Raw genomic sequence first — 72,089 nt, forward strand, 5'->3', positions numbered from 1 at the left:
AAAAGTGCTCCAAACTTGCCCAGGACATTTGTCTTCCGACAGAAAATGACGTCACTACGTTCCACGCACGTTCGCCGCTACAAAAGAGGAAGTGAGTGTTTGGCCGTGACCCTTCTGGGCATCTCGCGCTGATTTCGGTAGCATTTGTTTGGTTGACGACATTTCGCTATTTTCCGAGACATCGTTCGAGAATTTATTATGGCGACCGTGAATTCGTCCGTTGCTGTCGTTAGTGTTGGAGTTTTGGCTCTGAGACGACGTACGAGCAATAGGAAGAAGAAGCGGACCTCCTGGACGAAAAATTGGTTGCTTAACCGTGATCAATTTTCTCATATGTCCTTGCTGAGGGAGCTCCAGGAAAATAATCCTGATGACTTCAGGAATTATTTGAGGATGACGGATCCCATCTTTTACCGTCTTCTTGCCCTGGTGTCCCCCTATATTCTGAAGCAGGATACTTGTATGCGGCTTGCAATTACTCCTGAGCAAAGGTTAATTGCGACGTTGAGGTATCTTGCAACAGGGAGAAGCCTGCAGGATCTGAAGTTCACCACAGGCATCTCCCCCCAAGCTCTTGGAGTCATCATCCCTGAGACCTGCTCTGCCATCATCAAGGTCTTGCAGAAGGACTATATCAAGGTATGTTTGATTTTTTACATTACATTACATGTATTACTAGTTTCACCCGAATTATGATGTTTTTGGATGTACAGCAATTGACACAGGCCATTATTTGTAAACTACCCTCTGTCCGCATGCACATAGTAGTAAAGATGTAGATTATCTTTAACCATTTGTAAAATTACCCACTAACCACCCCACCATTCTCTCCTATGTGTCCCTAAACGCATTGCCTGTTAACAGTATTTTGAATTTGGGTCATTTTATTGCTTTCCCTCAAACAATTATTCCTTGGCCAATGTTTTAGTACCTAGTTAATGATTTATCTAAAATACATCAGTCCATCCATTCCCACCTATGATTCTGTATGTTTATGTAATGATGTTAAAACCTTCACTGACCACAAGCCCTAATTGATGTATAAATGCCCAGTTTTACTTACCCATCCCCCCACCCACATGCTAAATCTCAAAGTCAGCATATACCAAAGCTCAAGTTCAGAGGTCTTCAAACTATGGCCCACCAGTTGTTCACGAACTTCAATTTCCATCATGCCTAGTCATGTCTGTGAATGTCAGAGAATTACAAGGCCTCATGGGATGTGTAGTTCTGCAACAGCTGGAGGGCCGTAGTTTGTAAATCTCAGCTCTAGCTGGTGAGTATAATGGGCCATACACACTAGAAGATTGTCAGAACAATTTATCCTTCCGATTTACCAAAACCAAATAATATGAGGTCCAACAAACACTTTCAAATCCTATGCAATCTGGTAGGCCCTTGCACTACATAGAAAAGTTAAATCTGCACGAAAAAGTCTTCAGAGAATCTTCTAGTGTGTATGGCCCTTTACAATATAAGAACAATAGGAGGTTGAAAAGAAATGTATGTAGATGTTACATCCCCATATCCAAACCTTTGCCTTCCTGTTGTATATTTTTTTAGCAAGTTGCATAAGCATTTAACAGACAACTGTGTGTGTAATTAATAATGTGATGTGCTCAAGCACTAATTTTATTTTTTTTTTTTTTTTTTATTTTTTCCCCACAGTTTCCTTCAAACGCAGAGCAATGGCTGGAGATTTCTGATCAATTTCTGGAGAAGTGGAATTTTCCCAATTGTGGGGGTGCTATTGATGGGAAGCACGTCCGCATTGTCCCCCCTCCGAATTCCGGCACATTTTATTATAATTATAAAGGTTTTTTTAGTATAGTCATGCTAGCCATAGTTAATGCAAACTATGAGTTTATTTTTTTGGATATTGGCAAAAATGGCCGCAATTCGGATGGGGGAGTTATTGATCAGACGGAGTTCGCTCGTCGTCTAAAGAACGGCACTCTGAACCTGCCATCCAGGGAGCAAACTGTTGAGGGTATGAGCTTTGTGTTTATCGCAGATGAGGCTTTTGCGCTTGGGGAGCATCTCATGAAGCCCTACCCTCAGAGGAACCTCACCCCAGACCAAAGGATTTACAACTACCGGTTGTCCAGAGCTCGCAGAGTTGTGGAGAATGCCTTCGGGATAATGGCCAACCGGTTCCGGATATTCCTGACGTCCATAAACCTGGCACTGTACAAAGTGGATAATGTGGTCTTGTGTTGCTGCATTTTGCACAACTTCCTACGCAGGAATGCACAAAATTATGTCTTGCAGCAACTGGATACTGACCCTGCTATGCCAGGTACAAGTGGAGAGGCCCAACCTTCTAACCAAGTGGAGTCCATGACGTCAATGGAAGTTGGACGGTCAGCATTGGCATCACACAGGGCCCGTCAGATCCGCCAGGAATATCTGGACTATTTCGTGGGGAGAGGAGCTGTGTCCTGGCAGCAATCACTGTCACACACCCATTAATCTTGTTAAAGATTGGACACACAAGATAAATGTCAGAGATATATTATTTTTCAACACATTAAACAAAAATTGCAATGATTCTGTATTGTGGATTATAATCATTTGGGCACATATGCCAAACACAATTATTTGGGTTAATCATGTGTTATATATGTGTGACTTTGGAAGGGTTAATACATTCATCAGTGTGTTTCTTGACTGTAGTCTCTCACCAGCTGATCCAAAGTGATGATGGCCATGTGTTATTTTTTAGCCAGTGGTGTAAATACAAGGGCCTTCTGCACCCCACAAAATGTACACAAACCCTGTCACATTGAGAACTAGGTCACACCCAAGGTTCATCTAATGTCACCTTACATTGGTGTTCATTGTCCAGAAGTTGCCCATACTATATATTTCATATAATACATTAGGGTATTAACAAAGTACCTACACCTGTTATGTTGTGTTCATTTATGACATCCTTCTCACTGCCCACCAATGTTAGGATATGTCAGTGTTATGTGAAACTTGATCATTGTTCATCTCAAAGTGTTATATATATAGGTAATGGAAAGTGAACTAGAGCAACGAACAAGCAATACACTATAGATTACACTGATCTCCCTACACTGATTGCTACTGGCAATATCAATGCCATATTGAATCCTAGGACTGCTAGTACCTTGAGTGTTGAGTCACACTTATGCGATGCGGGAAGTCTGCGACTTTGCAGCCTTCCAGCATTGCATAAGGGTGACCCGCCACTTACTTTTTGCACAGGATTGTATTCCACAAGTGTTAAGCACTGTGCGATCCAATCCAGATACATCAGAAATAAAGGGTCATGTGCGACTTGTATGCGTGTTCAGTGCGAATGTAGCCATACAAAGTGTATGTCTCAATTCACACTGCACATCTGATGGCATGTAATATCGTAGCGCACTGCTCCTTTATTACATGCGATCAGATGTTCATGCGAAAATCAGCTATACAGTTTGTATGGCTCAATTCGCACTGCACTCGCACAAAAGTCGCACATGATGCATTTATTCAGCCACATCAGGATAGGATCGCACAATCGTTCAAACTTGTGTGATCCGATCCTGTGTGAAATGTCAGATCGCACTGTGATATGCGTTAAAACTGGGGGTATCTTTAACATTTCATTGACACCTCCAGCAACTCGCATATGGCAGTGACCAAAATGCTTTCATTAACATGTAAATATGGGAATAGGACAGCCATCATACATTTAGTGCTTCTTTACACAGCTTTAGACCTCGACCCCCCAACTAAAGTCTAATAAAGAATTGAACACACATTGTTGAATGTAAAAACGTTTTAGTATCAAACATTCACAGGGTTAGGGTTAGGGTTAGGGTTAGGGTTAGGGTTAGGGTGTTGTAAAGTGCTTTTCCCAAACTTGGGTACACTCTTTAACATCTGAGTGTAATTAAAATGCCCTAAAACATTCTAAAAAAATTGTAACATCAGGAACATCCCAATACAAACATTAAAAACCTAGTAAAATTGTGGCTTAAAATTTGCCAATCATGTCCACAAAATTGCGCATTTTGATTTGTAATGCCGTTGCAGTCTCCTTTATTTGTTCCAGGTCTGCGCAGCATTGGAGAGCCTCACGGGTCAATTTGGCTAATGTGCAACTATGTAAAACATGGTCTGTAAAAATTAAAAAAAATGAGTCAATGTGAATCACCTACATGAGGTCATAATAATAGAGAAACATTTGGTGTCCAGGTAATCTTAAATTCCTCTCGAGTTAATACCTACCCTGTTCTTATGCTCTTTTGCCCTAGGCTCTTCTTCTTCCTCCTGTCCTCCTCCGATGCTGTTGCTGATGATTCTGCCGGTCTCCTGAGCTTACTATATATTCATTAGGGGTGTGAACGCATGATGACGTCATTGTGAGGGCATGGTTGTAATGTATATATATTAAGATGCAGAGACCAGAGACGGGCAGAATGCACGGCAACAGCATTGGAGGAGGACAGGAGGAAGAAGAAGAGCCTAGGGCAAAAGAGCAGACAACATAAGAGCAGAAGATTGGACAGCAGAAGAGTGGAGAGGAGAAGATCCAAAGAGCAGAGTGGAGAAGACCGGATGAAGATATTTAAGAACATTTCATAAACGTCTCCTGTCGTTATTCACATACACTTCCATTTATGTGGTTAATGTGTAGGGGTACTATGTACCCCATACCCATTCACATAGTGATTGGGGTCTGGGATCTGGGGGCCACCCTTTGTTAAAGGTTGCTTCCAAAGTCCTAGGAACCCCCTGGCCGCATGACCCCCCAAAACCACCAGACAGGGTTGTGGGGATGAGGCTCTTGTCCTCCTCTACATGGGAGTAAGGTGCTTTTGGGTGTGCGGTGCAGAGGCCCCCTGGCCCAAAGCAACAAAACCCCCCCATGTTGAGGGCATGTGTCCTGCTGTGGTCCAGGGGGTGTTTGGTCCGCTTGCTCGTTCTCTTTCCTGGCCTGACAAGCTGCATGCTTGTATAAGGGTCTGGTAGGGGTTTTGGGGGTAACCCACGCTGTCTTTTTGTTGTGGGCATACCCTCAAACTCAATACCACACACAAAAGGCCTGGTTGTGAACTTGGGGGGACACCCACGGTGGGTTGTTCAATTTTTGGGTGTAGTTCCCCCTCAAAAATCTTCACAACGCAAGTGGCCCCGCAAGTCAGAGCATCCTGATCCGACTTACGGTGCGACTTCCATTCAAATAAAGAGGCTCCCATAGGGAACTAGTGTTGTAAATTGGAGGCTAAAAATAACACTGATAAAAATCATTCTGAAAAAACCTACGTGGGCACACAATTGGCTCTTGGACACTTGGTCCTGGTTCCTCCACAGTTTCTGAAGTGGCTTCCATGCTGCTTGGCAAGTTGCCAGGAGATATTGGTTCAGACCTGGCTGGGGATGCCACATCCTGGCATGACGCAACATCTGCAATGTAAATTTGTAAGGGAATACAAGAATATAAGGTTAAACAATCATTGCAAATACACATATTTCTATGATCCCACTACACAAAAATCTGTGACTACCAACCTTCTTGTTGCTCTGGTGTCTGGTCACTTGTAGGCTCCACCAGAATCACCTCAGGCATAATGTCTTCATCTACATAATACAAAACATTGGCCATATCATAAAAGTCACAAGAGGTACATTTGTTAGGACATGGTGCCCTGCTTGATAGCTCTTTTAGTAACAAATATGAAGACATGTACATGGTTATCTACGAAAAATATGGTACATTAATGTTTGACAGTGCATAGGAACCAATTACCTTTAGTGGAATCTGTGCCACCATCTGGGCCCATGTCCTCCTCTTCTTCCACAACTGCCGATGGAGCTGCCAAACCTCTCCTCCTCCTTTCCCATTGTTTGGCACGGAGTTTATGTTTTTCTCCTATTTAAAGGTTTGAATAATAATCTGTGATTAATAGGAATGTTTGCTGAGAAGATTCGTGCAGGAAAGAACGTTCGTTGCAACACAATACATATATTTTTAACTATGGCTTCCTGACTTTTAATGTCATATACTAAAACATCAACAATAGATCGATCAAATCACGACATGACAACTAAAATGAGTAATCTAACTTTTTACATAGACATTATAATCTAGACATGTTAATACAACATACACCAAATTATAAAAAACATATTGCATGATTAAAAAAAAAAAAAAAAATAAAACTTACTTTTTTTCAAAATCCGATGGATTTGGGAAAGCTGATCCTGCTCACGGTGTTTGAGGTCAGACCACCGTTTCCGAATCTGATCTTTCGATCGCTCGACACCGAATTTTTTGACCAAACAGGCCACCACCTTGTCCATGATGCCATCTTTCCTGGCATTGGGCCGATCGTAATTTGCCAACTTTCCATCGTAATCCATTTTTTCTAAAATGGAGACCATCTCCACCATTTCTGGCTTTGACATGGGTGTAGCCCTTGATTTTCGGGTGGCCCAATCACTTCGGCCCCCACTAATTGAGCTCCCAGATTGTTGAGACATGGTTCGTAATTAAACAATGATTATTCCACTGCCTCAGGTGTGAGTGTCGCATGTAGGCCTGATCTTCGGCACGTACACACCCCTGCACAAGCCCGCCACTGGAGGAGGAGTTGACGCCTGCGCTGTATTTAAAGGACGCCAGATCGTTCGGCCGACGATTCGCTAGCGGACATATCGAGAGTTGGAGCACGATCGAGCGGCGAATCACGACTTTTCCACACAAACAAAGGTACGACTCTTTTAATAGAAAGTGTGTGTTTTGGGCCCTATACAGCTTTTATTAGGAATATCTTTATTATGTGCCAAAATACATGCTATTTTAATATGTTTTGTGTTGTTTTGTGTCTTGCAGGCATATACTGTCCTGCAATATGGTGGACAATTTCACCACCCACAACTTTTTAATAAGTTTTATTGATGAGTTCAGGCAACTGCCCTGTTTGTGGCAAGTCAAGTCCGCAGATTATAAAAATCGAAAACTCAGAAAACAGGCCATGGAACATTTGGTGGCCTTCTACAAGCCCGTCTGTCCTGGGGCAAATTTTGATTATATCCGCAAAAAAATAAACAGTATTCGCACTGCCTACAGGCGGGAGTTAAAAAAAATAGAAGATTCCACCCAGTCTGGAGCAGGGGCACGGAATGTATATGTACCACGGCTGTGGTACTATGATAACATGCGGTTCCTGGCAGACACCATGGAATCCAGGCCGTCAATTTCTACACTGCCTTCTACTTCGGCAGAGGGCTCAGTGTCGGTAGATCCAAGCCAGGATGAGGATTTCCTGGAGGAGAGTTTTACTCAGGTATGGCATTTCACAATATATTGTCTGCTAAAATGTAATCATGTAACAAAATTATAAGCTAAACCATAATTGACCCTTTATGTAAACGGGCATAGCAAGGGGTTGGCATGACAGGCAACCGCCAGGGGCGCAGGCCAAGGGGGGTGGGTCACAAAAACATTGGCATTGTTTTATTGTTTATTTTAACAATCCACTCAGCCTGCACACCCCAGAACCCCCAGTTTGCAGGCGGATTCATGCAGGTGTAAAACATTGAGAGCAGCTTCATGCAGGTGTAAAACATTGAGAGCTGCTTCATGCAGGTGTAAAACATTGAGAGCAGCTTCATGCAGGTGTAAAACATTGAGAGCTGCTTCATGCAGGTGTAAAACATTGAGAGCAGCTGAGCCAAAAGACCAGGAGACTGAGACTGCCTCTCACTGCATCCCCAGCACACCTCTGGTCTTACAAACACTGCTGCATCCCCAGCACACCTCTGGTCCTAAGAAACACTGCTGTAGCCTCAGCATTCCTCTGGCTCAACCTTTTTTAATACAAAACTAACAGCTCCTGCAAATGATCCATCCATCCTTGCTTCCATGTCTCTGGTCTCTCACTCTGGGTCAGCAAGGCAGGTGGCTTCCTTATTCATGTTTCCCTGCACTGCTTCACCCTCAATGCCCTACATCAAGTCCTCTGCAAGTTCAGGCCCCTCTCTCTCTGCAACCCCCTCCTCTCTCTCTCACACCCCCTCTTTCTCTCCCTCTCTCTAGCTCTCAACCCTCTCTTTCTTTTTCACACCTGAGACAATGATTGCCCACTAGAGAGCTCTACACTGGGCAAACAAGGGGCAAATTAGAAACTTTTAATGCCCTTTAATTTTTTTTTGGGGGGGTGGGTTACAGTTTTACATTGATCTTGGGGGGGGGGGGGGGGGTTGTTGCCAAATACAGCTCCTCAACAAGGGCACTGGAGACCCTAGATATGCCACTGTATGTAAAGTCTGCTATTTGTTCACAATAATATAACAAACATGCATTTTTATATACACTATAACATTCTAATCAATTGTTCATTTCATCAACAGGGAAGTGTCACTGAGGAGGAGCCAGGTTGCAGCCAGGAGCCTGGGGAGCCTGTGGAGCCTGAGGAGCCTGCGGAACTCTTTCCACCACCACCTCCTCCTGCCAAACGGAGGCAAAAGAGGAAGCACGTGGATGACATCACCGACGAGTTTATCCAGGAGGCCACCATAGCCCTACGTCGGAAACCGGAGGCCAATGAGTCCTTCGGGAATATGACTGCCAAAATCCTGGATAAGGTGGACCTCAGGCAGTGTCAGTATGCCAGAAAAATTATTCTGGATGTGCTGCAAAACGCTGAAAACGGCATACTTACTGAGCACAGCCACGCATGCCAGGAGCACCCGTGCCCTCCACCTCCACCTCCACCTCCACCTCCACCTCCACAACACCCACCACCTCGCCAAATGCCACATGGCCAGTGGCAATATGGCCAGCAGGATCCAAACCTGCCCTCATGGCAACCTGATTACAGTTACCAGCAACTTTAATTTGTGTAACCCCCTATTATTTATTTTACCCCTGTTTGCCAGTTTCTAGTTTAATTTTGTCCAAATGGAACTTTTTTATGTTTAGTTTATTATACGGAAAGTATTGATGTTTGCTTTGTTTTTTTTTTGCTGAGATCCAAAAAATAAAGAAAATTGAAAATAAAAAATGGCCTATCTGAATTTGTTAACATGTTTAATATTGTGCATAACCTGAAAAATATGTTTTAGACATTAATTCATAAAAGAATAAAGGGTCATATCAATAGTTAGATCTTTGGTGTGAAAATACAAAAATAATGGTGAAGAGTTCAAATTATTTAATTCTAAAATTTGATAGAACAGATAGAATAGACAAACATTATCTTCATCATAACAGAACACATGCCTTTTTATTAGAAAAGTATGGCATTATGAGCAGCATCTTCCTTCTTCTCACATTTATCAAGATGAGCATGTGCTCCGCATTTCACCTATTTCTAGGACTTCCGCGAGCCGAAAGTTCTTTCTGAATAAAATGTTGAGTTTACTAGAGAAAATTCTTCCGGGAACTCATTTGGTTTGATCATGCGTGTTGGGATTTGTAGCTGTGTGTCGGCAGAATTGTGTACTGACAGGCGAACAATCGTCCGTTCTGGTGTCGGCATACAAATATTTTCATGTTTGCAAGAAAGACTTTTGTCCGCGGATTGTGCGCAGACATCTGTCGGAGGCACCATACTAACACGCGTACAATCGGCAGATCCTTCGTCCACCGACGTTTGTATGCCGACGATCGGTACGTGTGTACGGGCCTTTACTTCTATTCTCTTTCTCCACTCCAGTTTTTCCATTTAGGTAGTTTTTTTTCTTTATGAGCTCTCCCCAACTTAGTCAGCTCCCTTTAAATAAATTCTTAACACCCCCTCCCCTTTTTTACCCCCTTTTTTTCTTCCCTTTTTATTGTTTTAGTTAGTTACTCTGACTTGAATGTCTGTGGATTTTAGCTGAGTGTTTGTCAATTCTACTGACCGGATTGAACAACACTTCAGTTGTATTTTGTTCTGTGAGAGAACGTGATATTAACACTTGTTTACTGCTCTTGTTTTGTTTACTTTTTGGAAAACTGGACAAAACTGTCAATTTCAGCTTTGTGTCAAGCTGTATGTTATGTATCACTGCTGTTTTCTATCTTGCTTTATTAAAAACAAAGTGAAAGAATAAAATGTAAAAGCACCCCTGTCCCCCCTCGCATACACACAAATACAAACTCGTATATCGGCATTTATATATGTAAACAGTGACTTCACTATAGATGTGAGGTATCACAGTGAACAACGCAGTGGGAGCAATAATTCTAGGGTCATAATTTAAAACAATGTAAAATAAATAAATAAATAAAACTAATAGAAAAAAATGTAAAAGCACCCCTGTCCCCCTGCGCATACAGACAAATGCAAACTCGCATATAGGTCCAAAATGTATATGTAAATAGTGATTTAACTATAGATGTGAGGTATCACCGCGAAAAACACTGTGGGAGCAATAATTCTAGGGTCATAATTTAAGATAATGTAAAAATAAATAAAAATAATAGAAAAAAAAAATGTAAAAGCACCCCTGGCCCCCCGTGCATACACACAAATGCAGACTCACATGTAGGTCCGGCATGCATATGTAAACAGTGATTTCACTATAGATGTGAGGCATCACCGCGAAAAACACTGTGGGAGCAATAATTCTAGGGTCATAATTTAAGATAATGTAAAAATAAATAAAAATAATAGAAAAAAAAAATGTAAAAGCACCCCTGGCCCCCCGTGCATACACACAAATGCAGACTCACATGTAGGTCCGGCATGCATATGTAAACAGTGATTTCACTATAGATGTGAGGTATCATCACGAACAACACTGTGGGAGCAATAATTCTAGGGTCATAAGTTAAAATAATTAAGAAATAAATAAATAAATAAAAATAATAGAAAAAAAAATGTAAACGCACCCATGTCCCCCTGGCATTACACACAAATGCAAACACGCATGTAGGTCCGGCATGCATATGTAAACAGTGAATTCACTATAGATGAAAGGTATCACCACAAACAACACTGTGGGAGCAATAATTCTAGGGTCATAAGTTAAAATAATGTAAAAATAAATAAATAAATAAAAATAATAGAAAAAAATATAAAAGCACCCTTGTCCCCCTGCATATATACACAAATGCAAACTTGTATGTAGGTCCCATATGTATACGTATATATGTATAACAGTGATTTCACTATAGATATAAGGTATCACCGCAAACAAAGCTGTGGGAGCAATAATTTTAATTCTCACAATTTACACTTAATTCTGAACTGATAACCTGTAACGTTTTTTTTAAAGCAACAACTTTAGGTACCATAGTTTGAAGCCATTTTTACTGGCACGTACAATTTTAAATCTTGACATGTTTGGTATCTATTTTCTCGATGAAACATAATTTTTTATATTTTACTTAAAATTGGGTATTATATTGTGTTTGTGTGCACTAAAATTCATTTCAGTGTATTCTTTGCTGAAAATGTGCGTTTGATAAACAGCTATGCAAATATCATGCAACATAAAAAAATTGCAATAACTACCATTTTATTCTTCATGGCCTCTGCTTTCAGAAAACATATAATGTTTGCGAATTCTAAGCAATTTTCTAGCAAAAAAAAAAAAAAAATGGTGGTTAAAAAGCTTTCTTTAAATTGGTAACTTCCCTGAACATTTTTATTTAAACCCTATGTACACTAAAAGGATTATTGTATACCAAAGACATATTTTTAAGATATTTACAAATTTATTAATATATATATATATATATATATATATATATATATATATATATATATATATATATATATATATATATTTTTTTTTTAATGTATTTATTTATTTATTTATTTATATGATCCATTAATTCATGAGAGATAATTTGTAGTGGTACTGATATTCAGTTGCAATGTGTTATCACAACCAGGTATAGGTGAACTTAAAAAAAAAAAGAAGCTAACCCATTCTCCATACTGGAGATTTTAGGGAGCATATCAACAACCAGCACCTGAAATTAAAATGAAAAGGGAATATATTACGTGTGTAGATGATATAGCCACAGAAGTGCTTCAAATCCTTTTATCCCTTGAATTAACTAGGCAGACTTGGACTAAAGCTGCACTGTAACAGATAAAAGCAAATGAAACTGGGAATGGTTTTTGTGAAAAGTTGTTTCTAGTTAGAGTCTGCAGCTTGATCTGCTCATATACCAATACACTGGCCTGTAATGCCAATAAGGCTCATTCTGCTGCAAAGCATGTACTGTACTTGCAAGAAAAATAACACAGATGTACACTGCTATGCTACTTAGCCCGTCTACAGAAAGTACAACAAAGAAACGAATATTTCCAGAGTATTTCTTTTTGAAAGAAAATGACAAAATGGTCTTGCTTTCTAAGGGTGGAAAATGATAATTATTCTTATTTTTTAAAGCTTCAATTCTTATAATACTGTGCCAGCTGTGTCTTTAGCTCTGGATCATTATTGCAATCAAGGTCAAAGGTAGCATAAAAAGCACAACTCTGACTGATTACTAATTAATCTCATGCTAAAAGTAAGTAAATAGAGAATCGCAGCCAGAGATCTGTTATTTAAAGCACTGCTGCTCTTATTTCAAAAAAGAAAAAAACGACAAGTGAAGCTATTTTATATATTGACTAAATTAAGCTAAATGATGGAAAAATGGTAATGCCAAAAAAATATAGTGATATGCAGGATCTTAAGCTATGAATATGGCTTACTAAAGTAACATCATGTACACGTAAAAACCAGGGCTTTTTTTCTTAGAAAAGGGGTGCAGGAGCTCAACCATGACCCTCCCCCCCCAAAACCCCCCCTCCTCCTTACATACTCACCATCCAAATCACACTAAATGGTGGGTGTAGTCAAATCTTACTAACAGTGGGAGGGTCTTAAAGCAGCAAATACATACCAGGAGTGTAGACTTTGTGGGGGGTTACATACAGAGTGCAGAGTTCAGGGGTGCGCTACGTACAGAGTGCAGAGTTCAGGGGTGCGCTACACACAGAGTGCAGTGTTCAGGGGTGGGCTATGTACAAAGTGCAGAGTTCAGGGGTGCGCAACACACAGAGTGCAGTGTTCAGGGGGGGGGGGTATGTACAGAGTGCAGAGTTCAGGGGTGCGCAACACACAGAGTGCAGTGTTCAGGGGTGTGTTACGTACAAAGTGCAGAGTTCAGGGGTGCGCTACACACAGAGTGCAGTGTTCAGGGGTGGGCTATGTACAAAGTGCAGAGTTCAGGGGTGCGCAACACACAGAGTGCAGTGTTCAGGGGTGTGTTACGTACAAAGTGCAGAGTTCAGGGGTGCGCTACACACAGAGTGCAGTGTTCAGGGGTGTGCTACATACAGAGTGCAGAGTTCAGGGGTGCGCTACACACAGAGTGCAGTGTTCAGGGGTGTGCTACGTACAAAGTGCAGAGTTCAGGGGTGCACCACACACAGAGTGCAGTGTTCAGGCTTGGGCTATGTACAAAGTGCAGAGTTCAGGGGTGTGCTACGTACAAAGTGCGGTGTTCAGGGGTGTGTTATGTACAAAGTGCAGAGTTCAGGGGTGCGCTACACACAGAGTACAGAGCTCAGTCTTCTTATGAGTTGAGCAGACTTTGAATTACAATTAAGTGCCCTGTGAATGCAAACTTCTGGATGAATATAACTGAAGTGACCCACCAATGTACTTTCTTAAAGAACTAAACCCATTAATTTAACTATTTCCCAAAAAAGTTACATTCAAGGAACATTATGAATGATAGCTGTCACATTTGCATGTGAGCTCAACTGAACTGTCACATGATCAAATGATTGTTCTCATAATGGATCACATGTGCAATGCCATGCAACTGCGGATCAAACTGAGCTCTCACAGTGAAGTTCATGGTAGGTCTGGGTACACTGGGAAATAGCTGGAGGGATCTCTGGGCAGGTACCACAGGCAAGTGAGCTGGCGGAGTCCCTGCACTGGTACCACAGATGGATGACTGGAGAAGCAGGGCCACCTCATGTGAAGCACAGTACTGGGGCAGCAATTGGCTAAGTGCTTGTGGCAGAGGCTTGGCCTTCCATAGGACCTGTATGCTATTGGGTGATAATAAACATAAATCAGTGTGAATAAAAGTCCTATGCAAAAGAGTCCAAAATAGGTGACCACCGCAAAGAAAGTGTCTTTCACCAGCTAATGAAAATCCTCTCCACCATATGTGAGCAACAGAACCAAAATTAACTCACTGACATTAAAGTTGCTAGATGAAAGCAGCGAATGCGCGTTTGTGTCAACAGGATCCTTTACTCGTGGTCAACCAGGTCCATTTTCACAATGGGGACACCCTGCAGTGCCAATTCTTACCACTGGGGTCAGTCAGAAGGTTTGCTTGATACTGTCTGGGGAAAAAAGCACTCACCACAAGGAGCCACAAGCAGGGGACCGCATATAATGTATAATGTTTATTAAAAAGTATAGTTTCCACATATAAAAGTAAAAGGCTTCATCCAAATGCCAATAAAACAATTATCTTGACAAAAACAATGCACATACAAAGAGAGCCACCAGTTGCAAGAATCGAAATGGCAGCAAGATGTCAGCGCGTAGCTCCTTCCCCAACGCGTTTCATGCGAATGCACGTCTTCAGGGGAAGCTAGTACCTTGAATGTCTACTGACACCGACACCCTCTGTGAACTAATAAAATAAATGGGAGGGGAGAAAAGCAGGAAGAAGAGCCTAATCTCATAAACTATTAAAGTCATGTGGCCAGCCTCTCCTCATGTCCTCTCTGCTGCATTTAGCAGAAATAACTTCATAGGAGAATGCAGTCTCCAAGACCACAGCCTGCAATTTCATCGTTAAGGACCTTTTTAAAGGATAATTTCAGCTACGGAAGATGTTACATGTTCCACCTTTATTTATGGTGAAATGTGTAACATATTCAAGCTCCTGCTGCCTCTCTCTCCCCCGATCCCCTTTCCCCTGTGACAGCAGGAGGGAGACCTTCCCCCAATGTTCTGCATCATTCTTTCACAGTTTCCTGTGAATAAACAAACTACAAGTACTGTCTGCCACTGTGGCAGACAGATTTGTAATTTCAACGGGCTGCGAGGGCACTGATGAGCGCTCCTGTAGTCCATTGACATGTCCTCCGGCTTAAAACCAAAGCTTGTACTGAGTTATGGGCTGAAAGCTAGAGGACATCTCTACAGGAGCCCACATTGCACTTGTGATCTACTAATAATGGCTACAATGCTTTCCAGGCTCCTGCTGGAAATAAAAATAATTTTCTGTGATATAATGTGCATTTATTATTTTTTCCGTAAAGATGAAATTATCCTTTAACCACTTGCCGACTGCCGCACGACTATCTACGTCGGCGGTCAGCCCCTCACAGGCAAACTGACGTAGGTCTACGTCGCTTGCTTGTGACGGTCTAGGGAGCGAGCGCGTGCCCCCGGAGGCGCGCTCCCGCTCCCGCGTGGTCACAGACCCCCCCGCGCGTGTGACCGGCAGACCCGATGTCCGCCGGTCACTCTGCGATCGGCGGGGGAGAGGGAGAAAGTCAGGCGGCTTGTGTAAACAAGCTGCCTGTCATTCTCCCCTGTGTATGATTGATGATGATACGGTTCTACTATGTAGAACCGTTGATCACCGTTCATACAGCTGAAGCCACAGCCAATCACAGTAGAAAGCACGCCCCTAGGGACACACATAGCCCCTCCCTTTCAAAAAAGTTAACCCCTTCACTGCCAGTGTATTTTTACAGTAACAGTACATATGTATAGCACTGATTACTGTAGAAATGTCACTGGTAACCCCAAAAGTGTCAAAAATGTCAGTCAAGGGTCCGATCTGTCCGCCACAATGTCGCAGTACCGCAAAAAAAATCGCAGATCGCCGCCATTACGTGTTAAAAAAAACAACAAAAATGACAAAAATCTTTCCCTTTGTTAGTAAACGCGATAACTTTTGCGCAAACCAATCAAAATACGCTTTTTGCGATTTTTTTTACCAAACATATAAAAAAAATGTGAAAAATATTGCTATTTTTGCAAAATTTACGCTCTTTTTTTGTTTATAGCGCATGATCAAAAAATCGCACAGGTGATCAAATACCACCAAAAGAAAGCTCTGTTTGTGGCAAAAAAAGGACGCCAAATTCGTTTAGGTACAGGGTCGCACAACCGCGCAATTGTCCGTTAAAGTCACGCAGTGCCGAATTGCAAAATACCCCTGGTCGTTTAGCAGCCAAATCCTCCGGGGCTTAAGTGGTTAAATGGCTTATACACATTGTATTTAGGAGTATACATAGTCTCAATCTATATTCTCGTCAAGCCATTTATCTCAATATGCCCTGCTATGTTTTCCAACAGACACATATTACCCACTTAAGCCCCGGAAGATTTTACCCCCTTCCTAACCAGGGCCTATTTTGCGATTCGGCACTGCGTGACTTTAACGGACAATTGCGCGGTCGTGCGATGCTGTACCTAAACAAATTTGATGTCCTTTTTTTCCCACAAACAGAGCTTTCTTTTAGTGGTATTTGATCACTTGTGCGATTTTTTTGATCATGCGCTATAAACAAAAAATAGCGTCAATTTTGCAAAAATATCAATATTTTTCACATTTTTTTATATGAAATTCCCCAAAAAAATGTAAAAATCAAAATTTTTTAACATTTTTGGCCAATTTGTTTTCTGCTACATATGTTTGGTAAACAAAAATCACAAAAAGCGTATTTTGATTGGTTTGCGCAAACGTTATTGCGTTTACAACCTAAGGGAAAGATTTTTGTCATTTTTGTTGTTTTTTTTTAATGAGTAATGGCGGCGATCTGCGATTTTTTTTCGGAACTGCAACATTGCGGCGGACAGACCGGACCCTTGACTGACATTTTTGACACTTTTGGGGTTACCAGTGACATTACTGCAGTAATCAGTGCTATACATATGCACTATTACTGTAAAAATGACACTGGCAGTGAAGGAGTTAACTTTATTGTAGAGGGAGGGGTTAAGTGTATCCCTAGGGGCGTGTTTCTAACTGTGATTAGCTGTGGCTACTAGTGTAAGAACAGAGATCAACGGTCCTACATAGTAGAACCGTGTGATCTCCATTCTTACACAGGGGAGAATGACAGGCGGCTTTGTTTACATTAGCCGCCTGCCTTTCTTCCGGTGTAACGGATGATCACGAGTGCCCGGCGGACATCGGGTCCGCCGGGCACACGTGCGGGGGGGGGTCCGTGACCGCGCGCGAGCGCGCCTCCAGCGGTGCGCTCTCGCTCCCTAGAGCCTCACAGGCTAGCGACGTAGCCCTACGTTGCTTTGCCTGTGAGGGGCTGACTGCCGACGTAAATAGTCGCGCAGCGGTCGGCAAGTGGTTAAGAGAACAAGTTGCTGGCATATTTTTATATGCACTGCTATTAACAAGTTTTTTGTAAATTAATTTTATCTTAAAGCCCAATTAACCACTTTACCACCGGAGGATTTTGCTGTCTTCCGTCCAGGCCACTTTTTGCGATTCGGCGCTGTGCGAATTCAACTGACAATTGTGCAGTCGTGCGACGCCGTACCCAAACGAAATTTACGTCCTTTTTTTCCCATAAACAGAGCTTTCTTTTGGTGGTATTTGATCACCTGTGCGATTTTTACTTTTTGCGCTATAAACAAAAAAAGAGCGTTTATTTTGAAAAAATAACAATATTTTTAACATTTTTTTTATATGAAATTCCCCCCAAAAAAGATGTAAAAACCAATTTTTTAAAAATTTTTGGCCAATTTGTTTTCTGCTACCCATGTTTGGTAAAAAAAATCACAATAAGCGTATTTTGGTTGGTTTGCGCAAAAGTTATTGCATTTACTAACAAAGGGAAAGATTTCTGTAATTTTTGGTGTTTTTTTTTAACGCGTAATGGCGGTGATCTGCGATTTTTTTTTGTGGGACTGCGACATTGCGGCGGACAGATCGGACCCTTGACTGACATTTTTGACACTTTTGGGGGTACCAGTGACATTACTGCAGTAATCAGTGCTATATATATGCACTGTTACTGTAAAAATGACACTGGAAGGGAAGGGGTTAATTTTATTGGAGAGGGAGGGGTTAATGTATGCCTGGTGCTTACTGACGTGTAGGGGGGGAGGTGACTGAGTGAGTCATGGACAGATCGGATGTCCAGCTATGCTGAACAGTCCGATCTGTCACTCCCTGTCACTATGGAGATCCGTCCGCTTGTGTTTACACAGGCGGGCGGATCTCCACACTAGATCCCCGGCGATCGGGGCAGAGCAGCGGCGATCGCCGCTGCTCCTCCCCTGGCCCGACTCCCGCTGTGAATGAAAACAGCGGGAGCGAGCCTCCGGCGGCGCGCAAGCGCCGCCCAGAAGGGGGAGTGTCTGACGACGTTAATACTACGCCGTCAGACGATAACGAGCCACTCTGCCGCAGTAGTATTACTGTGAGCAGACGTAAAGTGGCTAAACAGACATAAATAATCTTCATGCTGTTGATTTTGTGCAGCAGTATGAATAATAAACACTTAGGCTGGGTTCACACTTATGCGAATTGGATGCGGATTTCCCCGCATCCAATTCGCATCCAATTCACATGGCAGGAGAGTGTGACTGGCTTTCAATGGACCCAGTTCACACATCTCTGGGGCGGCCGCTGTCCGCACTGGAAAAGGGACCTGTATGTCTTTGGCTCCGTTTCAAGTCAGAGGTCAGGCAAAAATTAGGACCTGATTCGCACCTGAAACAGAGAACAGGGACACACTGGACCCCCTGCTGCGAGCCGTGGCCGCAGCTAGTGTGAACCCAGCCTTAAAGAGCTTTAAACGCAAAAATACTCACCCCCTCATTTCATCAATGGGTTAGTTATTCCCTCTTTGGCCACTGTCATCTTCTTCCTGGTTTCTTTCAGGTGCTGGGTTTTCTGGCTTTTGACTGGCTGGTCAGGGAATGACTTCATCTTGTGCATGCGCACAGGGGTCCGTAATTATGGCACAGCCAGAGTGTGTAGAGAATGCACTCTAAGCTGTGCCTGTGCAGAGCAATCAGAAGAGAGCAATCCACAATAAACAGCTGCCTGTGCACAGTTTGTTAGTAGTCAAGATCAGTTCCACTTTTAACTTAACTATCTTACATTGACTATTTCTAATCCTTATGCTGGTAGCATTAGTAAATAGATAGGAGAGTATATTATATTTACCTGTGTTAAACATTTTTTTTTTTGCATTTCTTCAGTACTTTCTGGTTTCCAGGCCTAGGCAAAATATGTCATACATCCTAGGAGTCTTCAGAAGGGGATAATGGGAAGGAGGGTGCCTGTATGCCTAAGCTAAGGGCAGATAGATTCCAGGAAGTAAATGCTACATGAATCATCTGCCCTTACTCAAGATGGCTGCAGCTAGAAATGGTAGAGGGTGTTTTTCACAGTGATTTCTCAGTAAAATAATGCATGGAGACATAGATGGATGGATGAGTTTGCTTTGAATATTAAAAAGGAAATAAATAGCTTCCTGACCTGTCAGGCTGCATGAAAAATGGATTTTCAGGGGGACCCCAAGCCATTTCTAAAAAATATTCTGGCAAGAGGGTTTCCCTCAAAATTCATACCAGACCCAAAGGGCCTTGTATAAGTTGGGGGGGGGGGGGGGGAAGGAACCCATGCCATTTTTTTTCTTATTTTTTAATTGCTGTCAATTCTTTTTTTTACATTCAGCTGTCAGTGGGGAACCCCGTTGACAGCTGATGACTCATCGGTTGTTAAAGATGTGGTGGCCTTCCCTTCTTAACAACCATGACACTGGCTAGTTGTTAAGTAAGCTGGTGGGCACCAGCTCCTTAAAGATGCGGTATTTACAGTTTTTGTTAAGGACGCCGGCTACTGCCAGCAATATTTTAGTAAATAATCATGAGGAAATTTAGTAGCATTATTTAGTAAATGCCAAAAACTTTTTTTTAAAAAAGCTGTGTGGTGTCTTACCACATATTCGGATGCAGTAATATACCGCTTTGTGAATGGAGCCCATGCGGGCTTTTTGTAAAATACTGCTAAAGGTGACATTTTACTTTAAATTAGATATATACAATCCATGTGCATTAAAAAACAAAGTGTGTGAAAAATGTTACAATTCATTTTCTTTAGAAAGCAAACTTGAGTAGAAAAGCCTGTGTCCTGCCAGCATGCTGCAGAGAAGGACCCTTGCTAAACTAAGTACATAACTGTATGCAGGAAGGGAAAGAGAGTACAGCCCTCACGTATTCAGTAACCCTTATAGAAAGGAAAGGTTAAAGTTACAAGACAGCCGCTGTTGGCTATGGACGCTGGTACTGGAGTGATGCCTCTAGCTGCAGGCACCACTCCCATACAGCACTTTCCCTAAATATCGGCAATATCCCTAACCTCAGGGGCCGATTTCCGTATATCGGGAAAAGTGCATATCGGCCCCGGATATATTGGTGGTGCTGATAATCGGTCAACCCCTAATCTGTACCCAACCATTGTGGGGGCCACATGAGACTGGTGTGTTGTGCATCTGTGTCTGACTATACAATTTCTCATCCAGTTCAGGATGATGACCCCACACTGTTTCAAAATGCAGAAAGTCTAGAAAGACTTCATTGCCATATATTGTCAGGTAGCTACTTCAGCTCCAGAAGGTTTTACCCCCTTAACCTCCCTGGCGGTATGATTGTTTTGGATTTTAGGTGCTGAAAGCGGTACCATTATTTTGCATGTAATTCTTGTGAATGAGCAGCCCAAACCAACTGTATACATTTATTATATATATATATATATATATATATACATAAAAAGTACAATAAAACTGCAGGAAAGGGCACTGGGGGCAAACTAATGTGATTTTTTTTTTATTTTGAATAGTATCAGTGTGTTTGGTGTGTTTTACTATTTGAATTTGCCGCCGGTTCCACCCCCCTGCGAACGTCACGTCGCAGGAGACGGAAGCCGGGGCATGGAGACGATCGGGAGGAAAAACCGCCGCTAGACACCGCCGGGACACATCACTGGATCCCGGTGACAAGGTAAGTAACCCTGCAAGTAACCCTGCTTACAGGATCCAGCGATGCTTCTGGCGGTACCCTGAGTGTGGCTCGGGGTTACCGCTTTTGGCTCTGAAATTTAACCCCAAGCCACACTTGGGAATACCGCTAAGAAGGTTAATGACCAGGCCATTTTTTGCAATTCGGCACTGCGTTACTTTACCTGACAACTGTGCAGTCGTACAATGCTGTACCCTAATAATATTAATGTCCTTTTTTCCCCACAAAAAACGCTTTCTTTTGGTGGTATTTGATCACCTCTGCAGTTTTTTTTGTTTGCACTATAAACAAAACAATAGCCACAATTTTGAAAAAAAAAAAAAACAATATTTTTTACATTCTGCTATAAAACTTATCCAATAAAAAAACTAAAAAAAAAATTTAATTTCTTCACCAGTTTAGACCAATATGTATTCTGCTTCAAATTTTTGGTAAAAAAAAAATCCCAATAAGCGCATATTGATTAGTTTGTGAAAAAGTTATCGCGTCTACTAACTAAGGGATAGATTGGTAAGGGATAGATAGCGGGACTGCGACATTGCAACGGACAAATCTGACACTACCGTGACACTTTTTGGGGACCAGTGACACCAATGGTAATGTGGCAAGAGAGGAAAGGAGTGTGGGACTTTAAATTAGTGCAGCTAGACATTTTCTTATCTTAGATAAGAACATGTCTAGCTGCATTCATTTAAAGTCCCACAGTCCTTTCCTCTCTTGCCATATTTATTAGGGATGGAGGCACTAGACATTTTAATGGACAATTTATGTGGCAGATCTATTCTCCCCTTGTTTGCTCTGACACCAATGGTAATGCTAATGGTTTTAATGTTTAAACATGCTCCTAGGGAGTGCTTTCTAACTGTGTGGGGGATGCTTTAGCTGTGAGAAGACAGATACCTGTTTTCCTGCTTAGCACAAACACAGGATCTCTGTCTCCCCTACAAGCAGAATGGCGATCTGCCTTGTTTACATAGGTAGACCGCTGTTCTGCCTCTCTCGTGAATGATCGGTGGGTCCCAGCAGACATCGGGTCCACCGGACGTGCTGATTGGCTCCTGCTGTGACCAGTCACATCGGGAGCTGGTCAAAGGCGACACGCGTGCACGCAGCAGACCCAGAAGAGCGAAATCACGTACCTGCACATGATTTCGCAAAGGAGAGCCGTTGCCCCACAGTATATATACATGGGGCGGTCAGCAAGTCATTAAGGTAGGAAATTCCACTCAACATTGCCCTTTACCTACAGGTGCTAACCTAAACTTCAAGCTTCTCAATCTCCAGTGAAGTAACCAATCTCATCTCCTGTGTATTAAGGCCCCATGCACACAGGGCGTTTTTGCAGCAGCTGTTAGGAGCATCAGACGTTTTTTTTTTTTTGCAGCTTAAAAATGCCCATCCATGTTATTCTATGTCCTCATAGGCGTTTTTAAGTTAGAAAAAAAAAACAGTACCACTGCGTTCAGGAGCAGCAGCGTTAAGCTGTAAAAACGCCCGACGCTGCTAAACGTCAGGCGTTTTTTAAAATGTGAAAAATGAAAAATGTGATTGGTCACAAATAGAAGAGGGTTGTGTTTATTTAAAAATGCTGCTAAGCGCCGACACGCCTAATGCGAAATGCTGCTAAAGGCGCGTTTTTGACGCCACTTTTTCCTGGCATCAGAAACAGCTTTGCAGCTAGTTTTTTTCTTACGCCCTGTGTGCATGGGGCCTTAGATTAAACGTTGTCCTTTAGTGAACATCCCTTCAAAAAACGAAGAATGTTTTGAGTGTTATTTGAATTTAACCCATTGTTTCTAATGTACAACCCATGTACAAGAATTTGGATTTGTTAATAATTTACAGAATATGAATTTTCTATAGTTGTAATTTTGCTATTATGTACTGTATATGTTTCTAATTTTTCTTATCACTGTGATACTTTTTGTACATTTTGTATTGTTTGCTTCACAGTTGACATTTAATAAATGAAAGTGCAGCAATCGTGAACCTGGATTTTTCATTCTGCTCCAATGATAAATGGATAATAACCTAACAGTGAAGTTATTCTTTTCCCATACACATGCCAGCTATTAGCACTTTAGGTCTAACACAACCTACTCCTGCATGGGTACCTTCAGCTGATATATAGTATACGTGATATTCCAGGAGGTTCCCACTGGAATAATCATGCTTAGTTTCTTTCAATACTACAGAAATTAAAGTCCTAGAGTACTACAAATAAGGTCATCGGAGTCCACTAGAGAGATAAGAAAAAGTTAATGGAACATATTTGTGTTGGTTTTGCTTAGTTTCCTTTGGGTATTCAACGTGTGCAATATCAGCACATTCTTCAGTGGGTCAAATTTCTCCTGTAGCTTCATTTTCTCTATTTCTTAATTAGTGTACAAAATTAATTGCATTGCACTATGGGAGCAGTGGTTGGGTTTGTGTTTACATAGCCTCTTGGTCAGCAATTGCCTGACTAATAACTACCTATCCCATTTAAAAGGCTGTTCTAATAAAGGAAAGTTGCTTCTCTTTATTTTTAATACACTTCTCCTATCACTACTGTAGTGTGGAATATAGCAGCTTTGTGAATATAAAAAATATATTATTTAAGATTGTGTTGAACATCTATATGCATATTGTATAGAGCTGTTATGAATACAGTACTGGCATAGACAATATGCATATAACAGGATTGTTAAGAAGATGGTTTTTGGAAAATTCCTTGGTCCTGGTGACCATCCTTGATCCTCTGCTCTGGTTTCCTCCACATGCAGGGTTTTACTGCTTTTCAGCTCCACCACTGGGTCCTTCCGTACTCTAGATATTATTCAGTGCTCTAATACCAGTGTTCTCTTTATGGTTTCAGGCATCGTGTCTGCCACCCGCATGATGGTGGTTGTAAATGCTTCCAAGTAAATGGTCACCTGCATCCATATTATGCCATTTTCCTGACCTTTTCTGAACTCCACTTACTCTGATCCTTGCTTTGATTCCTGGCAGTTAAGGGTGTCCGGTACTGGGCTGCATAGATACAACGCATCAAGGCGTATCTCTACCCAAAAACACAAATGTATCATTTTGCAGCTCACCAGTCCTTAGATGCGGTGCCTACATTCATTTTCCTTTTTCAGGCTAAGAATCCATTCAGCAAGCACAGAAAATACCTGTTGCTCTTGACAGAAATGCAGTGCCTTGTCTCTTTGTGTGAGCTGAAAAGACACAAAACAATGTTAACTTTTTTGTGTAAACAACTAATTCCATTAAATCAGAGCTCCACCCAAAAGAGGAAGTTCCCCTTTTAGGACTCGTTCCTCCTTTGGAAACTGAAGTTCTCCTCCCTCCCCCCTGCAGGCTTCTGGGACACAGACAGGTCCCAGAAGACTGCATCCACCATTAACGATGCTTAGCGTGACTCACGCATGCGCAGTGAGCATCCGGCTGCGAAGCCGCAAGTTGTCACAACCAGGTGCCCATAATGAAGTTGCCGGCGTCGGGGACCGATGACAGTGGGTGAGACCGGCTAGGGTGAGCTCACCGCTGGATCGTGGGACAGGTAAGTGGCTGTTTTTCAAAAGTCAGCAGCTACAGTTTTTGTAGCTGATGATTTTTTTTTTTTGCACAGGTAACTGGAACTACCATATAATAGAGATGAAAAAGGCAGACATGTTTTGAGTTCAGCTTGTGTGGCAACCATGGCTATATCCAGAGATACAGTAGACTGACGTTATGAAGGGACAGGAAGTGTGCTATTCACAGGATTACCAGGTGAAAATAAAGAGAGACATAAAGAAAACTAAAGCAGCCATCAAATCTAAGAAGTTCTTCAGATACATTTGTTGAAATTCAGTAACTTGCAAAAATTCCATCCTAATGGGGGGGGGGGGGGTTGTCAGTAAGACCTTTGTGTATTAGTGTGTTAAGTCCAATCCTAAATAGTACACCAGGGTCACACTTTGTTAATAAATTAAATAAAAGTTTGGCGCTCTGGGTCTCTTTTTATGATGCTGGTGTCTAGGTAAAAGCTCCCTATACATCATCCACAGCAAATGTAGTGTAGTCTCATACTTGTGTTAAGTTTGTGGTCCTTTGTGAGACTCCAAGGGCCTAGTTTAAATGCAATAAAAAAAAATTCTCCAAGTTGAATGCCGGGGCCGTAGCAAGGAGGATTCGGGTCATCAGGCACTTCAGGAGCGGCGATCGAGCTCCATAGCATCTGAAAGGGGCCATCCGGGGGAGAGAGGAAGAAAGGGAACCTATCGTTGTATGTGCCTGTTATCTTTTTGAAACATGTGAGTGTATTTGTTAGAAATGTTGTCCAATGTCTAATTAAAACTTTACTATGCGAGGGCGGCTGTGCACTGGTGTCTCCTTTTATAAGGCCCCTTTCACACATACGGTCCGTTCAGTTCATCAGTTCAGTCACGTCAAAATGTATCAGTTTTCATCCGTTTTTCATCCATTTTTCATCCGTTTTTCATCCATTTTTTATCCGTTTTTCGTCAGTTGTTATCTGTTTTTCATCCTTTGTCATCCGTTCTTCATCTGTTGTCATCCGTTTTTCGACCGATCCGTTTTTCTGACGGATGAAAAATAGGGCATTCATCCGTTCAAAAAAACGGACATTGACGGAAGCGGATGAAAACGGATGTTAACTGATGATCATCCATTGTCATCCTTTTTACATAGAGATACATTGATGTCCGTTTTTCATCCGTCAACGGATGGATGAAAAACGGACAGCATGTGTGAAAGGGGCCTAATTCTTATCCAAGTTGAAGGGTCATCAGCAGGTGTTTTATATAAGACTGGGGTTAATTTACTAAAACAGGAAAGTTCAAATCTGGTGCAGCTCTTCATAGAAATCAGCTTGCAGGTTTTTTGTCAAAGCCTTATTGAAGAAGCTGAAATTAGAAGCTGATTGGCTACCATGCACAGCTCCACCAGATTTTACACTCTCCAGTTTTAGTAAATCAAGCCCTGTGTGTCAAGGCTAATGTACAATGTTTCTTAGGACTTTCTGATTTAAATGACACTTCTCTGTAAATTCTCTTTACATTGTACACTATATTGTACACTATATAAAGTCCTGTAGAATTTACTTTTTGATTCACTGGAAACAACATAGGATCTTGCCAGGCTTTGCAATATTTTATAGCCTGGCATATTTTACAGCCTTAAGTGATTTTCTTCATAACCATCTTAACAGAACAGCTCCTAGCAGAGGCTTTCACACAGCTTATGCTACACACTTTCTCATTCCTTTACACACCAGAAAATGTCTCCCACATTCAGCATGCACATGGGAAGTAACACATTTTTGTTCCTGCAGATGCCCACACATGGGACTGAGACGAGACTTTGGCAGGTTGCCTGCAGTGGGGCTGGATGTTGTACTGTCCTTCTTGAGTACATCTGCAACACCAGGAGGGACACACTGCAGCCATATGGCCCCATGTGCAAGGGATGTGAAGGCCTGTGTCAATGGACTTCAATGGGCAAATGCAGCATTTCCTTGTTACAGCAATTTTAGGTACTATTAAGATCCTTCAGAATAAATTTACAAATGCAGATGATCTGTATTTGACCTACTTCAGCTACTTTTGCATTCCATTATAATTATATGTGGGGAGAAGCAATTGTCTGTAGAAACAAACCTCTGTCTACACTGGCTGTTTACAGCTTTTTAGCCATGGGTTTTTTCTCCCATACCAAACAGCCTGTGTTCCTAGTACAACAGATGACTGCTCAGCACGACTTCCACACAATTGCTCTACATCATTCTGGCCCTAAAGCTCAATGAGAAGACGCCATTTTAGAAGTCCATAGCACCATTAATCACCCAAATGTAGCTTGGAAGCTGCCCCACACATCTGCCAGTGCCTGAGTTCCATACATCCGACTTACATATGACTTCTACATACAAACAAAGGGAGACAACAGGAACTAAGAGGAAATATACCCCTGAAGTGAAAGGAAAATTCACTCATGGAAGAGTTATCATGGGAAAAAGGTGTCTCCACTAAAGCTTTATCACCAATCCTTGTTTCCATGACAACCCAACATTTTCAAAATCCAATTGTCACAAGGACAGAAAGTGAGGTGAAATCTTGTGAATAGGGGCGCATACAGCAAAAATAGAAGAGAAGAGAGGCCACCTAATCTCAAACCACAGCAGCATCCAATCCCTAGTATATGGAAAAGCCAAAAGGGGATATGCCCATGGGACTTTTGTAAGTGGTGCTGAAAAAAGGAATCCAAGGAAATAATAGTGTAGCACACTACAGGTAAGTGCTAGGTAAAGGTTCAGTGGGCCTTGTCTGCCTAACAGTTGGGCTGTGATTTATTAGTCAGGGTGTCATGATTTCCAGGTGTGCCTGCTGAAGGGGGAGTCTCCCCACTGGCTCCTGTGAGAAGCTTCTCATAGGGCGGTGGAGGAAACACAATCAGGGGACACATCTAGGCTTGTAACTACCCCAGAAGGCAGATTGTGCTGCAAATAATTCTGGGAGTGAGTATAAGTTTGGCGGTGGCACATGACACAATGTCTTTGGCGGGAGCAGAGTCCCAGGAAGGAGAGTGCACCTGAGAATCCAGAGAGTGCTCAGTTGAGCTGAGGGGATCCGGTGTGCTTAGAAACTGCGGAGAGTAAGAGGGGTCCAGTCCCAAGAAAGCCTACACAGGTCGTGAGTACTGTGGATTGCCCCTGGGGGTCTACCAGAGTCAGAGGGGACCACTGCGGAAGAGGTTCTGTGATCCAGTGCCAGCTAGCTGAAAGGGGGTACCTAGGTTGAGGACCCTGAAGTTACAGAGGGGGGTGCATAGACAGTGAACCCCAAAGAGTTCAAGGCTAAAGGGGCACCTACTAATGGGCCCTGAATTGTACAGTGTGTGCCAGTTGTAATGTACAGTTTGACAGGATTTTACAATATACTACCTCAAGCCACAGCAAGGCAGGAGGGAAGTATTCAGTGATTTGTTGCAGTATAATAGTGTCGTTGGTTCTACAGTTTCACAGTCCTGGATATTCTGGACTACAAGTCATGGATTCAGCACTTCTTTTAAGTTACAGTGTGTTCACAAAGATTGTGGGCGTTGGCTGGAGCCGACTGGCGTCATGAAAGCGCCAACAGGCATTTTTCAGGAACAAAGTCCCAAGTGTATATAGTTGAAGCCTAAAGGAGTATCCCACTCATCCCCTTCTCCCATCCCCTTTATCCACAATAAAACAACAAAGCAAAGATGCCAGAGTTGTTCATGTCTCAGTCTTCACACCCAGGGCCACAGCTCACATGGGCTGGAAAGGTAACCGGTAACAATGGCAGACCCACATCAGGCCACAGGCCTGGAAAACCTGCTACAATAAAAACTTACAAAATGTATTAAAGATAAAGGCAGCAAAACAAATGTTGCAGGGGAGTAGACCCTTCCCTATGCTATCGAAAACTTAAAAATAACTTTTTGGTTTCACTTAAAAAAAATTACCTGTTCAAACATACATACAAATTGAACTTAAGAACAAACCTACAGAACCTATCTTGTTTGTAATCTAGGGACTGCCCATAGAGAACATGCCCCCCCCGTTTTATTTTCCAGTAAAATAGATACAACTGTAAGTTAGTTATTTTTAGGAGTTTATCCTGCACTCCAAAGTAACTCAACTCTTTAGTACATAAGATTTGTAGTAAGTATAACTTGACAATGACTTCACTTAACTTCTGCCTCAGGTACTAAAGACATTACAACAAACTGGGCCATTGGAGGCAACATGAGGCCTGGCAATAAGACTGGAGTGTCCATACTGGACATTCTGTGCACGATCATGGATGAAAAATGTCACAAGCACTCTGACAAGCTTGTTTCGAAGTGCATAGTTCTTTATTCATGTATGATCACATAGAAAAGGTTGCTTCTCTATGTAATTATACAAGAAGAAAGAGGTTTGCAGTTTAAGGCCTGGTTTACAACTATGCAGGTTGCAGTTTGCATATTCCAGGTGCATTTTGCGTTTTTCAATACATGTTTTTGTTTTATTAAAGTTTATGGAACCAAAAACCAGAAAGAAGTCGCTGGCCCTTTCAATAAAATGCACAGATGTGAAAGTGACCCATAGGAAACCACGTTAAATGGGCTGTAGTGTGTTTCTGCAAAACTGAAAACGCACTAAAAAATGCATAGGTGTGAACCAGGCCTAAAACAGGCTTGTCGGTGCTCTGGTGAAATATTTTATCCATGTTGTACAATGAGTCATCCTTGGACCAGTCAGGAGTCCTTGCAACACCCTTTTAATCACATGGTTGATTCCAGTATGGTGTGCAAGAGGAATATACCACATCACACAGGTAGGCACAGTAGCGAAGCCTCCTCACTGTGGAGCCCATTCAATGTAGAACCTGTTAAAAGTCACACTGGTCACAGCAATGGTGGCCATTACCCCTACCTGTATGACTGGCACAGCGGCCAGGAAGGAAACTAAGGTCAGTGACGCTGAAACTGCACGTTTAACTGTCACTGAGCAGAATGTCAGTGTGTGTTTGTGTGCGTGCGTGTGAGAGTGCACACTTGGCTATCTCTGCTGTGAAGGAAATCCATCCCCAGCACAATTCTGACAACAAATACATTCGTGCAAGTGGCCACACGCTCCTAAAAGTGCCATTTCAGACACCTGTAGTCCCCTTCTTCTCCTCCTGCACTTGTCAGTGTTAACATGTCATTTCCTATTACACAGGGCACTTTTTGCAGTACACAAACAATGATTATCATCTGCACATTGTTAATTCAAACCATACCCTTGTTTATGTTTTAACTAGCGCTTCAGCACCCAGCCTAACAACTGGCCCATTTCCATAAAGCTATCCTATCAGCATATTGAGGGCTTGCTTTCAATTCTTTAACTTGGTTTTTCAGTGCTCTCCTCTGCAGGTTAATGCAGATTTGGAGCCTCAACAAGCAGCTGTTAAACATGTCATTAGCACTGCTACAGCTACAAATGGAACTCAGCTACTGGGATTATACCAAGAGCTCTATTTTTGTGATGAGCTTTGTCAATCACAGTTGACCCGCTGTGTGCAGAATGAAACTCAGATTATCTTCTTTCTACCTCAGACTCTTGTCATTTTTTTCGCAAAGAATTACTATTCTACTTCCCGAAAGATTGATTGCTTGCACAAATAAGAGAGCCTCAGACATTAATACAAAATTCACAGGCTTTCCTTTATCTCAGACCTGCACCCCCTCTACATTTCCTCCTGGTAATTATATTAGAATTGTGTACTCTAGGTATTGCCATCTGATTATTATGAATCTAGTTTTGTCATGACAAAAAAATGAGCTTAAGTCTTGTTTTTTTTTTGTATTTTTTTTTTTTTTTTAGGGGGGTTGGGGTGGGTACAGTACAGTGCACTGGATGTGAGAGAAGGAGATTAAATCCAACTTGCTTTCATCCATGAATGCTTTCATCTCTTTTTCAAACACAGGAAATGATTACCACTGCTATAAGCTGCAGTTCATATAAGTGACAAAGGGATAAGGAAATATTGAAAGTTTAATAACCAGCACTGTGGCACAATATGGATGTGTTCTTCTCTTTGTGTGGCATACACTGTTTACCCCTGTGTGCTGCTTGCCTTGGGGATTGAACCTCCAATGTTAACTCAGATATGTGATTTAAAAATTTGTATTATTTTTAATTATGAGTATATTATAGAAGTTCTGAAAAGTTAGCAGTACAGTATTTCATATTGGCTACTTTTATATTTACGGACATTATAATATAAATACACACAATATAAATATATGTGTGTGTGTGTGTATATATATATATATATAGAATATATACAAATAGAAAAACGTTTTGGGACTTTAGATGAGGCATAGCCACCTTCGGGCTAAATGCCTCCATCCCTGGATCATAAAGAAGCATTGGGGAAGGGGGGAAAAATTAAAATTAAAAGGGGGGTGTGCTAGGCAATAGATATAAATTTAAATTGTAACATATGGTCAACTAAATGAAGTGTGGACATTCCACAACATAATCATAATATAGTAACATAATAACAAAGAACTAGTTGCCTAACATCCCAGAAGGCTGGGAAACATGGGATAAATGAAGGGGGGAGCAGGTGGGACTTTAAATGAAGTGCATACAAGGGGTTGGGATGCAAAGGACTCATATAGGTATAAAGGTGGGTCCACAGTAAAATAACGATATAAACAATTTAATGTGTGTCATCAATCATACAGATATACAATGTTGGCATAGGTACATACATGTGATGGTATACAATAATACAGTTAAAACAACATGATTAGAAAATCACATATGGCTGGCAAGGCCTAAAATGGTTGAGGCATTGGCTGTAAAACGGGCATATGCGAAACCCTGAAATAGATACATAAGTAACCGTATAAGTATACAAAAGGGATTGCATCATAATGAGCTCAACGCGTTTCGTGGAGTAGATTCCACTTCTTCAGGAGCGGATGCATCCCATGTCACTGCAAAGAGTAAAAAATTCCCCTTTTAAAATAAAATTATTATAGATAACAGGGATGGATATGTAATCCCAGTCCAAGCCAACTCCACCCAATGTACTCACAGCCATAAAAATCATGTAAGTATAGAATGTTGTGGGCAGCGGTCCAATGGGGAATAACGTCTAACCGGGAGCTGAGGAAGACCAATAAGCGGCCCGGCGGGAAACCATGAGAGGGCATTCCGGAAGAAGCAGGTGTGTCCCAATAAAAAGAATAATTGTGATGAAGATCAATGGAGGTCTCCTGAGGGGATGCCATATGCAAATAATCTATGCAAAAATAATATAATTGTGGGTTATAATGGTGAGATAGCAGGATTAATATACCATATAGAAAACCGCATACCCAGACAAAGGATCTCCGTTATATAAGATGTAAGTAGGTGGTGATAATAGGGACAACACGTGTGCAAGAATTGAAAAATATTGACCAGTGTAATACAGGTGAAGGACAAAAGCACCAGTAGTTGGGGAGGGATAAAACCAGGAACCCCATAGTATTGTATAGACCTAGAGTGGTAGAAAACACCAAGTGAAAGAAGGATGCCAAGAAGTAAGTGAAAGAGATGCTGGAGGAATGTCCTGAGATGGTGCCCACCTGTGGCCACGAATGGCTCCCAACGTCACGGAGCACCACTAAGAGGGGGTAGAGGACGCCGCACCACCTGTGGCTGAAGCCGAACAGGACTGCGGCGCCGAGGAATCCCCTAGTTATAGTGCGCTGACGGAAAACACACCTGCCGTCGTAATGGCGCATTGACGTCACACGTACGGCAGGGGATCCGTGACGTCGATGCACAATGGGTATGACCCGCCCATATCCCCGCGTCAAAGGCGAGGGGAAGAGGGGAGGGCCCCCGGAGTGCATCGCAGCTCCCGGTAACTAGACGAAACCCGGCGGGTCCGTAGGTCCACGGAAACGGGGTATGTAAACCCCATATGTAAACCGTTTGCCAGAGTAACAGATAAATAATGATATTATTGTCAACCATTCAAATTGGATGTGGAGCCACCTATAATAAATGCAATAGTCACACTAATTTGGTAGTCATATCACCAGCCCTGTACGCACTTCCATCCCTAGATCAATAATACAAATAGAAAAACGTTTTGGGACTTTAGATGAGGCATAGCCACCTTCGGGCTAAATGCCTCCATCCCTGGATCATAAAGAAGCATTGGGGAAGGGGGGAAAAATTAAAAGGGGGGTGTGCTAGGCAATAGATATAAATTGTAACATATGGTCAACTAAATGAAGTGTGGACATTCCACAACATAATCATAATATAGTAACATAATAACAAAGAACTAGTTGCCTAACATCCCAGAAGGCTGGGAAACATGGGATAAATGAAGGGGGGAGCAGGTGGGACTTTAAATGAAGTGCATACAAGGGGTTGGGATGCAAATTAACTGTATTATTGTATACCATCACATGTATGTACCTATGCCAACATTGTATATCTGTATGATTGATGACACACATTAAATTGTTTATATCGTTATTTTACTGTGGACCCACCTTTATACCTATATGAGTCCTTTGCATCCCAACCCCTTGTATGCACTTCATTTATGTTGTGGAATGTCCACACTTCATTTAGTTGACCATATGTTACAATTTATATCTATTGCCTAGCACACCCCCCTTTTAATTTTTCCCCCCTTCCCCAATGCTTATATATATAGAATATATAGTGTATAATATAATATATATATATATATATATATATATATAATATAATATATAGTATAATTACAATTTTAATATACACTCACCAGCCACTTTATTAGCTACACCTGTTCTATTGCTTGGTAACACAGATTGCTAACCAGCCAATTACATGGCAGCAACTCAATGCATTTAGGTATCTAGACGTAGTGAAGACAACTCGCTGAAATTCAGACCGTGCATCAAAATAAGGAAGAAAGACAATTTAAGTGACTTTAGATTCAATAATTTTTTATTAAAGTTTGACAAGTAGAACAAGGGTAAGCTGCCAAGTGAGCAAATCAAAGCGGTACAAATGGGTCAAGGCATAACTTTAGATACAGCAAGTACAAACATCATAACTTAGCATACGTATACAGGCAAGTGAACTGAGCCATACAATGTGTGACATCATCCCCTGGGCACCCCAAGGGGAACAAACTGTGCCCCAGGGAGATGACAGATGAGAGATCTTTACGGGTTCACTTCCAGCAGCCTAAGTAATCTTACACTCAAATGACTATAACAACATGCTCTGAACTCAGAGCAAAGCACCCAGAATTGACCCAGACACCAAGGTAAGTCACCTGGAGGGGGTAAAGGCTAGAAAGACAAAATGGTGGGAAAGAAGAACAAAAAGGGGACGGGGACGGAGGAAGGGAAGAATAAGAGAGAGAGAGGAAAAGGGTAGAAGATGAAGACGAAGAGAGGTCCAGCTACATCCCAGTCATGAAATCATATTGTCTCAGTCCGAGACAGTACACTTGGGGTGAGATAACCAACATTCCCACTTCCTCCGGTATGAGGCAGTGGCAAAATTGGCACTTGCAAGCAATCCTTCCATCATACATTGGTGGTTAAGCTCAAGGATGACTTCATTATGAGAAGGGGGTACAGGAGATTTCCAATGTGTAGCGATAGCAGTTTTCGCTGTGAGAAGCAGGTGTATGACTACTGTTCTATGGCAAGGTTGAAGGTCTTGAATATTGAGATGCAAGATAGCTAATGATGGAGATGGGGAGACAGTGTCATGTGTAATCTCCGAAATCAATGTGAATATTCTGTTCCAGAAGGAGCGCAGAGAGACACAGGACCATAGTGTGTGATACAGGGTCCCTATCTCTCCACACTGTCTCCAGCAGAGGGAGGAGTGGGACGGGTAGAACTTAGACAGTTTGAACGGTGTAAGATACCAGGAGTGGAGTACCTTCTGGTATTGTTCCCAATGTGTGGCACATTTAGTGGCAGCATAAGTGGAGGCAAAGGTTTTTAACCAAGTGGAATCAGAAAACGACTCCGACAGGGTTCGTTCCCACTTGATGACGGAGGAGGGTTTAGAGAAAGTGTTGTGGTTATTATGGAAGGCGTAAAACAGTGTAATGCCTTTCATATGAGGAGCAGTGTTCTGAAGGAAAAGATGTACCAAGTTAGGGAGTTCCAAATAAGTGGGAAGCGGATTCTTTTTAAGGAAAGAGCTAACCTGGAGATAAGTGAAGAACGTACTCTGTGGTAAATCAAAACGGGCCTGTAATCTATCAAATGGACTTATGCGGGAGTCCTGGAATAGATCGCTCAGGAGCGATATTCCCTTTCCCAACCAGGGCCGTAGATCAATGTGAGGGATGAAGTGGTTCAACACTTTCAGTGGGATGGGTATAGTGCTCACGGAAGCTTCAGGAGGCTGCAAGCTGCAGAATTCCTTCCACTGGGTAAGAGAGGCTAGCGTTATCGGGTTTTCAAGAGCAGTAGGCCTAGCACCTAGTGCGGCAGCAATGAGAGACAGTCGTAAATCGGTACAAGGGAGTTCAGAAGCTTCGATGGATGCCCACGCTTTGTGTGGAGTTGGTGCCCACCAATATCTAAGCTGATCTAAAACACACGCCTTATAGTAGGCTGCCAGGTTGGGGACACCCATGCCGCCGTGCTTTCTGTGTAAGACCATGGTTTTAAGAGGGCATCTTGGGGGCTTAGCGTTCCACACAAAACGTGTCAGAAGTTTTTGGAGAGCTGAGAAAAAGGACACAGGCAGGGGGATGGCAATGGTTCGGAAAAGGTAAAGTAGTTTCGGGAGGACAAGCATCTTGAAGGAGGCTATTCGACCCATTGTGGACAGTTCCTGCGTTTTTAATTTCTGCATTACAGCGGGCAGGGATTCCAGGAAGGGTTTAAAGTTTTGTTCATAAAGTTGTGACGTGTGTGGTGTAAGATGTGTACCTAGGAATGGTATAGTATGTGAGGACCAGATAAATGGGAATTTCCCGGCAAGGGAGCTCTGTAGAGCAGGCGGTATATGAAGGCCCAGAATTTGGGATGTGTTTGCATTGAGCTTGTAATAAGACACCTTGCTAAAGTCAGACAGGAGTGTATATGCTTCCGGCAGGGAGGTGGCCGGGTCTGTAAGCATGAGCATGACATCGTCGGCAAAAAGGCTTATCTTGTGTTCCAAGCCGGCCACCGACAAACCTTTTATGCGAGGGTGAGAACGGAATTGTTCCGCCAGAGGCTCCATCAGTAATGCAAATATAATGGGGGACAAGGGGCACCCCTGTCTGGTTCCGTTAGTGATTCGAATAGGTTTAGATTTCATTCCGGAATTGAGGACAGTGGCAGACGGGTTGGAGTACAGAGACAAAACAGCTGATTGTAACCACCCCCCAATTCCGAAGGCATCAAGAACCGCCCTTAGGTAGCCCCAGTGGACCCGGTCGAACGCCTTCTCCGCATCTAAAGAGAGGAGCAGAGAAGGCGTCCGAGTAGCTCCAGCCCGGGAGATCAAGCCGACAAGTCGTCTCGTTCCGTCCGGGGCCTGGCGACCCGGGACAAATCCAACCTGGTCCGGATGAACCAGAACAGGCAGGACCCGCTGTATCCTGAGGGCCAACAACTTAGCAAATACTTTAACATCGGTATTTAAGAGCGAGATCGGCCTATAGTTTGCCGGAACCGCAGGGTCCTTGCCGGGCTTAGGAAGGGTCACTATCACAGCCCTTAACATATCTGAAGGAAACATGGATGAGGAGGAAGCAAGTTCAAAAACTGGTTGCAATCGTGGAGTAATTTCATTAACTAGGGCCTTATAAAATTCATTGGGGAGGCCATCCTCCCCAGGGGACTTATGGTTGGGAAGTTTGGGAATGGCCGACGAGATTTCAAGGGAAGTAAAGGGTAGAGAGATGGACTGGAGTTGATCCGCTGTGAGTGCAGGAAGCTTGACCTTCTTGAGAAAGTCCTCAATTAGTTCAGGACAGGGCTGGGGGGTGGCAGGGTCCGATCGCAGGTCGTAAAGTGATTGATAATAGTCTGCGAAGGCGTCGGCTATATCTTTTGGGTTAGAAATAGAAATCCTAGTGTCAGGATGTAAAATGGAAGCAATTTTACTTTTGGCTTGTTGCGCCTTGACCCGCCTGGCTAGCCACGCCCCAGCTCTGTCTCGAAGGCCATAAAATTTGGCTTTAGTATATTTCAGGTTGTTTTCATATTTATAGAGAAGCAGGGATCTCAATTTTTGCCTGTCTAACACTAATTCTTGGGTAAGAGTAGGGCTCGGGTTAGATTTATTGGTGGCCTCTTTGGCTGCTATGGTAGCCAGTAGTTCCTCAACTTGCTTCCTCCTGCAGCGTTTAAGTCTAGAAGCGAGTTGAAGCAAAATCCCTCTCATATACACCTTATATGTGAGCCATAAAGTAAATTGGGACACATCATCCGTGTCGTTGAATTCAAAAAAATCTTTATGTGCTTGTACGATCTTTTGGTACGAAATCCTGTCCTCCAACAGAGAGGTATTCATCCTCCAGATTGGGGGTGGGGAGTTGCCAAGTTTGTCATCAAATTCCAGGGAAATTGGAGCGTGGTCGGACCAGGAGATCGTACCAATTTCAGCACGCAAGACATTTTGCAAAGATCTTTTATCGGTCAAAAAGTAGTCTATGCAGGAGTAAGATGAGTGGGCAGCTGACAAAAAGGTGAAGTCCTTCTCGTTCCCATGGAAACATCTCCATATGTCGTATAGGTCATATTTTTGTAGTATGGAGGAGAGAGAACAAGTCGGTCTCCGAGCTTGAGCAGTGGAGTCCATGGAAGGATGCATTACAGTGTTGAAATCGCCTCCAACAATAAGCGTGCCTTGTACAGTATCTTTCAGCATGCGAAAAAGATGGGTAAGAAACTTCCTCTGCCTGGTATTGGGGGCATACAGGTTCACCAGTGAGAAGAGGGTGCCATTAATTTCACAAACAAGAATTATATATCTCCCCAGTGGATCCTCGATGGTGCGCTTAAGGAGGAAAGAGGCAGAGGCGTGAATGGCAATAAGAACACCACAGGACTTTTTGGGAGCATTTGCCATATACAGGTGCGGAAAGTTGGTAAAAGACAGTCTCGGGCACTTGTCCCTGGCGAAATGGGTCTCCTGCACAAATAGTACGTCTGCACGCAGAGATTTTGCTTCTTTCATCAAGGAGGCTCTCTTGGCAGGGCAGTTGAGGCCCTTAGCATTAATTGACACAAATTTCAGTGGCATGGTAACCAGGGGGGATTATGTGGCATAGTGGCAGGGGAGCATGGTGAAAGGATGAGTAATGCAAACACTCGCCAGTAGAGGGTCCTGCACTGATATGGACAACATGTCAGAAGGTACCTGCATCCAGGAGAGCGGTCAGCACGCGGTCGCCAGGTTGACAGTGTACGTTGACAGCAAAACAAGATGGCGGAGTCAAGTACGATGAGCAGAGGAAGATTCTGGACCAGTAGTGAGAAGACTAAAGGAGGGATGGACAAAAAGAAAAAAGTCAAGTAAAAGAAAATCGCAAATACACATAAAAAAAGCCTGAACATGCAGGCGCAATGGGCGGCCGTAGCCGCTAAAGCACATCGGGGGAGATGACGGAGAAGCATCACAGAGAACAAGAAACTCAGCAGAGCACTCAACAGGCGGGTAACCTGAAAAAATAAAGGGAAAAAAAAATACAGTAGAGGGCTCCCTGCCCCACACATCCTGAGGTAGCACAAGGAGACGGAGGAACATAGAGCAATTCAAGTATCCATTCCAGGTCCGGCTCGGCTCAGGCGCTCTGGGGTGGACCGCCCAGGAGGCACGGAATCAGCTGGGAGCAATTGCCATTGTTTGAACAGTTGGATGCCCTTTTCCACGCTGTGTATAGGATGCATTTTACCGTTCCATGTGACAAGCAGTTTAGTGGGGAAGCCCCATTTGTAGATAATGCTGTTGTTACAGAGAATTTTCGTGAGTGGGGACAATTTCTTCCTGTTGAGAGCCGTTTGTTGGGATATATCGGTGTAAAGGGATATACCAGCAAACTCATCCGGCACGACCGGGTCATGTTTGGCCGCCGCCATGATTCTCTCCTTAACGTGATAGTAGTGTATGCGGGCTAGTGTATCCCTGGGTGCTGTGTCAGGCAGAAAGTTAGGCTTGGGGATTCAGTGGGCCCTGTCCACACATAGCTCAATATCACTGAGGGATGGAATGAGTGATTTCATGAGGCGTTGGACGAAGTTGGTCAGATCTTTATGTGGTACGGATTCAGGGATGCCCCGGAACTTAATGTTATTGCGCCTAGAGCGGTCCTCTATGTCCGCAAGTTTGTACTGGAGGCGCTGCATCTCGCTTTCCTGGTCAGCATAGGCGTCAACAAGGTCGTTATGGGCAGTGTACAGATCCGCCATTTTAGTCTCCAGATGCTGTATCCTGTCATCATGTAGTTGTACAGTATCATGAAGTGGAGAGAACATAGTAGCAAGCTCATTAAATAAAGTACTCTTCATGGAAAGCAGCATTTTTTTCATGGAGGACTCTGAGATAGCCTGATCAGTGGCTGGGAATGCATCAATGGGGATGCCTGGCTGAGCCTGAAGTAAAGCCTGGTAAGCTGCAGTGTGTACTCCAGAGGGGGCTTCCCCTTCATGTCTGCGGTACTTTGTTTTAGTGGGGCTACTAGTGGTAGGTGAGGAGGGCGGAGAGGTCACTGCCAGTGTACCCTGGGGGGGTCCGAGGTCCCCTGCAGATAATAGAGAGGCAGAAAGGGTACCTGAGGCAGAGCGCGGGAGGCCGGGGCCGGCGCCATCTTGTCTTCCCCTGTGTGGAGCCGCCGGGTAAAAGTCTGTGAGCCGCTGCGGCGGCTTGGTCTGCTTCCGCCGCTTGGACATGTCAGATACCGCTCGGCGGGTGTTTCGGGATGCCGCGGTGGAAGTGGGGAGAGACAATCTGCCGATACTCCGTCGCTGTGAGCCGCTATGAGGTGAGGTGGCAGGGAGCTCTCACACTAAGCGGCCATAAGCATCGCCGGCCGGACACGCCCCCAATTTAAGTGACTTTAAATGTGGCATGGTTGTTGGTGTCAGACAGGCTGGTCTGAGTAGTTAAAAAACTGCTGATTTTCACGCACAGCCATTTCTAGGGTTTACCGAGAATGGTACGAAAAAAGAAAATACCCGGTTAGCGGCAGTTATGTGGAGGAAAATACCTTGTTGATGTCAGAGGTCAGATGAGAATGGGCAGACTGGTTCCAAATGATAGAAAGGCATCAGTAACTCAAATACCACTTGTTACAACCAAGGTATGCAGAATACCATCTCTAAACACACAACACATCCAACTTTGAAGCAGATGGGCTACAGCGGCAGATAACCACACTGGGTGCCACTCCTGTCAGCTAAGAACAAGAAAACTGAGGCTATATTTCGCACAGGCTCACCAGAATTGGACAATAGAAGATTGGAAAAACGTTGCCTGCTCTGATGAGTCTTGATTTCAGCTGTGACATTCAGATGGTAGGGTCAGAATTTATTGTAAATAACATGAAAGCATGGATCCATCCTGCCTTGTACCAACGGTTCAGGCTGGTGGTGGTGGCATATGAGGATAGATTAGAGGAACAGAATGTATTCTCTCTTGAGAAGAGGAGATAAGGGGGGATATGATCAACATGTATAAATACATAAGGGGTCCATATAGTGAACTTGGTGTTGAGTTAATCACTTTAAGGTCATCACAGAGGACAAGGGGGCACTCTTTATGTCTAGAGGAAAATAGATTTTATCCCCAAAGATGGAAGGGTTTTTTCACAGTAAGAGCTGAAAAAATGTGGAATAGACCCCCCTCAAAGTCTGGATTTGGCCAGCTCAGTAGATTGCTTTAAAATATACCTGGATTCTTTACTAAAAGTACATAATATAACTGGGTGCTGTAGCAGATTGGATCATGCTTTGCTGGGGTTTTTTGCCTTCCTCTGGATGAACTGTGTGGATAGGATTGTGCATATGGGACTGACTAACTATGTAACTATATGAAATGGTGTGGGGGATATTTTCTTGGCACACTTTGGGCCCCCTAGTACCAATTGAGCATCATTTAAATGCCATGGCCTACCTGAGTATAGATGCTGGCCAGATCCATCCCTTTATGACTACAGTGTACCCATCTTCTGATGACTCCTTCCAGCAGGATAATGCACCATGTCACAAAGCTCAAATCATCTCAACTGGTTTCTTGACAACATGACACTGAGTTCCCTGTTCTCCAATGGCCTCCACAGTCACCAGATCTCAATCCAATAGAGCACCTTTGGACTGCGGTGGAATGGGAGATTTGCATCATGGACGCGTGATGCTATCATGTAATTATGGACCAAAATCCTTGAGGAATGTTTCCAACACCTTGTTGAACCGAAGTCACAAGGATTAAGGCAGTTTTGAAAGTGAAAAGGGGGTCCAACCGGGTACTGTAACTAATAAAGTGGCCAGTTAGTGTATAGAGGCAGTCATTTAAAGGACCACTCCAGTCAACAATGAAAATGCATTTAAACTGACAAACAGTGCATTACTCTACCTACTGAGTATTGCTACAATTTAAAATGACATTTTCTATACTTTGCTGCCCTGTTGCTGTAATACACGGAGACTCAGATGAACTACAAGTGTTAGTAATCATTAAATGGAACACACACAATGCTTAGATGCTTAAAAGTAATGATTATCTTTGTTCAGACATATACAGGGGTTATCTGTAACAACAGCATTATCATATGACTCAGTTGGGTTAATTTACTAAAACTGGAGAGTGCAAAATCTTGTGCAGCTGTGCATGGTAGCCAATCAGCTTCTAAGGTCCCTTTTACACGGGCTTTCCAATCCGGTCCGCTTGTACGTTTTTCAGGCAGACCTGATCGGATGCTCCATGCAGCCCTATGGAGCAGTGGATGTCAGTGGAGACACTTGAGAAAGGAGTGCGCATGCCCGAACCCGGCATTGACGCATGCTCCGAAACGCGTTGTGAAGCCCAGCTTGCCCTCACTGCCCTTCTCTGCACATGTGACGTCAGACACTGCCGGGCCGCTGTCTAAGCTCCTCCAAGTTCCTCCACCGAGTCTGCCCGGAAGTCAGCAGAGCAGGTCTCCAGAGCCCTCCCGGACTGTCGGACACAGACATCCAGCCTCCGGAGCATAACGCCACACACGATAACGAGTACCTCCATGTGAGTCACTACTATTTTATTGTCATTAAATTGTTAACAACACTCAAGAGGCGCTTTCCTCTTTTCTATATGTCAGTGGAGACATGTCCGCTTACATCCACTGCTATTCGATCCGATCCTGTCCGTGAAATACAGATGAATGGAAACCCTATTTTCCATCCGTCTTGAGGATCGGATATGATCGGATGAAAAAGAACAGGCGATCCGTTATCATACAATCTCTCATAGAGGAGAGCCGGGCTCTGACAGCTCCGTCTCTGCACACAGAGATCCCCGCTGAGCAAAACGGAGTCTATCGGGTGAAACACCCGTGTGAAAGGGGCCTAACTTCAACTTCTTCAATTAGGCTTTGACAATAAAACCTGGAAGCTGATTGGGTTCTATGAAGAGCTGTACCAGATTTTGATCAACCCCTGTGTTCTCCTGGGAGTACTCGTGATCTGCTAGGAGTAAGTCAGGTTGGGGATAAGCTGTTACCTCATAACACATCCTACAAAGTACAGCCATCAGCGCTCAAAGTTGCTTTAGTGGGCTTATATGGCTCAACCCTTCTCACTCATGGTAACCAATCTCACTCTTTCACAAAACCCTCATTCATTGCACATTCTCCCAAAAAAAAAAAAAAAAAGTCATATGATTTTTGCACAACCACTGAAAGTCACTCAGGGCACAAGAATGTTACACACAATTAGCAGCTTCATTCTTAAATAATGCTCACAACGTTTTTCCAATCTTCTATGGTCAAATAACACAAAACTAAAAGAGACTTTAGGTCACGCTTGCACTTATTCAAAAAGTTACAACACCTCTAAAGTTGGTCATGTCAAAGTACATCGATAGTAGACCTCCTTGGAAATAGAAAGGAGGTCTACTATTGATTTACTGTGACATGACCACATATAAAAGGTGTTATTCCTTTTTGAAAAAAGTGCACGTTTGATCTTAAATCTTTTTTTGTTATGTCATTTTTACAATTAGTATAATCAATGACATATGTACAATGTAATACCCCTTGCCCTCTTTCCCTAAACAACCCTGGAACAGACCAAATGGCACTAGCATGGTACAGATACGAGATGGGACAAGGACGGTTCAGTAAGAATATTCCAACAATATCATTATTGATACACAAGATATCCATTCCATTCAACTAAGTTGCACAATACATGTATATAACCAAGTTAGCTTCATTTTGTTAGCAAAAATGTTGAGCTCCAGGCAGATAATAATAATAATGATAATAATAATAAAAAAACACCAATGAACTCAGTTATGTATAAATAAAAATGTTTTTTTTTACAAGCAACTGCTTAAAATAGGCAAAAAATTTGGGGGAGCATACCCATGTATTTCCAAAGCTGCTGCAGCTATGAACCAAAAGACATGTGTATTAAAAAAGAATAGCGCGCAAATGCAAAAGAAATTACTACCAAATCTGAAGAGAGTCCATAAATAAAAATGGGGGTTTGGTCCCACCATATGGCCATATCGTGCTCAAGCCCACTACTGCATCAAAGTACCCCATTATCAGTGGGTCCTACACTATCCATGAAAAAGAGATGAATCCAGCCCTTCTAACCCTTGGAGACAACACTCCTTGCTGGGAAAAATGTGCAAATGCACTACAGGGGACTCCTCCTATATCCATTTGATGGTGGACACTGATTGAGTACAGGTGTATGTGGGGGGTGGGGAGGGCTGCTCAACCTCGATAGTCTGGTCAGACCGAATACATAATAAACAGGCAAAAAATTTGGGGGAGCATACCCATGTATTTCCAAAGCTGCTGCAGCTATGAACCAAAAGACATGTGTATTAAAAGAGAATAGCGCGCAAATGCAAAAGAAATTACTACCAAATCTGAAGAGAGTCCATAAATAAAAATGGGGGTTTGGTCCCACCATATGGCCATATCGTGCTCAAGCCCACTACTGCGTCAAAGTACCCCATTATCAGTGGGTCCTACACTATCCATGAAAAAGAGATGAATCCAGCCCTTCTAACCCTTGGAGACAACACTCCTTGCTGGGAAAAATGTGCAAATGCACTACAGGGGACTCCTCCTATATCCATTTGATGGTGGACACTGATTGAGTACAGGTGTATGTGGGGGGTGGGGAGGGCTGCTCAACCTCGATAGTCTGGTCAGACCGAATACATAATAAACAGGCAAAAAATTTGGGGGAGCATACCCATGTATTTCCAAAGCTGCTGCAGCTATGAACCAAAAGACATGTGTATTAAAAAAGAATAGCGCGCAAATGCAAAAGAAATTACTACCAAATCTGAAGAGAGTCCATAAATAAAAATGGGGGTTTGGTCCCACCATATGGCCATATCGTGCTCAAGCCCACTACTGCGTCAAAGTACCCCATTATCAGTGGGTCCTACACTATCCATGAAAAAGAGATGAATCCAGCCCTTCTAACCCTTGGAGACAACACTCCTTGCTGGGAAAAATGTGCAAATGCACTACAGGGGACTCCTCCTATATCCATTTGATGGTGGACACTGATTGAGTACAGGTGTATGTGGGGGGTGGGGAGGGCTGCTCAACCTCGATAGTCTGGTCAGACCGAATACATAATAAACAGGCAAAAAATTTGGGGGAGCATACCCATGTATTTCCAAAGCTGCTGCAGCTATGAACCAAAAGACATGTGTATTAAAAAAGAATAGCGCGCAAATGCAAAAGAAATTACTACCAAATCTGAAGAGAGTCCATAAATAAAAATGGGGGTTTGGTCCCACCATATGGCCATATCGTGCTCAAGCCCACTACTGCGTCAAAGTACCCCATTATCAGTGGGTCCTACACTATCCATGAAAAAGAGATGAATCCAGCCCTTCTAACCCTTGGAGACAACACTCCTTGCTGGGAAAAATGTGCAAATGCACTACAGGGGACTCCTCCTATATCCATTTGATGGTGGACACTGATTGAGTACAGGTGTATGTGGGGGGTGGGGAGGGCTGCTCAACCTCGATAGTCTGGTCAGACCGAATACATAATAAACAGGCAAAACATTTTTTTTTTTTTTTCGTGCTTGAGCACGATATGGCCATATGGTGGGACCAAACCCCCATTTTTATTTATGGACTCTCTTCAGATTTGGTAGTAATTTCTTTTGCATTTGCGCGCTATTCTTTTTTAATACACATGTCTTTTGGTTCATAGCTGCAGCAGCTTTGGAAATACATGGGTATGCTCCCCCAAATTTTTTGCCTGTTTATTATGTATTCGGTCTGACCAGACTATCGAGGTTGAGCAGCCCTCCCCACCCCCCACATACACCTGTACTCAATCAGTGTCCACCATCAAATGGATATAGGAGGAGTCCCCTGTAGTGCATTTGCACATTTTTCCCAGCAAGGAGTGTTGTCTCCAAGGGTTAGAAGGGCTGGATTCATCTCTTTTTCATGGATAGTGTAGGACCCACTGATAATGGGGTACTTTGACGCAGTAGTGGGCTTGAGCACGATATGGCCATATGGTGGGACCAAACCCCCATTTTTATTTATGGACTCTCTTCAGATTTGGTAGTAATTTCTTTTGCATTTGCGCGCTATTCTTTTTTAATACACATGTCTTTTGGTTCATAGCTGCAGCAGCTTTGGAAATACATGGGTATGCTCCCCCAAATTTTTTGCCTGTTTATTATGTATTCGGTCTGACCAGACTATCGAGGTTGAGCAGCCCTCCCCACCCCCCACATACACCTGTACTCAATCAGTGTCCACCATCAAATGGATATAGGAGGAGTCCCCTGTAGTGCATTTGCACATTTTTCCCAGCAAGGAGTGTTGTCTCCAAGGGTTAGAAGGGCTGGATTCATCTCTTTTTCATGGATAGTGTAGGACCCACTGATAATGGGGTACTTTGACGCAGTAGTGGGCTTGAGCACGATATGGCCATATGGTGGGACCAAACCCCCATTTTTATTTATGGACTCTCTTCAGATTTGGTAGTAATTTCTTTTGCATTTGCGCGCCATTCTTTTTTAATACACATGTCTTTTGGTTCATAGCTGCAGCAGCTTTGGAAATACATGGGTATGCTCCCCCAAAAAATTTTTTGCCTGTTTATTATGTATTCGGTCTGACCAGACTATCGAGGTTGAGCAGCCCTCCCCACCCCCCACATACACCTGTACTCAATCAGTGTCCACCATCAAATGGATATAGGAGGAGTCCCCTGTAGTGCATTTGCACATTTTTCCCAGCAAGGAGTGTTGTCTCCAAGGGTTAGAAGGGCTGGATTCATCTCTTTTTCATGGATAGTGTAGGACCCACTGATAATGGGGTACTTTGACGCAGTAGTGGGCTTGAGCACGATATGGCCATATGGTGGGACCAAACCCCCATTTTTATTTATGGACTCTCTTCAGATTTGGTAGTAATTTCTTTTGCATTTGCGCGCCATTCTTTTTTAATACACATGTCTTTTGGTTCATAGCTGCAGCAGCTTTGGAAATACATGGGTATGCTCCCCCAAAAAATTTTTTGCCTGTTTATTATGTATTCGGTCTGACCAGACTATCGAGGTTGAGCAGCCCTCCCCACCCCCCACATACACCTGTACTCAATCAGTGTCCACCATCAAATGGATATAGGAGGAGTCCCCTGTAGTGCATTTGCACATTTTTCCCAGCAAGGAGTGTTGTCTCCAAGGGTTAGAAGGGCTGGATTCATCTCTTTTTCATGGATAGTGTAGGACCCACTGATAATGGGGTACTTTGACGCAGTAGTGGGCTTGAGCACGATATGGCCATATGGTGGGACCAAACCCCCATTTTTATTTATGGACTCTCTTCAGATTTGGTAGTAATTTCTTTTGCATTTGCGCGCTATTCTTTTTTAATACACATGTCTTTTGGTTCATAGCTGCAGCAGCTTTGGAAATACATGGGTATGCTCCCCCAAATTTTTTGCCTGTTTATTATGTATTCGGTCTGACCAGACTATCGAGGTTGAGCAGCCCTCCCCACCCCCCACATACACCTGTACTCAATCAGTGTCCACCATCAAATGGATATAGGAGGAGTCCCCTGTAGTGCATTTGCACATTTTTCCCAGCAAGGAGTGTTGTCTCCAAGGGTTAGAAGGGCTGGATTCATCTCTTTTTCATGGATAGTGTAGGACCCACTGATAATGGGGTACTTTGACGCAGTAGTGGGCTTGAGCACGATATGGCCATATGGTGGGACCAAACCCCCATTTTTATTTATGGACTCTCTTCAGATTTGGTAGTAATTTCTTTTGCATTTGCGCGCTATTCTTTTTTAATACACATGTCTTTTGGTTCATAGCTGCAGCAGCTTTGGAAATACATGGGTATGCTCCCCCAAATTTTTTGCCTGTTTATTATGTATTCGGTCTGACCAGACTATCGAGGTTGAGCAGCCCTCCCCACCCCCCACATACACCTGTACTCAATCAGTGTCCACCATCAAATGGATATAGGAGGAGTCCCCTGTAGTGCATTTGCACATTTTTCCCAGCAAGGAGTGTTGTCTCCAAGGGTTAGAAGGGCTGGATTCATCTCTTTTTCATGGATAGTGTAGGACCCACTGATAATGGGGTACTTTGACGCAGTAGTGGGCTTGAGCACGATATGGCCATATGGTGGGACCAAACCCCCATTTTTATTTATGGACTCTCTTCAGATTTGGTAGTAATTTCTTTTGCATTTGCGCGCTATTCTTTTTTAATACACATGTCTTTTGGTTCATAGCTGCAGCAGCTTTGGAAATACATGGGTATGCTCCAGAGATGTATAGTAACGAAGTAGAACTACTTAAGTACTGTACTTAAGTACCGAAATGCGGTATCTGTACTTTCCTAGAGTAGAATTTTTTTCTCCTACTTCTACTTTTACTTCACTACATTTTTTCGATGATTTCGATACTTCTACTCAAGTATTTTTTTTTTGTGCTGCATAGTTACTCGTTACTTTTAAAAAAATTACCACTGCCAGAACAGTAGATGGCAGGTTACATAAAGCTCAAAAAAATGTGTATAATGTCATTTGTAAATCAGCGCATACGAAAATAAAGGCTGTGTATAATAAAAGCTGCTATACCAAATCTTTCCAATAAAAAGAAAATATGAAACAAACAAATAAATTGTGCTACAGCGCTTAAAGTGCATCAAGAAACTACTAACAAACACAACTTGGCTGTGCGAATAAAGTGCCTGTGCAATCGATATAATATCATCATTGCCCCCCAGTGCCCTGCCCACACTCCACACAGTATCAAAAATAAAGTGACATGAATGTGCTAAAGCCTAAATGCAGTGAAAATAATTATTCCCACAATGTAACAGTAAATTCAATTCATATAAAATATGACAATAAATCACAATAAAATAAGTTATGAAATAAGTTAGGTCAGGTGCGTGCAACAAGTTGAAGTGTGTAAACCTATCTATAACGAAAAGTCCATAAATGAATTCCAGTGAGCAAATCTAAAGTGTCACTTCACTTGTCAGATGCTTCCACCTCCTTCAGTGCTCGAGTGACCGACCAACACACTTAATGGTGGTGGGTGGCACTGGTGGATAGCGTCTGGGTGGCACTGTGGCACTGGCACTGACAACACCCGCCACTTCTGGAGCCGAGCCGCTGTGATTACCCAACATGTGACAAAGTGACAGCCAGGAGATCTAGTGGCTAGTAGTGCTCAACAATACCGCTTTTATATATAAAAATGAAATAAAATATACTGACTCACAATTTAGTAGTTGGTAGCGTGTAGCAGTAGGCAGCACAACTCAATTCAATCAATCCCACAGCCTCGCTCACGCCGCGGCCCACGGAATCACTGTCATGATCATCAAGTTAAGAGACCGCACTGGAGGAGCCATGCTGCCGTCTTCCCGCTCGCGGTCTCTGCCTCTAGACGTGTTGTGTGTCACTCAGACTCCACCCCTTAGGGCCCTTACTGAGAGGAGTTGTGACACGGGCGGCGGGACTCGGAGCATTTTCTTCGTTATCTCATCTTCTTCTCTATGAGGTGAGTGAGGTGGACCGTAGAGAGGGCCTAATCCTTGCCATGGCAAATGTGCCATTTGAGAATCAAATAATCAATATAAAATATTAATATATTATATACACACGGGTCATGGGTGGCTTTTTTGAACCAAGAAGAGTGAGACTGAAGGCTATGATGATTATCCGACCATCCATGGTCGATGGACCATAAGTGTTGTGTTGTGGTGGTGCCTGTACTTCCTGCGGCCTGCCTCTGCCTGTGCGGCTGTGCCTGCACTGCAGTGGCCACTGGCAGTGGCACTTGACTTGAGCAAAGCAAATGAGCACTACTAGTGTGAAGGACAGGTGGTGGAAGCATGTTCTGACAAGTTCTTATAATGAAAATATAGACAGCTTTTTGAACCAGTGCAGTGCCAGTGCTACTAAGGTGAGAGGCAGAGAGAGAGGTTATCCAGTCCACCACTTTACTTGAGCAGATCACAGAAGAAAGGTGGAAGCATCTGACAGCAAGTGACAAGCACTTCTTAGATTGCACACTGGAATTCAGTTATGGACTTTTCGTTATAAAGTTTAGTTTACACGCTTAAACTTGCACTGAACTTATTCACAATCACAACTTATTTTATTGTGGTATTGTCATATATATTTTATATGAATTAAATTTACATTGTGGGAATAATTTGCACTGCATTTAGCACAGATATGTCACTTTATTTTTGATACTGTGGGCGATGATTTTGAATACAAGAAGAATATATATAATTGCAGGCACTTTATTAGCATTTTTAGCACAGCCACTTTGTTAGTAGTTTTTGATGCATTTTTCACTTTAAGCGTTGTAGGTTTGATGAAGCTGGCCTGGCACATCATCATCAATTGAGCAAATCAAATCAAACCGCGATTAAGACTGCGCATGCTCCTGTTCTGCCTTTTGTTTAGCTGAAAAGATGGACGAACCAAAAACACTACCTTCCACCCCTGGCCCTTCAACTTCAAGTGATCTGCCTGGCTGTGAGAGTGACGAAGCTCAGGAAGGAGACCACCCCTGGCTTTAAAAGGGGAAGGGAGGGACATACTTTATCTGTTTTTTGTTTACAAAAAGTTACAGCCTAAGGAATTGTGATTGTCCTTTAGGTTAATTATTTGAATAAATCATTTGAAATAATAAAAAACAATATGATGTTCAAACTTTTGACTTCTTTCTTTAATAACTACATAACACAGTACTTCTACTTCTACTTTCAGTACTTGAGTAGAAATTTTTTGAAAAAACTACTGGTACTTTTTACTTTTAGTACTTAAGTAGCAAATTTTTTGAAAAAACTACTTGCAATACTTAAGTAAAAAAAATGTTGAATACTTTAGTACTTCTACTTAAGTAACTTTTTCTGCGAGCACTTCCACTTCTACTCAAGTCACTTTTTGATCGAGCACTTGTACTTTTACTCAAGTAGAAATTTTGAATACTTTATACAAGTCTGGTATGCTCCCCCAAATTTTTTGCCTGTTTATTATGTATTCGGTCTGACCAGACTATCGAGGTTGAGCAGCCCTCCCCACCCCCCACATACACCTGTACTCAATCAGTGTCCACCATCAAATGGATATAGGAGGAGTCCCCTGTAGTGCATTTGCACATTTTTCCCAGCAAGGAGTGTTGTCTCCAAGGGTTAGAAGGGCTGGATTCATCTCTTTTTCATGGATAGTGTAGGACCCACTGATAATGGGGTACTTTGACGCAGTAGTGGGCTTGAGCACGATATGGCCATATGGTGGGACCAAACCCCCATTTTTATTTATGGACTCTCTTCAGATTTGGTAGTAATTTCTTTTGCATTTGCGCGCTATTCTTTTTTAATACACATGTCTTTTGGTTCATAGCTGCAGCAGCTTTGGAAATACATGGGTATGCTCCCCCAAATTTTTTGCCTGTTTATTATGTATTCGGTCTGACCAGACTATCGAGGTTGAGCAGCCCTCCCCACCCCCCACATACACCTGTACTCAATCAGTGTCCACCATCAAATGGATATAGGAGGAGTCCCCTGTAGTGCATTTGCACATTTTTCCCAGCAAGGAGTGTTGTCTCCAAGGGTTAGAAGGGCTGGATTCATCTCTTTTTCATGGATAGTGTAGGACCCACTGATAATGGGGTACTTTGACGCAGTAGTGGACTTAAGCACGATATGGCCATATGGTGGGACCAAACCCCCATTTTTATTTATGGACTCTCTTCAGATTTGGTAGTAATTTCTTTTGCATTTGCGCGCTATTCTTTTTTAATACACATGTCTTTTGGTTCATAGCTGCAGCAGCTTTGGAAATACATGGGTATGCTCCCCCAAATTTTTTGCCTGTTTATTATGTATTCGGTCTGACCAGACTATCGAGGTTGAGCAGCCCTCCCCACCCCCCACATACACCTGTACTCAATCAGTGTCCACCATCAAATGGATATAGGAGGAGTCCCCTGTAGTGCATTTGCACATTTTTCCCAGCAAGGAGTGTTGTCTCCAAGGGTTAGAAGGGCTGGATTCATCTCTTTTTCATGGATAGTGTAGGACCCACTGATAATGGGGTACTTTGACGCAGTAGTGGGCTTGAGCACGATATGGCCATATGGTGGGACCAAACCCCCATTTTTATTTATGGACTCTCTTCAGATTTGGTAGTAATTTCTTTTGCATTTGCGCGCTATTCTTTTTTAATACACATGTCTTTTGGTTCATAGCTGCAGCAGCTTTGGAAATACATGGGTATGCTCCCCCAAATTTTTTGCCTGTTTATTATGTATTCGGTCTGACCAGACTATCGAGGTTGAGCAGCCCTCCCCACCCCCCACATACACCTGTACTCAATCAGTGTCCACCATCAAATGGATATAGGAGGAGTCCCCTGTAGTGCATTTGCACATTTTTCCCAGCAAGGAGTGTTGTCTCCAAGGGTTAGAAGGGCTGGATTCATCTCTTTTTCATGGATAGTGTAGGACCCACTGATAATGGGGTACTTTGACGCAGTAGTGGGCTTGAGCACGATATGGCCATATGGTGGGACCAAACCCCCATTTTTATTTATGGACTCTCTTCAGATTTGGTAGTAATTTCTTTTGCATTTGCGCGCTATTCTTTTTTAATACACATGTCTTTTGGTTCATAGCTGCAGCAGCTTTGGAAATACATGGGTAAGCTCCCCCAAATTTTTTGCCTGTTTATTATGTATTCGGTCTGACCAGACTATCGAGGTTGAGCAGCCCTCCCCACCCCCCACATACACCTGTACTCAATCAGTGTCCACCATCAAATGGATATAGGAGGAGTCCCCTGTAGTGCATTTGCACATTTTTCCCAGCAAGGAGTGTTGTCTCCAAGGGTTAGAAGGGCTGGATTCATCTCTTTTTCATGGATAGTGTAGGACCCACTGATAATGGGGTACTTTGACGCAGTAGTGGGCTTGAGCACGATATGGCCATATGGTGGGACCAAACCCCCATTTTTATTTATGGACTCTCTTCAGATTTGGTAGTAATTTCTTTTGCATTTGCGCGCTATTCTTTTTTAATACAACTGCTTAAAATGTTACTTGAATTCTGCCTCCCCTAAATGCCTTGTACAGCATCACCCAGAGAGGGAGTGCAGCACTCTGAACCAATGAAGTGTACTGTACACATATTTGCTGACAAGGAATATGCTTAACGTGAGGAGAGAGTAGAGAGGTGACTTCATCAGTCTGTTGCTGCTCCTTTACTGTCCAGTCACAGGCTAGGGGTGATGAGGAGACCTAGCTGTGTCACTTCTCTGCAGCAAAGAAAATTTTTTTTTTCCCAGCCAGTGGTACTGTTTATTAGGGTTGTGCAAATCTCTGGACGGACAGAAATACAAACCCTTTAGTAGGTTTTACAATTCCCATATATGTATATGTAACCATGTATTTAGCTGTTTGCCTAGAGTTCAGCATTAAATATCACACACCCACACACTTTGGTATTTGAAAAAGGGAGTTACACAACAGAGAGTTATGTGACAAGAAGTGGCATCCCAAAAGTCCTCGTCTGACCAATTGAATTATATGAAACTCAGATTAAGGTACTCAAGGTACTAATTTGGACATTAGCACTGTTACATTTTTTTCTAGACAGCATTTGCATTACTGTTTTAAGTTGTTGCCTGAGGTGGCTGCTAAACATGGTCATGCATGATGTATACATACAGTCTTGATCTTTTGTAAGAGCCCATTGGGGTAACGCACACATTGTGGTGCCCTGCAAAAAAAATGATGGTAGTGTTTTTTTATGCGTTGAGGTACATTACAGCCCCTTGATTTTGAATAAGCTGTTGGACACAACATGCCACAATGCATCCCACTGTGACTCAATGAACGAAAACACGTTTACTTCAGCGCAGGGCATTGTGGTGTGAATAGACCCTTTTTCCACAAATGTATGCTGGGTACTTGATTAAATTTGGTCTAGAGCAGCCCCCTTTTTTTAATATTAGCTTCCTGAGAAAAGATAAGTTAAGAAGAAGGTGATTTCATCGGTGTGTTGCAGAATCTTGCCATAAGTCCCAGTGGAGGTCTTGACTTTGATCAAACACCACGTATATGCCTGCTGCATGGTGATCCGCCAATGAACACCTCCATGTTTAATCCACATACCCTTACTGGTTCCACAGGCATGCTTATGGACAGGGAAACAGTAGTTGGTAGGGCATAGCAATGAATTAAGGGGAAGTTTGGCTGTTGTAAAAATGTAAAACTAAACCAGAAAGGGGTAAAGAAGAGGATGTTCTGGTTAAAAAATTGTTTACAAAATTAACAGCAGGCACCTTGGGGTCTGCTCTTAGGTGGGACTTTACATTTTAAAAATATAAACTGAAATGAACCATCTTCCATTCAGGACCCACAAAATGGACTTCAGATGTTTAGGGACGTTTGTGTCTGTGTGTAATGTAGAAATAATTTATGGACAAGCCCATAAGGGTATACTTATGGACCTACGTGTGAATATCATTACTTAGCAATAAGCAGTTAAACTCAAGTACAAAAAATGTTGTATGTACATCCCAAAACATTATTGGTTTAGCTCTTGGGAAGTCCCAATTGCAGTCAGTTGGACTCATTTTACATTATGTGAGGTCCCCTAAAGTCTTTTTTAGGAATCACAGCTCTGAGAATCCAGAGGAAGGCAAAGAAGCTTTCTAAAGAAATTTTCAGCCACTTATGTCTTAGTGGGGTAAAATGTCTTTCCTGATAACACGGCTATTGGTTTTCACCCTAAATGTAGAAACATCTTTTTTTTCTTCCTTCTTCTTTCCTCCCTCTTCTTTTTGTCTTCTTTTCCACTGTGTTTCCTTGTTCATGATCCATTTAGGTTCCAAAAATATATACTCTGCCACCAAACCATACATTTCTAAAAAAAACTCCCAAAAAGATTATATGTGCATTTACCATATTTTAAGCATTTCATTTACCTGTAAAATCTCCCAATATGTAGACATCCAAAATCCCTGAGACTGCTGCTGGGTGCCATTATTTTAAAAGTGATGTCAGGAGACTCAGAAGACACAGAATTTTTCTGTGGGTTTACTTGCACTTTTTCGAGTTGGTTACAAGGTCCTTAAAGTGATTGTAAACAATAAAATTGCATTTTTTAAAAATCAAACATGTTATACTTATCTGCTCTGTGCAACGGTAATGCACAGCACAGCCCTGATCCTCCTCTTCTCAGATCTTCCGCCAATGCTTCTGGCCCCTACCCCTGCCGAGTGCCCCCTCAGCTGTGATTGACAACAACAGGAGCCAATGGCTCCTACTGCTGGAGGAGACAGAGTCGAGAGAGCCTCTGCTCTTGTGTACTTCACTGGATGGAGATTGGGCTCCAGTAAGTATTTTTGGGGGCCTGGGATCTGTTTGCAGAAAGTTTTTAGCCCTAAAGTGATACTAAACAAATTGCTATAATTCATTTATATAAATCATATATATCATGCCACTGTATTTTTTTTTTTTTAATACTCCAAGTACCTTACTCCCACAATGCTGTTGTGGAGTCCATGATTTTTGCCTGTTCTTTGGCATCTGCAAGTTAAGATCTTTGGAAAGAGCTTCTATTTCTTTGCTTATGTATACTCTCTACAGTTTGATCCTGTGTCTGCCCATACCTGATTGGTGCTGTCCCAATCGCCAAAAAAAAAAAAAAAAAAGTTTCAGAAGAGCAATTCAAATAAGTTTCAAAATATCAAATAACTGTTTTACAGCTCCTTATAAATCTTTATTAAGCATCAAATGTGTTTTTTGTGCATTAATATGGTATAGGCAGAGTCAAAAAGAATTGACACTAGCTTTCACTTTGTTCAGACGGCATCTGCATTCAAGTGAGCTGCCACCTAGATAAAGGAAAGCCTGTGGATGTGGTGTATCTGGACTTTGCAAAGGCCTTTGACACTGTTCCCCACAAACGCTTACTGTACAAACTAAGGAAGGTAGGTATGGACCATAAGGTGAGTACCTGGATAGAGAACTGGCTCCAGGGGAGAGTCCAGAGGGTGATGATTAATGGGGAGTACTCGGATTGGGTGGGTGTGGAAAGTGGGGTCCCCCAGGGTTCTGTCCTGGGACCAATCCTATTTAATTTATTCATAAATGATCTAGAGGAGGGGATATCTAGTACAATCTCAGTATTTGCGGATGATACTAAACTAAGCTTGCCAATATCTTCTATGCAGGAAGTGGAAACCTTACAAGCGGACCTGAACAAAATAACGGGGTGGGCAACTACATGGCAGATGAGGTTTAATGTTGATAAATGTAAAGTAATGCACTTGGGGGCCAGAAACCAGAAAGCAAGCTACTCACTAGGGGGGGAACCTCTGGGTGAGTCTAGGATGGAAAAAGACTTGGGGGTACTGGTAGACAACAGGCTTGGCAGTGGCATGCAATGCCAAGCCGCTGCAAGCAAAGCCAACAGAATACTGGGATGTATAAAAAAGGGGATTCACTCCAGAAATAAAGAGATTATTTTCCCACACTACAAGACTCTGGTCCGGCCACATCTGGAGTATGCTGTCCAGTTCTGGGCACCGGTCCTCAGGAAGGATGTGCTGGAACTGGAAAGAGTCCAGAGAAGGGCAACAAAAATAATTAGGGAAATGGAGGACATCAGCTATAAGGAAAGACTACAAGCACTGAACCTATTCTCTCTGGAGAAGAGACGATTGAGGGGGGATATGATATCAATGTACAAATACTGTACTGGCGACCCTAGCATAAGAAACAAACTATTCAGAGAGAGGAGATACAATAAGACACGTGGCCACTCACTAAAACTAGAGGAAAGGCGGTTTAACCTTAAAGTGCATAAGGGGTTCTTCACTGTAAGAGCGGTAAGGATGTGGAATTCCCTTCCACAAGCAGTTGTATCAGCAGGGAACATCGATAGTTTCAAAAAACTATTAGATGGGCACCTTAGAGACCACAACATACAGGGGTATACAATGTACGGTTAAAAGCAAACACACACACACATCATAGGTTGAACTGGATGGACTGATGTCTTTTTTCAACCTAACTAACTAAGGCTCTTTTTTTACTTTACAGGTATAAGCAATTACATTAGATATGTTTAATACTGATTTATATTAAAACTAAGCATTTTTGTGAGGTTCTTAGTGAATTTATTCAATAGTGTTTAGCAATAGAAGGACATGGAGGAGGAGGGAAGGAGGGAGGGCAGTGCCATTTACCACGGTGTATATGCCCACATGTGTGGCTCTATAGTCATGTGGGCTGCACAGATAAGAAAAAGGAGCAACTAAAGAGCTTAGAAGGGAATTTAAATGGAGCATGCTCTGTAGAGGACACCAGCTTATCTACACAATCTCAACCTGCAGAGAGCACCTGAGAGCTGAAGGCAGGATCAACCAGGTATAGTTCATTTTACCCAAAACAAATGCTTTAGTGTCTTTGTGAGTATCCACACTCTGTTATATAGTATGTAATGAGAGTTCTTCAAAGCCTGGGTTTAATGTTACTTTAATGCAGAGAATGCATTAGGGTAAAAAAACCTTCTGCCTTTAGAACCACTTCAAGGTCAACTACAATAATGTTTTTTTTTGTTTTTTTTTTTTCACTACACTTTCATTCCTTCACCCACAAGGACTATTTTCTCTATGACTGAGAGACATGTATGAGAGGGATGAGAAATTGGAAGGTCCACTTTACTGACAGTCCCTAAAACCCAAGTACAAATGACTTGACATTAAATATGATTTGATATCCTTTTTCATTTTTTTTCTCTTCCTGAACCTTATCCCTAGTTGGGAATAAGGATAACTAAGCAATTAGGCAGCATTTTGTTGAAGAGGATTTAAACCATATTAAAAAAAGGGTAAATTTGAAAGCCCCATTGGCTGTGTTACAACATTTGTAACTGTCATTTTTGTTGGACAGTTTGGTTTGCATTTAAATATGGAAAGACAAAAATAAATGCATGTTAAAAAAAATTAGGAATTATTGTACGTAATATTATTATTACATGTTTTAACCACTTAAAGTTATTAGAATACAATATTTTTCATGATCACTGTCTTTTTGGCAGTTTCACAAAAAAAAACATGTATATGCGTGTTAATGCACGCTGAGTTAAGGTGGCTTGTTCATTATGATTCATGCACAAAGAATGGAGCCACTACACACATAAGATAATATCTTATCTGCATGAAGCATCACGAGATATGCTGCCATCACTACACCATTACATGAATATGTATTGTTTGAGAAGTCCCTGGAAAATATACATTTTACAAAGCTTAAATGTAAACATGATCTTTTTGCCAAGGGTAATTGATTTAAAATGGTTGCTGAAATAATGTCCACATACAATTGTTTACCAGCTATATGGCAAACTAGCAAAGAACACACAATTATGATAGGAATACTATTAAAAGATTACATATTTTTATTAAATCACATTATATTAAACTTTGGTGCTTTGTCAATAGTTGAACACTGGAAAATATATTAACTGTCTGATCTACTCCTCTTTGTCTTTCCTTCCTCCACTTTTTTATTTCCCCATTTTTCCCTCTTTGGGCTCATTCACACCAATGCAGGATCATTACAAGGACACAAAAAAAAAATGTTTTCTATCGGCCCTGTTCACACCATACAGGTGGTTTGCATAAAAATGCAGCATATTTGCATTTTTATGCAACACAGTGCGCAAAAATGCATATCTGCATGAGGCAATGGACATGCCTATCATAATAATAATAATAATGATAATAATGCTAAAAAAAGATGTTGGAATTTGGACCCTTGATATGACCTCTACAGAAAAAGTACATTATAAAATGCAATTCACCATAGCCCCCAACTGTCCCTGATTTTAAGAGACTGTCCCTGATTTGGAACAAAGTCCCTCTTTCCTCATTTATCCTTCATTGTGATCTGATCTACTGTGTATAGTTGTAAATAAAATGCACTATTTAGCTTTCACAAAGTATTCCTTGTGCTAAACCTTTCATCCAGCCCACTCTAAAGGCCTGTACACACAATAAGAAAATCTGAAGGGAAAATTTGTCTGATGACCGATCTGCCGATTTTCGGATTGTTAGTATGGTGCTTCCGACAGCCAACTCCGAATTTTCGGCCGAAAAAATCCTGGTGTGCAGGCTATATAATTTTTGTCGTCCGTCAACACAACGCCCGATTTTCGTGCAGTCAGTACAGAATTCGTCAGACAAAAATCTAAAATCTGAACACGCATGATCGGAAGCAAATAACGACCCGGAAGAATTTTTGTACGAAAACTAGCCATTGTATCAAGAAAGAACTTTCGTCTCGCGGCAGGCAAATAAATATTTGAAATGCGGTGCACATGCTCATCTTGGTTAATGTGAGAAGAAGGAAGCTGCAGCTCATAATTGTATACTTTATAATTAAAGAGGCGTGTGTTCTGTTATGATGATGATAATGATTTGGCTATTCTGTATGTTGCATGTTGTTTTTTTATAAAGTAACTCTACACCATTCTCAATGGTTTATGAATGGAACATATCTAACTATTGATGTGTCCCTTTATTAATTTTTTCATTAATGTATAATACATATATTGCTGCCTGCTCCCAATATACTAAATTTTTTTAAATAAAGATAGGCAAGTAGTTTATTAACCATTTTATTTACTTTTTAAATAAATATATTCAAACATAAACATAGAGATACTCTCATTTGTAAAAATAGAACAGAAAAAAAGGGCATTCCCTGCTCAAATAACTTAGAAATAAATAATAATCGTTAACAGAAAAAACACATTATAAATTTGAATAATTTATAATTGTGAATAACTATAGTCATGTGACCATGGGTGTAGGTGGGGATCGGGGGCATGTTGCCACTGACTGCCATGTGGCTGTGGTGGCTGTGGTGGAGGTGGAGGGGGTGGCTGGTAGTCTGACAGGTGTGTTTGTCCGTGGATTTCTCCTCGGACACCTTTATTCAGCACCTGCAGTAAGAGGACCTCTGCCATTTGGCGCTGTTCCTCTGTCATCAGCCTTAATTTATTGGCTGTGAGAAAGACAAATGAGTCAGCTTCATCTGGCTTTCTTTGCAGGGCCATAGAGGCCTGGCTTAAGAAGGAAGCAGTGGCCTCCTCCAAGTTTTTTTTTTTTTTTTCATCTCTTTTCAGGAGGCTGTGTTCTTCCTGACTGCTCAGATAACGCCTAGCTTCCACTTGGCTCCTCCACATTGACACCTTCCTGTTTAGGAAATTAGTAAATTATTATAATGTTATAGTGTATATAAAATGTCACGTTTGTTTGATTATTTTAACCAAATAACAGACTTTACATTAAGGATAAATTATTGCCTTGATAATATTTGTTTAGCATCATTATCTTTATTGCAGACAATATATTGTTAAATGCTATACCTGTGTCAAGGTTGGCTCCTGTACATCTTCCTCCTGGGTTTCAGCACATGAGCCCTCTGCCGCAGTGGAAGGGAGAGTAGGGAGGGATGGCCTTGATTCTGACTGTTCTGTCAGGAAGCGCGGGCTCTCGAAGTACCAGAGCCTTGGTACATATATATCGTCAGCAGCAGCTCCTGACCTTTCAGAATCCCGGATTTTGTTCAGCTCCCTTTTAAAGGTGCTGCGCAGATTTGATATTTTGTTTCTGACATAATGAATGTCAGCATTGGGGCAAAATGGCATACATAAATCTGCCAATTTTTGCAGAGCATCATTTTTAATTTGTTTATTAGAGTAATCCTTACTCTTCACTCTCCACAAACAAGGCAACTGTCTGTATTCCTCAATAAATTGAGGTAAAAAATCCGGTGACGTAAATTTGTCAACCATTATATATGCCTGCAAGACACAACACAACACAAAACATAGCTAAATATCATATATTTTTTCACATAAGATAGGCCCAATATAAGCTGTATAGGGCACAAAACGCCCGTGCTCTAATCTAAAGTTGTACCTTTGTTTGCTCAGATGATTCGTGGTTCGCCGATCGATCGTGCTCCTGTGACAGATCTGTCCAATGGCGAATAGTCAAGCGAACGATCTGGCGTCCTTTAAATACAGCGCATGCGTCAACTCCGCCTCCAGTGGCGCGCTGACGCAGAGCGTGTACGTGCCGAATATTAGGCTGCATGCGACACACAGACACGTGAGTCAGTGGAAGATTCGTGGAGGAAATGGCAGAATCGGGGAGTTGCAGTGAAGGCCGCAGTGGTTGGGCTCAGAAAAACCCAAAGCCACACCTATGAGCAAGGGTGAGATGGTTGAGATGGTGGCCATACTGGAGAAAAACGATTATGATGGCAAGCTGGAGAATTATGAGAGGCCCAACTCCAGAAAAGACAGAATTTTTGAGAAGGTCATTTAATCTCTCAAAACTATTTATGGTGTGGATCGTTCGAAGGACCAAATTCGAAAACGATGGTCCGATCTGAAACATCGAGAACAAGAACAGCTAGGTCACATCAATCATATCCTGAAAAGAAGTAAGCAATAGTTGTGTTTAAGCAATATGTATTGGGTATATTTGGTGTATGTTGTATAGAAATGTATAGATACTAATGTATATGAAAACTTTACTTAATTTTAATTGTCATGTATGTATTTTATTGATATATTTATGATTTATTTGTATATTAAATTAAAAGACAGGAATCCACAATAAACTATATATGCATATTATTGCAAAGAATTTTATTTACAAAATCATATTTGTTCCATATTGTATTTTTCACCTTTAAATAGGGAAAAAAAGAAAAATGAAAATAAAACAAAGACAACATATGAGGAGAAGGGAATCTACCATGCCTGCTCCATCCACACTGGAGGAAAACAATGAAGAAATGGTAATTGTTTCCTATGCTCAGTAAATCATTAATGTCCCTACTTTTTAGGAGGTAACCATGTACATGTCAGAATATTTTCTGTGAAAACAGCTGTCACGCAGTGCACCATGTCATAGCAAAATTCCCCTCTGTGAATTTTCTGACATGCCACATTTTTATTATGTAGAAAAAGATCAACCAAAAGACAATGTGAACACTATTGAGGAAAGCAATGTGGCAAGTAGTCCAGAGTGCAGCATGGTGGAGTCAAGTGTTCAGCAAATCAGCTTACCACCACAGCAACATCAAGGTTGGTAGCCACATAATGTTTAGAAATGGGAGCCGAAAAATATGTGAGTTTGGGATGATTCTTTAACCATCTATTGTTGTATTTCAGACAAAATGGACATTCCAGGTGTCCCCGAAGTTCCCTCATTTGAGCCATGGGATCTGTCACCTACAGCCGGATCAGATCTGGAAATATTTGCTCCAAGATCCTCTGCCATGATTCAGAGTGAGTGTCCAAAAAAGAACCAAACAGAAACAAGTGTTGTTGAGCCTGTTTTGTGCCCAAGTAAGTATTATTCTAATGTTGGTTCTAGTGTATTTCTATTTTTGTGTATTTGATTTAATGCTTCAAAGGAACTACCTGTTTGCTACATTAGCAAGGTGTGAAACCATACAGTGCTAATGTACATAGTATAAAGTGCATTACCATGGGGGAGGAAGAGGTGTAGTGAGCTGTTTGTGTCAACATGTGGAATTGTTTATGAGCCACAGACACCAGTGCAAAGAGAACATAATGTTTGCACTGTGTACTTTCATAGTAGTATAGGTGTAATAAGGGCAAGCAGGTTACACAGAACAATGCACAGGATAGGTACTAACTATTAATTAGTTTATGATGAACTTGACTCCAAATGTTTAGATATTATGACCTCATCTAGTTGCTTGTCATTTACTTAATATATATTATTTTTTATTAACAGGTCATGTTATTTCTAGTTGTACAATTGCCAGGATGACTGTTGATGCTTTGCAGCGTTGCTCAGAGCTGGAAAAAATAAAGGAGGCTGCTACAGCTTTACAATGCAAAATGTGTGACTTTGTTGACCTGCTTGCAAAATTTTAAGGTTACCTTTTTTTTTTTTTCGTTTATTTGGGATATTTTTACTTTTCCCAATGTTCTTTAAACATTTTATGGCCTATTTTTTGGCCAATAACTGATCATGTGCAAGAGGTGTCCCCCAAAGTTTTCTACATTTTTGTACAGTTTTATACAGGGCTCCTCTGCATATGTTAACATTTTACAAGTACTAAATAAGAAGACTTGAAGAACTGTTTTTCTTCAGTTTTTTTAACATGTCTACTGAACAAAGTTCCCTGAAATTAGAAGCAATCTAGATGTTCTCACCAAAGAGAGTCTGGTGTTTAAGCACTTTACAACACACTAACCCTAACCCTGTGAATGTGTGTTAATAATAAATGTTTCCACTCAACAATGTGTGTTATAATATTTCTTTGCCTTGGGGGGGGGGGGGGGCAGGTCTAAAGCTGTGTAAGGTGGCACAAAATGTATGATGGCTGTCCTGTTCACATAGTTGAATGTTAATTAAAGCATTTTAGTTTGTGTGTATAATTATCAGCCTGCCAGAATGAGTGTTCCTTCTGGACCAGTGGCCATCTAACGAGTGATATTCACTAGTACACTGAGTGCACAATGATATCTGTCGACTGAGTGGTAATCAGTCTACACATATACAGGTTCTATTTAAGGACTAGCACTCATAGGATTCTATATGTCATTGTGATAGGTACTAGCACTCAGTGTACTGAGATCAGTGTAATATATAGTGTATTGCAGCTTCTTTTGTCCATTTCCCTTTAGATTACCTATATATAACACTTATATCTCTACACTGAGCGAGTTTCACATAAGACCGACACCTCCTTACATTGGTGGGCAGTGAGAAGGATGTCATAAATTAACACAACATAACAGGTGGAGCTAAGTTGTTATTACACTAATGTGTTAAGAAAAAAACAAACAATGTATGGGGACCTTCTGGCCAATGACCACCAATGTAAGGTGATATTGGGTGGACCTTGGGTGTGACCTACTTTACAATGTGAGAGGGCTTTTCGAATTTAACTGGGGTGCTGAAGGCCCTGGTCTTTTGGCCACCTAGCAATGCCCCAGAGCTTTGATATTTCATATTTTGCATATTAAATTGTATATAAATTATATTAATCAAGATACTTGACATATGGACCCAAATGCACAAGTTTCTTCCAAAATGTGGATTATCTTTAGTGAAACATGTGGTGCTTAAAAATAATTACGATATAGTGACCTCGTGAATCAGTTAAGGTCTAATTTCACTATTGGAGCATGTGGTAAACCAAACACACATGGTAAAAATCTAATTTTAACAGCTGGGGAGAAACAACAGTAGATAAACACACTGATGAATGTATTAACCCTCCAAAAGTCACACATATATAACACATGATGAACAAAAAACATGTTGATTTTGGCATGTACCCAAAATATTAAAATACACACTCCTGAATAAATGCAAATTTTTTTAATTGCACAAATAATAATATATTTATACAAATTAGACTGTATCGGGCAGGAATTGCTGCCAAGAAATGGCCCCTCTCCCCACAAAATAGTTGACATATTGTTGTCTAACATCACGGGCACTTCTGGATGGCAAGCCTGAACGGGCTACTTCCATTGCTGTCATAGGATCAACAGGCCCACGTGCTTCAGCCTCTACACTAGGCCCTGGCATGGCAGGGCTACTCTCAATTGGCTGAGAGCTTACATATGTCTCTGCATGCCTGCGCAAAAAATTATGCAAGATGCAGCAGCAGAGGACCACATGTTTAATTTTGTATAATGCCAGATGGATGGAGCTCAGGAAAAGTCGAAACCGATTTGACATAATCCCAAAGGCATTCTCCACCACTCTTGTAGCATGGGATAGCTGGTAATTGAAAATCCTTTGCTCGGGGGTGAGGTTTCTCAGAGGCAATGGCTTCAAAAGATGCTCCCCAAGAGCAAAGGCATCATCAGCCACGAAAACAAAATTGAGACCCTCAATTGTTTGCTCCCTGGATGGCAAGTTGAGAGTGCCATTTTGTAGCCGCCGAGCAAACTCGGTTTGGTCAATTACTCCCCCATCAGAATTGCGGCCATTCTTTCCAATGTCAAAAAACATAAATTCATAATTTGCATTGACAATTGCAAGCAGGACAATGCTAAAAAAAACCTTTATAATTATAATAATAGGATCCCGAATTAGGTGGTGGGATGATGCGGACATGCTTGCCATCAATAGCACCCCCACAATTGGGAAAATCCCACTGCTCCTGGAATTGGCCAGCAACTTCCTGCCACTGCTCTGCGTTGGTCGGAAACTGTTGGGAAAAAATTAAAAAACAATTAGTGCTTGTGCACATCACATTATTACACACACATTTGGCAGAGAAATGCTTATGCAACTTTAAGATAAGAACAACATGAAGGGAATCTTTAGCATTTTGGGGTATGACATCTACATACATTTAATTTTCGCCTCCTAATGTCAGAATATTGTAATTCACCAGCTACAGCATTTGTATATGCTGACTTTTACATTTAGCATGGGTGGGTGGGTAAAACTATCCTTTTAAACATCATTAAGGGCTTGTGCCCACTGAACGTTTTTACATCAGAAAATAAACATACACAATCATAGGTTTAACTGGATGGACTGATGTCTTTTATAAACCTCATGAAAATAAATTTCAAAGGAATAATGGGTTCTGGGAAAGTCAGAAAATTACACAGATACAATATACTGTTAACAGGCTATGTGTTTAGGGACACATAGGAGAGGATGCTGGGGTGGTTACTGGGTAATTTTAACCACTTTACCACCGGAGGATTTTGCTGTCTTTCGTCCAGGCCACTTTTTGCGATTCGGCGCTATGCGACTTTAACTGACAATTGCGCGGTCGTGCGACGCCGTACCCAAACAAAATTTACGTCCTTTTTTTCCCACAAACAGAGCTTTCTTTTGGTGGTATTTGATCACCTTTTACTTTTTGCGCTATAAACAAAAAAAAGCGTTTATTTTGAAAAAATAACAATATTTTTAACATTTTTTTTATATGAAATTCCCCCCCAAAAAAATGTAAAAATCTAAATTTTTTTGGCCAATTTGTTTTCTGCTACCTATGTTTGGTAAAAAAAATCACAATAAGCGTATTTTGATTGGTTTGCACAAAAGTTATTGCGTTTACTAACTAAGGGAAAGATTTTTGTCATTTTTGGTGTTTTTTTTAACGCGTAATGGCGGCGATCTGCGATTTTTTTTGCAGGCCTGCGACATTGCGGCGGACAGATCAGACACATGACTGACATTTTTGACACTTTTGGGGGGACCAGTGACATTACTGCAGTAATCAGTGCTATATATATGCACTGTTACTGTAAAAATGACACTGCTTACTGACGTGTGTGGGGGGAGGTTTCTGAGTGAGTCAGGGACAGATCGCATGTTCAGCTATGCTGAACACTGCAATCTGTCACTCCCTGTCACTTAGGAGATCCGACCGCCTGTGTAAACAAACTAGATTCCCCGATGATCGGGGAAGAGCAGCAGCGATCGCCGCCGCTCCTCCCCTGGCCCGACTCCCGCTGTGACTGAAAACAGCGGGAGCGTGCCTCCGGCGGCGTGCGTGCGCCGCCTACTGGGGGAGCAGTCCAGCGACGTAGTACTACGTCGCTGGACGATAACGAACCACTTTGCCGCAGAACGCTCAATGTGAGCGGTTGGCAAGTGGTTAGAAATGCTTAGGAAAATATATAGCTTTACTACCATGTGCATGAGGCCAGAGGGCAGTTACAAAATAATGACATCTGTAATTTGATGTACATCCAAAATAAACTAAATAAGGTTGACATGACAAATACATTGAATGTAATATAAAAATAAGAAACATACCTTGATATAGTCCTTCTGCAAGAATTTAATGATAGCAGAGCAGGTCTCAGGGATGATGACACCAAGAGCTTGGGGGAGAGATACCTGTGGTGAACTTGAGATCCTGCAGGCTTCTCCCTGTTGCAAGATATCTCAATGTTGCAATTAGCCTTTGTTCAGGAGTAATTGCACACCACATACATGTATCCTGCTTCCGAATATAGGGGGGCACCAAGGCAAGAAGATGGTGAAAACATGGATCCGTCATCCTCAAATAATTCCTAAAGTCATCAGGATTATTTTCCTGTAGCTCCCGCAGCAAGGACATGTGGGAAAATTGCTCACGGTTGAGCAACCAATTTTTGGTCCAGGAGGTCCTCTCTTTCTTCTTCTTGCAAAGAACTCGGCTTAGAGCCAATACTCCCAGCCCAACAACAGCAAAAGTAGAATCCTCGGTCATCATAATTGATTCTCAAACGATGTCTCGGAATATAGCGAAATGTCGTTTACCAAACAAATGCTACCGAAATCAGCGCGAGATACCCAGAAGGGTCACGGCCAAAAACTCACTTCCTCTTTTGGACGTAGTTACGTCATCTTTTGTCGGACGACAAAATTTGTGTGCAGTCTAGAGCACATTCCAACCAACGAACATGCACTCTGGACAAAAGACGGACGACCGGTCGGCGGAAATTCGTAGTGTGTGTACGGGGGCTTAAGACTCCATTCACACCTGAGCATATCGTTTTCAGGCGCTTTTTCTGGCTTTTTTCAGCCTTTTTTTCTGGCTTTTTTCAGCCATGTTTTCTGGCTTTTTTCAGGTGTTTTTTCAGACGTTTTTTGCAGGTGTGTGGAGGCAGGCATTGACATCTATCAAAAACCCTTGTAATTTTCCAAAAAAGAAGCTCATGTAATTTTTTGCTTCAGGCGACAAAACGCTCTAATGTGAACAGGGGCCATTGAAATGAAAGGGATTTTGCTTGTTGTCGTTTTGAGACTTTAGAGATGAGCGTTTTACAAGCTGAAAAATGTGTGAACAGAGTCTTAACCAACTATACCATACTACTTACAGTATATAAACAAACATTTAATCAATGGACTAAGTTCTGTCCACAGTGTAGTCCATGGAGGTAAATTCAATTCACACTCCCCCCCCCCTTTTATTTTTATTTTTCCCCCACCTTCTCCCCTCTACCCTTCTCATATACCCATCCCCCTCCCTTTAAACAGTCTCAATTAAAAATACGCAAAGAAACCAAGTATTACACCTCTTCACAATAACTTTGTACTACATTGGCTTACACCAAATGGAACCTCTGATATACGATCCACAAAGACAACTAGCTAATTGATATGCTTGCCCAATCTTCTGAATGAGCCCCTTGAACATGGACTTTCAGGTATAGATCTTCTACCACGTACACCAGCGGGATCTACTGTTAGTTTATACCCTGAACCATAAACTCAAGGTTTCATTTGGTAATCTGGACCGATGATTTCATATATAATTACTCTGTACAATACTTTGCAAGGGTAAAACAGTATTAAAATGTATTCTATGTAATGGACAGATGTATTGGACCAAAGTTATTATTATGTATTGCTCTTTATTACTTTACAATAAAAAATTGTGGAACGAAAAAAACAAACCTTTCATCCAATTTCTAAATTGCTGCATTTGTAAATGTCAAAAGCCAGTATAAAGGAATAGTAGTGGTAAAAAAAATCACTTGTGGGTTTACCTAATCTTATTTTTTTTTGTATAATTGTCCTTTAAGTGGGTGTGGCAGGGGGTGTGTCCTATGCCTACATTTTTTTGCTAATAGGTGTCCCTCATTCCCATCTCAAAAAGTTGGGAGGTATGAATTCAACATGCAGTAAAAAACAATGCAAAATTGTAAAAAAGCATGCCAACACACTGGAGGAGGACTATCAGTACCAGCATGCTGTGCATACAATGTAGATTATACCTCAGGGAACTACAAATTCCCGTGTGCCTTGAATGCACTCAATGTCTACGATACAGTATCTCACAAAAGTGAGTACACCCCTCACATTTTTGTAAATATTTTATTATATCTTTTCATGTGACAACACTGAAGAAATGACACTTTGCTACAATGGAAAGTAGTAAGTGTACAGCTTGTAAAACAGTGTAAATTTGCTGTCCCCTCAAAATAACTCAACACACAGCCAATAATATCTAAACCGCTGCCAACAAAAGTGAGTACACCCCTAAGTGAAAATGTCCAAATTGGGCCCAATTAGGCATTTTCCCTCCTTGGTGTCATGTGACTTAAAAGGTCTCAGGTGTGAATGGGGAGGAGGTGTGTAAAATTTGGTGTTATCAGTCTCACTCTCTCATACTGGTCACTGGAAGTTCAAAATGGTACCTCATGGCAAAGAACTCTCTGCGGATCTGAAAAAAGAATTGTTGCTCTACATAAAGATGGCCTAGGCTATAAGAAGATTGCCAAGACCCTAAAACTGAGCTGCAGCATGGTGGCTAAGACCATACACTGGTTTACCAAGACAGGTTCCACTCAGAACAGGCCTCGCCACGGTCAACCAAATTATATTTTATACAAGATGTACACTCACTAATTTACATTGTAGCAAAGTGTCATTTCTTCAGTGTTGTCACATGAAAAGATATCATAAAATGTTTACAAAAATGTGAGGGGTGTACTCACTTTTGTGAGATACTGTATATACCAGAAGACTACAAGTCCGAGTGTGTCCTGTAAACATTGTGTGTATTATAGATCAGAGGAATACAAGTTTCAGAATGTTCTGATTTAATTTCTGAATGCATTAAACTCTTTTGCACAGGTGGACTACTAGTCCCATTGTGTTCTGCACACATTGCACGTTATATACCACAGTTACATACATGCCCTAGCATGTCTTGTATAGAAGTATTCTCTTCTATGGAGAAATAGAAAAAAGACTTTGCTATGTACGATGTATTTAAACATAAGTAAAGATACATCTGCAACATCTGTGGTAAGCAGTACATCACTTGAAGTGGTTCTAAAGGCTCAAGGCTTTTTATCTTTATGCATTCTATGTATGAAGATAAGAAACCTCCTATGTGCAGCAGCCCCCCCAACACTTACCTGAGCCCCAACTCAATCCAGCATTGTGCACAAGAGCCGTGGCTTTCCGAGGACTCTCCCTCCTCATTGACTGAGACTGTCGATCACAGCCAGTAAGCCAATGAGAAGAGAGAGGGTGTGGGACTGAATCACAGCTCTGTGTGAAAATGGACTAGGAATGAGCCTGCTTGGGTGCCCTCGTTGCAAGCTGCCGAGAAGAGGAGGATCAGGGGTGCTCTGTGCAAAACCGCTGCACAGAGCAGGTAAGTATAACATGTTTGTTTTTTTAAAAAAATGCTGCACATAGAAGGTTTTTTTATCTTAATAGAATGTGTTAAGATAAAAAAAACAAAACAATCTTCTGCCTTTACAATCCCTTTCAGGTAACAAAATATTCCAGTAGAAGTATCATCCCCTCCCCTATATACTTACATGAGTCCTATCTTGATCCAGTAGTGCTCTGCAGCAGTGCAGGAATCTCTCTCCTCAGATGAGAGAGGCAGCAGTGGAAGCCATTAGCTCCTGCTGCTGTCAATCAAACCCTGTATGCAGAGAGCAGGGTGTGGGGCCAAGCCACACTGTGTGTGTTTTTAGATACACACAGCCTTGATTTGGGAGCACACTCACAGATGATGTGTGATGCTCATGTAATCTACAGTATAGTTGAGCATCATGGGAAATGTAGTTCCAAAACATCTGGGGTGCCAAGGTTCGCCATCACTGACATTGAGTATACTGCTTTCCCAACTAATATTTAAAAGGTACCAGCTGTATGTCGGGCCTATGACCCCGAAACATCCTATTCTTGTTGCAATAAATTTTTATTGGAGAATAACAAAGACAAGTAACATTAGAAATTATACAATATTGGAAACGATTCTATAACAAATAATGGTCGAAAAACATAAATCATCTTTGTCGAGTGGGCATCCGGCAATCAATGCAATTATTACATCGAGAGTTAAATCATGAGAAAAATAGTCAAACCTTTGTACTAAAATAGCTCAAAAGGAGGTCACTATCTAGTAGGTTCAGGGGGTTGCCCCCGTAACAGTAGAGCACCACTCCCAAGACACCCCAAAAGGGAGCATACTGTGTCTCGGGGGAGGCACTCCACATGTCAATTACGTAATCGTGCAGTGACCAAAAAAACAATACTCCAAAGGAGCACTGCATAGAGGTAGTCTATCAGCCAGCCCTAGGTGAATCTAGCAATATACCTGAACTTCAGATGCGAACATATTTTGAGACAAACCCAACTGAAACAGAAAAGAACAAGAAAAGGGCTCCGGACCGTGTTCTAGGGGCCCTCACGGGTAGGATTGTCAGCAGATTGCTATGAGTACATTAAAACCAAGAATAGAACATGAAGTGAACAGGCTGCGAGGAAAGGAGAGAGAAAAGGAAACATCCTATTCTTTATAAGCAGTCACTCTTAAAAGCATAGTCCACGGGGATGCTACTGATGTCCACCTGGCCACATCCTTTATTGTATATGTAGCCATCTTATGGGGGAAATTATCAAAATTCCCTCCCCTAACATGATATTGCACTAAACTTGTAGGTAAATAGGATAACCACAATCTTTGCTCAGTGGAAGAGTAGATTTGATAACAAACATTGACAATGCCTCCACCCAGGACAATACCTCTGTGAGGAGAGGGGCCGTTGGATGCCTAACCTGGCTGTAGTCTATGCTGATTATTAACCCCTAAGCTAGAACTAACTATAGTTCCCAGACCAGAAGGGGCAGGGTTAACTAGACTAACAGGAGCTGCATATAAACTATACTGCAATAAATGGGTTCACCGACTAACATACAGCACGGTAACCACTATACAAGCACATTGCATCACAGACCAAACTATCTGGTATAGTGCATGTGAGATAACAACAAGGGAACAGATATATTTCTGTCACCAGTCATTAAATATATACATATATACACCCAGAAGCTATGGGCAACAATAGTAAACTATTAACACAGAAACACTTTCCTAGTAACACCTGCTTCTGGTCTGGAAAAGCAAAATTTATTCCATGGGAGTATGTGGTCTCTGCTCCTCTTTCTTTCTGTCTCCACTTCCTCCTGGGGTTTTCAAGACAGCTTCCCAGAGACAGGAAATGCTGATACACAATTATACATAACTCTGTAATAGCTAGGTTATTCACAAATACAAACAGTAGATGGCAGCAGATCCCTATACATACTATCATAATGTTCAGGTGGAGGATGCCCTGTAGTTCAGGAATTAACACAGCCCTCAGATCGGTGGGAGGGCAAACACCTGTGAACCAGTGCCTGAACAACTGACAACTTTTAGGAATTATTATCTGAGACTCAGCAGATCATGTTTTGAAAATTTGTAGCATGCTAAGATTATTCTGTTTCTGATTACATGATGTGATTGTCTCACAGTGGTGCCAAAATCATTTTAATCAGTCTCTCACCACATATTGTGCTCCTTTCACTTGCAACAATACAGTATATTTTTCATATTTTCTATTTTTGATGCAAAATTTAGAACTTAATCTGAATTTGGACATGGCTAGGTATTATGCACAATGCTATTCAGTTTATTCTATCACCTTTCCGCGTTCTCATATGATGTGGAGTACAAATTACTGATCACTTGCTTGGAAATAATTTTAGGCATTCAATTCAGGGTCTTATGCATATAACTATATATTATAAAGATTTTATATAGTAAAAATGGAACACAATCTGATATTAAATTTGTTAATTATGTAACCTAAATAAATACTCCTGTAAACTAATTGCAGTATTTTATTAAGTCCCCGAACACATCGGCCCGATTTGACATGTGATTTGACATTGCATACCAAATTGGATCCTATTGCCCCCAATGGCACCATCCGAATCGGTGCATTCCTCACTTTGCGGCACCGCACTGATTCCCAAAAGTAGTTTTTACACTACTCTGATGATT

Source organism: Pelophylax lessonae (genome assembly GCF_965119305.1).
Source record: "Pelophylax lessonae genome assembly, chromosome: 2".
NCBI classification, from domain to species: domain Eukaryota; kingdom Metazoa; phylum Chordata; class Amphibia; order Anura; family Ranidae; genus Pelophylax; species Pelophylax lessonae.